The following is a 72,089-nucleotide window of genomic DNA, read 5'->3' as shown; positions in this document are numbered from 1 at the left end:
GAGCAAGAGGATAAGATGTGACAGAATAAGACCAATTAAGTGTGACAGTGGAAAAGTGTATGGAACCGGAGGAAATAGCAGGGGTGCTTAATGAATACTTTGCTTCAGTATTCACTATGGAAAAGGATCTTGGCGATTGTAGGGATGACTTGAAGCAGACAGAGAAGCTTGTGCACATAGATATTAAGGAAGAGAATGTGCTGGAGCTTTTGGAAAGCATCAAATTGGATAAGTCACCGGGACTGGACAGGATGTACCCCAAGCTACTGTGGAAGGCGAGCAAGGAGATTGCTGAGCCTCTGAAAATGATCTTTGCATCATCAATGAGGATGGGAGAGGTTCCAGAGGATTGGAGGATTGCAGATGTTGTTCCCTTATTCAAGAAAGGGAGTAGGGATAGCCCAGGAAATTTTAAGCCAGTGAGTCTTACTTCAGTGGTTGGTAAGTTGATGGAGAAGACTGTATTATGCTGTAGGTTTTTCTATGTTGTTTGAGACATGGGTGGCAACTTAACACACAGAAGGCGGTGTGTATGTGGAATGAGGTGCCAGAAGAAGCTGCAGGGGTTCTGCTCGCAAGTTCATTAAAACAGCCAACATAATCAAAGACCCCACCCACCCCAGACATTCTCTCTTCACCCCTCTCCCATCAGGCAGAAGATGTAAAAGCCTGAAAGCTCATACCAGTAGGCACAAGGACAGTTTCTGCCCTGCTGTTATCAGACTTTTAAATGGAGTCCTTGTATGATAACATGGACTCTTGACCTCACAATTGACTTTATTATCATGCATTTTACTGTTACCCGTGCTGCATTTTCTCTTCAGCTTTTACACTTTATTCTGCATTGTAATTGTTTTACATTGCTCTATTTCAACATACTGTGTCATGATTTGATCAGTATGAACAATATACAAGGCAAGCTTTTCACTGTATCTTGTTACATGTGATTATAATACCAAGGTTGGTAAAATTACATTAATAAAAATCATTTAAAACAGGTTCATGGATTGGGAAGTTTCATAGCGATATGGACCAAATACAGGCAAATGGGATTAGCTCAAGTAGACATCTTAGTCGGCAAAGATGAGTAGAGACTGTTTCAGTGCTACCAGATTTCATTCTGGGGTCAAGCCAGAATGTCCCCAGTTTCTATTTTGATAATAATTCCCCTTGCTTCCTCAGTATCAAAGCTTTTCTTATTCCTTTACCATATCCTTCATGTACAATAAAATATTCAGTTCCAAGGAAGTGGATGAAGGCTTTGGGTTTGCAAAAGACATAAGGGAATTCCCAGTAAGTGATGTCGCCAATATAATCAGATGTTTTGTTTTCTATTTCTGGGATATGTAACCTCACAAATTACCATTACAAGTATTTCAGATGCCCACAACTACATTCTTTAACATTTATCGGTTATTAACCAAAATGTTTTGAGCTTCCATGATAAATATTTCTGGCTAGATTAGGTATTGGATTTGGTTTACAGATTTCTCCTGTCCCTTGGTTACTATGAACTTCAGAATCAATTCAATTCAGAGTCAATGTGCATTGTAGTTTGGGAGGTTTATCATTCCTGTTGTTTCTGTGAAATCCCCAACAAAATATGGTTGCATAATTACTTAAGTCACAATCTCTCACTGGCAACATGAAGTAGTAGAAATAAATAATGGGTAGGAATTGACTTGATTGGAGCACTTCAAGTTATTGTCCCCCAACTCTGTCATAATACATCTGGACATCAGAGCTAATAATTGAAGCTTGCATGAGCAAGGGTGTCTGGGATCGTAGCTCAAAGCTTAAAGAAGAAGAGAGAGAGAGAGAGAGAGAAAGAAAGAAAGATGAGATGTAGTTTGAATTATATTATGTGAATTTAATGTCAAATCATACAGAATGAGTGAAAAGATATTTGTTTAGCAAGTGTAAGAGATAAAACAGTAAGATCACAAACAGTGGTCATTCATTGGACACTCTATTGGCCTTATGATACTTGCAAAAGTTTTGAATGATTCCTGACGATCAGAAACATTAAGAAGGTTTAATCTGCTTTAAGTGAGAAATTAAACAGGATGAGAATTCTGCTTAATTTAAATGAAAAGGAACATTAATATAAATTAATTTAAAACATTAACATCAATTGAACTTATGAGAATAATGCAAACACTTCACTTAACTTTTTAATGAAGCTCTGGTTAACCTCGTTTGGATAAATTGTGCCATTTCATGTACCGGCTATGGCAAGCATGAGGAGAGAGGTCAAATAAAATAAAAATACAGCCCTACACTCAACACAAACAGGAGATAGTCTTGGACTCAGAGATGTGGTGAAGGATGTAGTTTTACATGCACTGAGATCCAGAAGGCATTGGCATGTATACTGTAGATAACTACCAGTGCAATCTAGCACTGATGGCATGAACACTGACTTCTCTAACTTCCGTTAATGCTCCTCCTTCCCCTTCTTACCCCATCCCTGATATATTTAGTTGTTTTTTTTTCTCTCTCTCTTTGCCCATCACTCTGCCTGTTCTCCATCTCCCTCTGGTGCTCCCCTCCCCCTTTCTTTCTTCCTAGGCCTCCCGTCCCATGTTCCTTTCCCTTCTCTAGCTCTGTATCACTTTTGCCAATCACCTTTCAGGCTCTTAGCTTCATCCCATCTCCTCCGGTCTGCTCCTATCATTTCGCATTTCCCTCTCCCCATCCAACTTTCAAATCTCTTAGTATCTTTCCTTTCAGTTAGTCCTGATGAAGGGTCTCGGCCCGAAACGTCGCCAGCGCTTCTCCATATAGATGCTGCCTGGCCTGCTGTGTTCCACCAGCATTTTGTGTGTGTTGAGTGCAATCTAGCTCTGTCTTCATGGACCTGCTGCAGCGCACTGCAAATTGTTCAACAACTTCTTGTAATTCCTATTTTGAGGCTCCTTCTGCCATGTCACAATTTGTTACTAATCTGAAAATCAGTTTGCAATGTTTTCCATTCCCTCAAAATTCGTTTTCGTGTGATTTTTGCACTATATTTGTGGTATATAACAATGAAGATAGTAACAGCTATGTTGTGGCTGCATGAGTACAGTTAAGCATTAAAATTAGGAAGATGTTGTATGAGCTGGAGGCATTACACTCCTGCAAAATGTTGCAAGATTAGGAACTCACTGAGAACCCCAGTGTTCGCATGATAGATTCCTGCTAAACTTACTGGTAAAAATAGAACCTTCCAAGTCATGAAACTAAAACAGAATATATTAAAATCCTAATTACTGCCAAACAACCACTTTATAACAGAAAAGTAAAGTTAATAAACACAGTGTTTTATCCTTTTAGAATATAATTATAGTGAAAGTGATTTAATCCTTAGAACAGTAAACTTTTTAAAGAATCTTTTCTTTGGCTTTTTCACCTGTTTCTCACTTAATCCCAATTTTCTTTCCCCACCTTCACTTTGACACGACATATTTATTGTATTAATTGTACAATACTTCATGATTCATATTCTAAATATTTTTTCAACTTTTTGTTCAAGGAGAGAGCTGTTTGTTTGCACTGATCTGAAATCCCTTAAAAATACAGTCTATGATATTATAGATGATTTTCTTTTAAATGAGATTCCAAAGCAAAACCTCAAAGGTCTGTGAGGAAGCATGAATATACAATAATACAATGTACCATGAATATACAATAAACTTAGTTCCAAATTTGGTTTGCTAAATATTTTTCTATTTCATGGTTTGGGTGAGGTGCTCTGTCAGAATATGAAGGCGCCAGAGATAGTTTCTGTGTATTGACCCTAAACGTGTTTAATGCAACTATTCACTAAAATAAGATCATCCTTTCTAAAGCTACATTGTTAGTACTGTAGTGCTTTATGACTCTATGAGTTAATGAAATTATGTGGAAAACAGGTTGGCACCACTGAACAGATGGACCAAAGGGCCTGTTTCTGTGTAGTAGTAATCTTTAACTCTACCAGGCAACAAAGAATCAGTGGGGTACAGTGTGTGGTGGTGATTGTTGTCCTCCATTTCAAGCAGGGATAAGGAAATATTAACTAATAATTACAATGTCATTTACTGTCTTGCTCCATTCAACATTCATCTACAAATATAAAATTCATTGATAGTTTTTTTGAAAATTTACCAGAACCAAGAATCACTTCAATGGACAGAAAATATTGAATATTTGCATTTTAATTTCACATAAGTTGCCGGACTCGTGCTTGTATGCATGCTCCCATTTCACATTGAGGACTGAAGACTATAGATTTCTATCTCACACTGTTACCCAGGAGACGAATCTTCCTATTTCAAGACAATAATCAGCTGAAAAGAAGTGTTTAATGCTAATAAAATATCAGTAGGTTTACTAGAAATGCAGCAATGCAAGACCCCAGCTGTGTGTGCACCATGTGTGATATAGATAGGCCATCAACTGGAACATCAGAAATAGGAAAGGATTGCTGAATGCATGAAATCCTGGCAGTTTATTGTACTCTGATCTTCATTTTCTAAGCTGAGTCCCTGGGGTGCATATAAATCTACCTCTTAGAAAGGTTACCTCCCTTCTGACCAAGATGGAAAGCTTGCATGCATTTTTTTTAAAATTGTGATTTCAAAAACAAATCAAAAGATCAAGATTTTTTACATGCAAATTTGTTCTGTCAATAGTGCATGGCTGTAAGTTACAGTTGAGTGTGAAGAAAAAAAACATTACATTAATAAGATTGGCTTCTGTTAAGATTGCATTTAACATTGATGCTGAACTCAGATTGTCAAGTCCCATTTGACTTCCAAGGTTCTTCAAGGCAGACACATGAAATGATCGATTGGGACTAAGCTAACGTGAAACATTTGCTATGTTAACACTCATCACTTAGAGTGTGAATGAAAAACAAGGGTAAGCAATTCAATTTGTCATTGATAGCAAACATAATACCTACCATCCAATCAGGGAATGCTTGCAAGTCTGTAGTGACTGTATTTGGCTACTGAAGCTGTGATTTTGGAGAGCAAATCAAGGACCATAACAATTATTTTCTACTGCTGTGTTAAAATGTGTGCTGTGTCCTAATACCCGGGAGAGAAATGGAATGACAACCGATGCTTTTGTTCAAATCCAATCATTGGCTGATGAATTTCTGTCCTTCGGGATGTTTAACACAAAATCTCAGGATCTAGACAGTAAGTTGAACAATGCCTGAAAATTTTAGAATTGGTGTGAACTTATTAAACACTAAATCAACTTTCCATTGCTTCACTTTCACAAAGAGAAATCCTTATAGTGAATAGCCAAAGAGAAAATGGTGCTTTTTGATTTTGTTCATTTATCCTGAAAAGAATTTCAGGTTTTTCATACTAAGTACTAGCAATGAAATTACTTACAGTACACCATTCAAGGAAATGCATCCTCAATTTAATTCTAACTCTCAAATTTGTAAATGTACTTTAGTCCCAGAGGTAAGTTGTTTTTCATCACATCAAGACAATCTGAGATGTAACATTATGTTAATCTATTTCAGAAAACAATTCATAATAACTGGAAAACTTCAATTATGCAAAATTTACTTGAAAGATGTTGATACCTTAAAACATGGAAGCCTATATATTAAATAGTTGAACTGACCAATCCCTTCGAGCAGAGATATAGAGGAAGCTATCAATCCACCAGATATCTGCTGGATGTAATCTGTAGAATCCAAAGTGAAAAAAATAAACCAAACCCAAAGTCCGCTGGGAGTTCAGCCCATCAAAGCTTTGCTAAACTATCACAGCCTATGTTCAGTATATTTGTTTTTAAACATGGCGGATCAATACCTTGATCTTGTGAAAATATTTGGGATGATATGTTGTGAGAAAAATATTAAAACTCTGCAGGTGGATGGAGTGAGTAGCCAAAGAGTTGTAAAATGACAGAAAGCATCTGTTTTGGGAAGAGGAATCTAAAGGCAAACCATTATCTAAGTAAGATGTTCCTGTGTACAAATCCCAAAAAGTTTGCAAGCATGTACAGTAAGTGCTTTGGAAAGAAAATGACATATTGAACTGATAATGGTTCAATGGTTAAATTTGTTATCAGAGAATGCATACAGTAACAAACTGAAATTCTTACTCATTGCAGACATCCATGAGGCAGAGTAACAAAACAAAGAATGAATGATAGAAGGCATTAGAACCCCAAAATCTCCCTCCCTGCCTCTCATACACAAGCAGCAGCAAAAGCAATGACCCTCCCCCACTTGCTCCAGCAAAAGCATCAACCCCACCCCCACCAACCACCGTGAAAATAATAGCAAAGCCCCCAGAGACCATGACCTAGAGTTCATCAAAAATGACCATCTATCCCAACACTTCGATGCCTCAGACAGGCTCTCTCTTGCTAGTGAGGGAGAGAGAGATATCCCATTTGCAACAGCGAGAGGGGAAACCAAATGCTCGCTGTTTTGATGTTACAATCTGCCTCATCGTTTGTCCAAGTTCCCCAACTCGAGGACCAACAGCCTCTCACTCACCATCCAGAGAGGGATCACTTGAGTGCAGAGGCCTTCTTTCAACAACAGCATACGCCACCTGCTGTCTCAACATTTCAATCTCCCATGATACTTCAGTCAGTGACATTGTCAGGAATTGATCATTCACAGGGCTGTATCCTGAAGGCTGTATGTCTTCCAGGTCACACCTGGAGATATTGAATCCTGGTTAACCCCCTCCGTACCAGATGCAGCGATTCAGACGACAGATTTACTGTACACCGTCAGGATAGATCTATAGAGTCCCTCAGAAGCAGAGGTGGAGGAGTATGCCTCATGATCAACTCTTCTTGGTGCACAAATATATCAGTGCTGTCTGAATTCTGCTCACCAGACCTGGAATATCTAGCAGTTAAGTGCTGTCCTTTTCACCTACCGTAGGAGATCTCCGGGATCATTTTAGTAGCAGTATATATTCCACCTCAGGCCAATGTCAATCAGGCTTTAGATGATCTGAGCAATGGGATCAACATGCATGAAACAGTGCACCCTGATACCTTCACCATTGTTTTGGGGGATTTTAACCAGGCCAATCTAAAAAAATCATGCAGCAATTACCATCAACAGATCACTTGCAATACTAAAGGAAACAACACACTGGACAATTGTTACACCACCATCAAGAATGCCTACAGTGCTATTCCACACCTTCACTTCCGGAAGTCTGATCACCTGGCTGTACTTCTATTCCCTGAGTATGGGCAGAGACTGAAGACTGCAGCACCATTAGTGAGGACCAAGAAGGTATGGACAAGAGAAGCACAGGAGCTCTTACAGGACTGTTTTGAATCGGTAGATTGGACTGTATTCAGGGTTTCATCTTCGAACTTGGATGAGTATGCTGCAGTTGTTACTGACTTCATTAAAACATGTGTGGATGATTGTGTGCCTACAAAGTCTTACTGTACATTCACAAACCAAAGCCGTGGATGAACCAGGAGGTACATCGTCTGCTGAAGGCTAAATCTGTGACATCCAAGTCTGGTGACCCAGGTCTGTACCAGAAAACCAGGTATGATTTTCGGAGGAATATTTCAAGGATGAAGAGGCAATTTCAAACAAGGTTGGAGGTAACATCGGATGTACGACAACTTTGGCAGGGTTTGCAAGACATCACTTCCTACAAAGGGAAACCCAATAGAATGAATGACAGCAATGTTTCACTACCAGATGAATTTAATGCATTTTATGCCTGCTTTGAAAGGGAGAATATAACTACAGCTGTGAAGATCCTGGCTGCACCTGATGACCCTGTGATCTCTGTCTCAGAGGCCGATGTTAGACTGTATTTAAAGAGAGTGAACCCTTGCAATGCAGAAGGTCCCGATGGAGTTTCTGGTAAGGCTGCTTGGTGAGTTCAAAAGCAAGAACCCAGGACTGTGAAGAGCCATAGTTTGAGCTGCTAAAGGAATTAGATGTATATTCTATAGAATTATAGAGGATGATATACACAGTATCCTTCTAGGGACATGGAAGGATAAATGTCAAGATGTTTCCCCTAGTGCAAGAAACTCAAACAAGGGGGCATTGTTGTAAGATTAGGGAGTAGTTATTTAAAATCTAGATACTGAGGAACATCCTCCTGCTGTAAATAATGAACCTCTGCAAGCCTCTACTATGGAGGATTGCAGGAATTATTTTCATCAAGTATCATTGGTTCAAAGAAATGGTCCATAACAATCTATAGAAAGACAGCTTGAATGACCTTGACAGTTTCAACCACATCATGATAAATAGTGAAGGAAAGGACACAATTTCAAAGTGATAGCCTATGAATTCTTAAAGAGTCAACTGTAAGAACCTGTGGTGACATGTGAGAGAACTGGAAGATGTTCACAAGAAATTTGAGAGTGTTGTAATTGGAGGCAAGTGAAAAAGAGTTATGGTAATGAATGCGTAGGTAGATGAAGCAATATTTTACAATGCATTGCTTTGATGCCATCATGTCAGAAGCTTCCATTCATTTGACAGTTACTTTGTCTTCACCATGACATTCTACTTCCAAAACAGCTAGTGCCAGATCCCCATGATGAGCTTCCATTTAAAGATGCTGAGCTGTGCAGAACGCATAAAGAATCAATGATGTCCCACCTCAGCTTCCTTATTGTCCTGTTGAATGCTTTCACTGATGATGCTCTGGTTGATGCTCCAGCTGATGCACACAGAGTCATAGTGGCTCTTTGAATTGACTCTGTGCCATTACATATAGTGATACATTTTGTAGGCACAGATCAGTAGAAAGATGACCCCATAATATGCAGAGACACAAGCCATTTGGACCAACTAAAAGTCATAAAATCCCAGGCAGCATTTCAGTAATGCTGACTATAAACCTGTCAGTTTTCTGTTATCTAAAAACTAGCAGATAGATGTTCTTCAGGGGGAAAAAAATGCCATCATTACTCAGCCTGACCAACTTGGCCTTTCTTAATTGCCCTCTGAATTTACTCAGCATGCAGTTTAATTTTAGGGGTGTGGAAATATACTTTACTTGTAGTAATAAAGTGGCTTTTTTTGCTGCAAGTAACAAAATGGAACCTGAATTCTACCAGAGTGCTTAGCTAATAGTGTTCATGCAACATTATGCCAATGGACTTTGGGTATATGACAAACTGCAGAAAGACAAGCAGATGCATTACTGCAAAAATGCCAAGAATACTGATTAAGCAGATTTACAGAATGTCCTTGAATTGAAGCTAACACAAGGGTATAAAGGAGTAATTATGTTATCCGTTTCGTCGAAGCTATCACTGGCATTTGTGCAGTGATGGTCTTCCCCTGCAGCAAGAAAAATAAATGTGCTTATGATTAATCCGTGTTGAGTTAGTTGTTGTTTGTTATAAGATGTAGTGAAAAGGTGTGTGATAAAATGATAATGGAGATGGAAAGTATATTGTATCCTTGCCAGCATCAACAAATAGAAAGGAATTGATGAGGCTGAGCTTATGTTCCAGTCAAACAACTTTCAATCAATCTTCATCTAACTGTCAACTTAACCTCATTTCCTATCTTACTCATTTGCAAGGATTGAATAATATTGGTTGCGCCCAGAAAATCTGAAGGAAATCACTGGCATTCATTGGTTGTTATTAAGTAGAAAGTAAGATGATTTTGGACAGAATATAGAAGGGATGGAAACTGGAGTGAAATAGAGAAACTTTATCCCAGTGCTTATTATTTTTAATTTATGTATAGGGTGTAGGACCACCATTTTGTATTGCAACTCCCTCACTGGGCCCTTCTGCAAACCTGGCCCATTAGCTGGCTCTGCTAACAGCCATGGGACTCAGAGGAGAGAAGGGCACCTTTCTTAAATAATATACATCTAGGGTCGGTATGATTTGGGATTCAGCCAAACAGGAAGGTTGTGATGTTCCATTTAAAGAAAACTCGATTTAAGCTTCCTTATCTCATCTTCAGCTTCTCCAGCTTTCCTGTTTTCAAGAGGATGCCTCCTTCTGTCTATCACTCACACCTTCCGGCAGCTCAGGACCCATCCCCTGACTGAACTTAACTTTCTTCTGTTTAAGCTGGTGCTGTTGAATATCTTCGATCTCAGCTGGTGCTAACTGGGGAGACTCTTTTGGGAAGGGGTGTCCTCGGTCACTATGAGAGTGTGGCAAGTATTCTTGGAGCAACTAAAATCAGACTCGTCAGTAGCTAAGGCATCTTCACATTCCAACATCTTCTCAGTTAATCTACTTTTTCATTCCTCGGGTATCAGTGAGTCACCCAAGTCACATCCTTGATCCAGGAGACTTTTTCTTCTGTTTCCCCTGGAAAACTAAACACAACCATCACGAGAAAAAGAGGAGCAGTTGACACCCCACCTCTGAGGGTAACCTCTCTCGCTAAGTTGTTCCTGATAATCACCTGTTGGCATAGTTTGTATTGCCTGCCAAAGATGTCTGCAGTTCAGGTCTTCCTGCGCTCAAGCATAACTCTTCTTCTTGATTATCAGGAGCATCCACCTGAATGGCTGACCCACAGGGTGTTCTGAAAAATTTTGAGATTCCCCTCATTGTAGCTGCACCTCCAGGATGTAACATGACAGGTTTAGACTGGGTGGACCACATGTTCTTCATCTCTGCTCATCATCCTGCTTAGGGGGAACTTGCACCTTCTTAAAAGCAGCTCTGAACACAGAGTGAATAGAGAAGGTTTTCAAAAATGTCTCTCCATTTCTTTCCTTGCATGTTCCAACCAGCCTTCTCACAATGGAAGTATTTGTTCCCATAAGAATGAAAGCACCGCCCTTTTCCACCAGATCCAGACAGACCTACACTGGTGTCAATAGTCTCAGTTAGTCTAAATCTGCTTCTGAAAACTCAAGTTTCAATGACAAGTAATCATCATATGGGTACTCATCAGTACTAACCGCCAAATCTCAAAGGCACTGAGCATCGTCAATGGTAAATGCACCCAATACCGGTTGTAAAAGGGTCAATAAAGCAAATGAACACCTTCAATCTATATGGATACCTCAGAGCTTGGTCCTATTAAACTTTCAGGAATAGTGTTCGGCACTTTAATATTTCCCTTAATGAATTGAAACGCTCTGAAACACCAGCCCCTTCCTTTACTCGATCCGTCCATAGTTCTGCCTCTTTCCTTTTCTGTTTGATTAACCACTGACTTACTTTTTGAAGATTTTCTTGTCTCTCTCAGTCTTGCTTGAAATATCCGTTTTCCTGCAGTTCTAACAGAAAATAACCTTCACCTCTCTAGTTAAGAGCCCCTTTTCAGAGGCATTCCATTGCATTGCAAGTCCTACAGGTGAGCCAGGTTTCTCAACAGATGTATCATGTTTAGCTGAAACAAAAGCAGACATCCATCCAATCAGCTCTTCTCGAAGGTTTTCCACCTTATTCCTCAAAATCTCCATCCCGTGGCATCAGGGGCAACAGAGGCTGCTTCAGAAGACACTACTTGACTTTTGGAATTGTTTTCCTCCTCTCTAATTTCTTGAAACTAGGTAAAAGATGGTGGAGGGCACATCGTGAGGGTCATTCGAATACGTTGAGTAATCACATCAGGTGACAACACACCCTTCACACTTGCTCCATCCTGAAGCGATGGGATTGCTCAACGTATTCGAATGACCCTATTGCTTGTGCTGCATTTTCTCCAACCTGAAAATGTAGGCAGATGGCTTCTCTTCTTTTAGCCGAAACCAAAACATCCTAAAAGCAGAACACGCTGCTTTTGCATAAAAAAGTGCTAGGCAAACTAAAAGGTCTTAAAGTGGATAAGTTTCCTGGAGTAGATGGGCTACATCCCAGAGTGCTGAGAGAGGTTGCTGAGGAGATAACGAGTGAATTGGTCATAATCTTTCAAGAATCACTTGATTCTGGCAATGGAGACCAAGAGCCTTGCAATTTTAATAAAGATCAATTTAAATTGAAATACTGCCCCTCAAATAGAAATGGTTCATTCCAACATACATGAAAAACACCACAATCAGCCCTAATGCTCGTTTGACAGCCCTTGCTTCAGATGTGAATGCTAGACCTGGAAGCTTGAGTACTTTATGCAAGTAAGTAGTAGCATTCATAAGTTTACCTCAAAGCCACACATCACTATGATTTGGAAGTATTTTGGCAATCCTTAAATTTTTGCTGCTTGAAGTCCAAGTCTCCACCAAGCAACATTAGCTGTATGATAAAGTCTGAAAAGGCTCAGTAAAGTTCCTCTTCTACTGCTTTTTTTTTCTGGTGGCCAGCAAAGGCCAAGACTGGATAATGCCTTGTTATAGAAGGTGACACAAACTCTTACACAGTAAGATCAATCCAGCACCATTCCATAAAGCTTTTGAGGAGTCCAGAAAGTGAAAGCACTCTCTTAGGTCCCCCATTGCTTCCTTTATTATTTTTCAAACAACATCAAAGCTTGCATTATACTTGCATTCTCTTCCTGTTACCAAGAGCCAGATGTTAAGTAGATTTTTTAGCAAAGTCCCCTTTAATGCAGCAGATAGAAAATGGCAGACACAGCTGACTATCAATTAGAAAGCTCTCATGGTATGTGGCATTCAGCATTATTAGCCTTTAGCCATGCACACAGACGAGCTGGACAGGGAGAGAAAGTTCTATCTTTTAGTTATGGTGGATCTCAGAACTTGGGTTTAGATTTCTCAAAAAGAATGCAATTGCATTCAATGGTTCCTTCTACCACTGGGCAGTGCTTTTTCTCAGTCTGCACATGGCTGGACAGATCCAGAGCAAGCTTTCAATGTAGCCAGACCTTTACTGCCAGTTGAAAGGCAACTCTGGCCTTTCTGAGCAGTTTCACATGTAGCTGCAGCATGTGGCAGATGTCAACGAAGGGTCTCTGTCCTCAAGCTTTGCACCTCTGTCAACCGGATGTACAGTACTATGAAGAAATCTTAGGCACCCAAGATTTTTTATATGGTTTCTGATGGTATGGCCTCCAAAGAACCCTGATCTCAACATCGTCAAGGCTGCCTGGGATTACCTGGAGAGACAGAAGCAAGCTAGCCAGCCAAAGTCTGCAGAAGAGCTGTAGCAAGTTCCCCAAGACACTTGGAAAACCTATCAGCCTATTTTCTGCTAAAGCGGCATGACAGTGTAGTTAAGCGAATTGATGCAGCTTTAAAGGTAGAGGGTGGTTACACCAAATATTGATTTGATTTAGTATTTTTTACTGTTTACTGCTCTTCATAGTATTATATTTTATATTTAGAAACTTTTCCTTTCATTATTTTGAAAGCATTTTGCTGTACAGATTTATTTTTTACAGGTGTTTAAGACTTTTGTGCTGTACTGTAGGTGACATGCAAGGCTTCCTACGGAAAGTCCTCTCCTATTTCTATGCTCTCCTTTTCAGACCAGGCACCTCATTCTTCAAAGTCAAAGTAAGATTTATTATGAAAGTATGTATATTTTACCAAATACTACCTTGAAATTAATTTATTTGCAGGCATTTACAGAAAAACAAAGAATTTATGAAAAAAACTTTATGTAAAGAAATGCGTTCTTGGAAGCTTCTCTACCTTCTCACCATCCTCATTGTGCTGACGGTAGCCAAAGCCCCATTTCTGGATGTAACTGTTGCAGGCTTGTTCAAACCTTAGTGCTGTTTCACGGTTTCAGTGACATCCATCAACAAAACTCAAAAAAAATCAGCACAACTGACTCGTGATCAACCAGTCATCAACAATCAAGTCTTTGAGGATCTAGTTAAATTACACAGTGCAGGTGGTGCAAGGGGACAGGGTAAGATTTCCTGCTGTTAAAGACAGTGCTCCCCATGCTCACTTAACAGATGGTGTCAGCTGGATCTTCATAGTCCAATTTGGCAGCATTGCTATCAAGACAGAGGTACTCGAGAACTGATGTCACAACTTGCCTCCCCTGCTCCCTTCTGGCATGCATAAGCATTGTACATGCTAATGCTCTCACCAATTAGCTGAATATCATGTGCCATACTGAAAATGCGTGCTCACAATTCACATTGTGAAACTGGAAGCTAATCAACATGTGTAGTGCTGTAACAACTACGCTGTGGAGCCCAATTTGGCAGACAGACAACCTTGGGAATTATCTTTTTCTCTAAGGCTGGCAAAGTTCTGTTCAGCAGTGGCAGAAAATATGAATAATTAGATTGCTTTTCTCCAGGATAAAAGCTCTTGTATTAACTTTTCGAATTCAGATGTTTTTTTCTACGCTTTGGTATGTGGTTCAGTTTAGTGAAGAATTGGATATAATTATTAAAGAATTCTGCCTTGTTCTGAAGTCTATAATATTATTAAGATCAGTTAATAGTCAAATTATATCCATTAAAATGTGTTGCTCCTCTCTTCTTATAACAAGAAAAACAGCATACAACCCAGATTTTCCAAAAACTTTTCAGAATACTTGTTGGCAAGGTGAATGCAATAAAACTCTGTCACACCTACACGAATAAAGCTGTCTTCTTTGATTCAGTTAATCACATGCTGTCTGTAGTTAAAGGACAGAAGAGCAATAAAATCCAACAAGCTGTTAATTTATTAAATACAAGACCATCCAAGAAAATCTAAATATTAATCTTATTTTCTGCAGCAATGCAGCATTGACTAATGGAGAAATAAAATCGCCTGAAGTGGAAGAAGATAACTATTTTGTTCACTGACATTCAAGTACAAAACATTCTGGAGGAATTTATTTATTTATTGAGATACAGCATGAAGTAGGCCCTTCCGGCCAATAGAGCTTCGCTGCCCAGTTATCCCCTGATTTAATCCTAGCCTCATCATGGGACAATTCACAGTGACCAATTAACCTACCAACCTCTATGTCTCTGGACTGTGGGGGGAAACCAGAGCACCTGGAGGAAACCAACACAGTCATGGCAAAAGTGTACAAGTGCCTTACAGGCAGCAGCAGGAATTGAACCCAGGTTGCCTGTACTGTAAAGCATTGTGCTAACCACTATGCTGCCATGCCACTCAATGGGCTGAATCTAACTTCTCTTTTCAAATGCTACATTGATGCCTTGCTGCTGGGTGTTATCAGAAAATATAAATCCAATTAATAGATCATTGCAAAATGTATTTCTCATTTGAAGATGTCAATATGGTGCTAACCTCTGAAATAAGATTTTAGACTTTGAACAATACTGAGATAAGGACAGCCAATATTATTAACTTTAGTTGACCTGAATATACTGTGAGACAACATTGATAGCATCCCAAAGGTCTGGAATTTAACTTTTAGGGCAAACCTTTATTGACACATAGGCTGAAGTGAAATGATCAGCTTGAAGTTCTGAACCAAGGATTACCTCTTGGGGAATTCAGCATGAATTGATGTGATCTTTATAATGAGAAGTCTGTACAATCAATGGCCCATGGTATGAAGGTCATCAATTAAATTCTTAGCTAAAATTACTATGCTGAAAGGGCAGATCATCCATAAATAAAACATGCAGTAACAAACCATTAAGGTGATTGTCTTCTAACTAATTATTCAACCAAGTCTGATTCCTCTTGATTTAAGTGTAGAGTAGTTCTTCTTATTCAACAGTAATGAATGATTTAAAACTCTGCCGACAAGCAGTACTACAATTTTAGGAATGGAGTAATTGATAACAGGAGCAGATGCCAAGTTTGCAAATAGTGAAAGGAGTTGGTTTAATAGAGTGTGCTGCTGTGTTTTGAAAAAAGTCTTTGAATTACTGGAGCTACAGTGATGCAGAGCTAGTGAAAGTGTGATATGGGGAGGCTTGAATTACCTCAGCTCATTGAATTTGTTTGTCCTGCACTTATATTGTAGAGTGCTACTCTTCCAAAGCGGGCCTATTCCCTCTGACCCAAACTACATGTGTTCAAACTCTTCACCCATCAAGTACCAACAACAGCATTCTTATTTCCATCATTTCCTCCAGAACAAAATCTACAGCACGATCTGAAGATTGCAGCTCCCTTGTAGAATGCCATATAGCCACCATTCCTAATATATAACATATCCCGAGAGCAAAGACTGAAAACAGCAATCATACAATGCCTAAAGGTGGTATCAGTCATGCTGGATTTACCAGCCCAGCTAAGACAAGTTGCCAAGTAACAGAACAAGTACTGCTGGAAGCTTGCCTTTCATAAACAACTCAGTGCCAATTTAAATATTGCCACGTGCTGACATCATCAGTACATATATTGCCCCTGCATGCATTTTCAAAACAAATCAGATTTCTCTTCAATGGTGCCCTCTCTGAAAGTAGTTTCTGGCAGGAAGCTGAAGTTATTTAAAATTTTATAAATGTATCACCTTACAGAGCAACAAATTCATAATAATTATGGACAACTGGAAAATCAGGTAGTAGTAATTAAGGTCAAAGCAACCCAAGGAGTTTAACACCTACTTATATTATGAAGGAGTGTTCAGACTTAACTACATCTTCCCTGTAGAGACTTACCTCACTATCTGCTATTTTAAAAGTATCAGATACAGCACGTGGACAGAAACACTCTATTTGCTATTTTCATGTTTATTACTTCATCAAAATCCACCAATGTGCATTAATTACTTTGATAAACATGCAGCAGACGTCAACTTACAATTTATATAATAGGACAAGATATTGTGATTCTACAGTAAATTTTCCTGAAAACAATATCAGTACAAAATACCATTTCTAAGGAACCCATTTGCAGGATCTGTAAAAGGTTACAAAAAGATAGCAACACACACACAATGCTGGAGGAACTTAGCAGGCCAGCAAACATCTATGGAGAAGAGTACAGTTGACTTTTCAGGCCGAAACTCTTCATCAGGACTAGAAAAAAAACAACGAGGAGTCAGAGAAGAAAGTAAGGGGAGGGAAGAAAGAAGCACAAGGTGATAGGTGAAACGGGAGGGGAGGGGGAGGAGTGAAGTAAAGAGCTGGGAAGTTTATTGGTGAAAGAGATATAGGGGTGGAAAAAGGGGTCTCTGATAGGAAAGGACAGAAGCCATGGAAGAAAGAGTAGGGGGAGGAGCACCAGAGGGAGGTGATAAGGTGAGAGAGGGAAATGGGAATAGGGAATGGTGAAGGTGGGCGGGGGGGGGGGGGTGTGGTGCATTGCAGGAAGTTCAAGAAATTGACGCTTATGCCATCAGGCTGGAGGCTACCCAGACAGAATATAAGGTGGTGCTTATTTCAACAGTAGAGGAATTTCCCAACAGTAGGGAAATGAAGAAGAATTTCTTTAGCCAGAGAGTGGTGAATCTGTGGAATTCATTGCCACAGACAGCTGTGGAGACCGAGTCGTTATGTATATTTAAGGCAGGGGTTGATAGATTCTTGATTGGTCAGGGCATGAAGGGATACAGAAAGGGGACAGGAGATTAAGGCTGAGAGGCAAATTAGATCAGCCGTGATGAAATTGCAGAGCAGACTCGATGGGCCAAATGGCCTAATTCTGGTTCTATATCTTAGGAGGCCATTGGCTGACATGTCGGAATGGGAAGTGGAATTAAAATATGTGGCCACTGGGAGATTCCGCTTTTTCTGGCAGATGGACTATAGGTGCTTAGCAAAGTGGTCTCCCAATCTGCTTTGGGGCTCACCAAAATACGGAAGGGCACACCAGGAGCACCAGACACTGTAGATAACCCCAAAAGACTCACAGATGAAGTGTTGCCTCACATAGAAGGGGCCCTGACTGGTAGTGAGGGGCAGGTTTATCACTTGTTCTGCTTGCAAGACCAACTTCCAGGAAAGAGATAAATGGGGAGACATGAATGGACATGGGAGACAGAGGGAGCAATCCCTGCAGAAAGCAGAAAGTGGGGCAGAAGGAAAGATATGCTCGGGGATCCCATTGAATTATGTATTGAGAATCACAGAGAATTAATTAATTAATACAGATAATTATTTATTGGACATGCAGGCTGGTGGGCTGGTAGGTGAGGACAAGAGGAATCTGATCCCTAGTGGGATGGCGGGAGGATTGGATATACGTGAAATGGAAGAGATGAAGTTGAGGGCAATGTTGATAGTGGAGAAAGGGAAGCCCCTTTCTATGAAGAAAGAGAACAAAGGTTTCAAAGGTACATTTAATGTCAGAGAAATGTATACAATGCTTTTAAAACAGAGGAGTGCCCTAAAGAATGAATGACAGTTAAATATTAGAAATCCACCCACTTTTCTTTCTTCCATGGCCCTCTGTCCTCCACTATCAGCTTCCCGCTTCCCCAGCCCTGTATTACTTTCAACAATCAACTTCCCAGTTCTTTACCTCAGCCCTTCTCCCCTACATTCTGGTTTCATCTATCACCTTTGGAATCTTGCTCACCTCTCCCCACTTTCTTAATCTGACCCCTCATCTTTTCTTTCCAGTCCTGATGAACTGTACTCTTTTCCATAGATGCTGCCCGGCCTGCTGAGTACCTCCTGCATGTTGTATGTGTTGCCTGGATTTCCAGCATCTGCAGATTTTCTCTTGTTACCAAACAGTTAGTTTTGAAAGTTGTAATGTTTTGGAAGACAACCACATCTTGGAAAAATAGAATGATACCCTTCTCAGTACATTGTCTTTTAGATCGTTGCCCACAAATTCAGTTCATTCAGCTGTACTCTTTCCAGAATTGTGTATGAAGAACAATTATGTTTCTAGAATGAAAGCCAATTATAATGGTGTTTGGATCTTTGCACCAGTCTGTAAATTCCACTGGGGTACATGCTTGGTCATGAAATATGTGCGTATATAGACAAAGCATTGAACAATTCTTTCATTGTTTTTACTTCCCAAGTATAGCCCGATCATTACACATTTGAAACCCACAATGAAGACTATTAAGATCTGGCTGGAGGGTGCTGACTCTGTTCTTCAGCACCAATTCCAGCACACAGACTGGAGAGCGTTTGCTGCCCGTGACACCACAGACTCTCAGATTAACATTGACTTATATACCAACTCTGTCCTTGAGCACATCAACAAGTGTGTAGATAGAGTAACATCACAAAAACAAATAAAAGTTTTCTCCAATCAGAAACCATGGATGAACAGAGAGGTTTGCCTCCTGCTCAAAGCCAGAGATTCAGCCTTCAGGTCTGGAGACCGGGAGGCTTACAGCTCAGCCAGGGCCAACCTGAGGAGGGGAATCTCTCAGGCTAAACACATATACAAGCAGAGAATCGAGAATCATCTCAATTCCTCGGACCCCCGGCGCATGTGGCATGGCATACAGGTCATTACAGACTTCAAACCACCTAGTACTGTGCCCCCTTCCAGCTCTGCTTCCCTCCCTGATGAACTCAATTACTTCTATGCTCACTTTAACCGAAAGAACAAGGAGATCACCCTCAAAGCAGATCTCCCACCTGGTGAACTGCCTCTCTCGCTTTCCACCTCCGATGTTTGCACCACCCTGAGCAGGGTGAATGTACGGAAGGCAGCTGGTCCGGATGGAATACCTGGCCGTGTGCTCAGGGTCTGTGCAGGGCAGTTGGCCGGGGTCTTCACGGACATTTTCAATCTGTCCCTGGCCCAGGCAGTTGTCCCCACAAGCTTCAAGATTGCCACCATCGTGCCAGTGCCAAAGCATTCCACTGCCACGGGCCAAAATGACTTCCACCCAGTTGCACTCACCCCCATCATTGCAAAGTGCTTTGAGAGACCGATTCTATCACATCTGAAATCCTGTCTGCCCACTACCCTGGACCCCCATCAATTTGCCTATCACACCAATAGGTCAACAGAGAACGGCATCTCATCTGCCCTGACCCACCTGGACAGCCCCAACTCTTACGTCAGAATGCTATTCATTGACTTTTGTTCGGCATTCAATACTGTGATCCCCTCCAAGCTGATCACCAAACTTTGTGAGCTTGGTATCAGCTCATCCCTCTGCAATGGGACCTTGGACTTTCTGACTAACAGACCCCAATCTGTTAAATTAGATAATCTCTCCTCCTCCATTCTCACCCTGAACACCGGTGTGCTTCAAGGCTGTGTGTTGAGCCCTCTTCTGTACTCCCTTTTCATTTATGACTGTGTTCCTGTACATGGTTTTAACTCCATAATCAAGTTCTCAGATGACACCACGGTGGTTGGTCTGATCAGAGGTGATGATGAGACGGCCTACAGGGATGAGGTCCAGTACCTGGCCACGTGGTGTGCCGACAACAACCTGGCCCTTAACACCCAGAAGACCAAGGAGATCATTGTGGACTTCAGGCATGCTGGGAGCCACACTGACATCCCTATCTACATCAATGGCGTTGTAGTGGAGCATGTATCAAGCTTCAGATTCCTTAGTGACCACATTTCCGATGATCTCACCTGGTCCCTGAACTCCTCCATCCTGATCAAAAAGGCACAACAGTGCCTTTATTTCCTGTGGAGCATCAAGAAAGCTCACCTCTGTCCCAGGATACTGACGGACTTTTACCGCTGTACCACTGAGAGCATACTCACCAACTGCATCTCAGTGTGGTATGGCAATTGTCTCATATCGGACCGCAAAGCATTCCAGTGGGTAGTGAAAACTGCCCAGCGGATTATCAGCACCCAGTACCCACCATTGAGAATGCCTACCATAAACGCTCCCTGGGCAGGGCGAAAAGCATTATCAAGGATGCATCTCACCCTAACCATGGACTTTTTACTCTCCTCCCATCCAGCAAGCACTACAGGAGCCTTCAGTCCCACACCAGCAGGCACAGGAAGAGCTTCTTCCCTGAGGCTGTGACCCTGCTGAACCTCACATCACAGTGCTAAGCAGTATTGCACCCATATTGTACTGTCTCAGTACATTTATATTTGTGTGCTGTAGCACTTTTTATTCACAGTTATTTTGTAAATAACACTATTCTTTGCATTTCCGGTTAGATGCTAACTGCATTTCATTGGCTTTGTATCTGTACTCAGCACAATGACAATGAAGTTGAATCTAATCTAATCTAATATAAAGATGATGTGATAGTGGTGGGGTTCATCACCAACAACGATGAAATGGCTGAAAGCGAGGAGGTGGACGAGATTGAGGTCTTGGTGCCAGGCAAATAGCTTCTTGCTTAATGTCAACAAGACAAAGGAGATGGTTATTGACTTCAGGAGAACTCGTACGACTCACACTCCCATTTACATTGGTGGTACAGCAGCGGAAGCTGCAGGCGGTTTCATACTCCTGGGAGAGCACATCTCACACCGACTCGCATGGTCACAGAGCACATCCTACACAGTCAAGAAAGCTCACCCACACCTCTACTTTCTGAGGAGACTGAAGCGAGCTGGAGTTTGCACATCCACACTCACGTCATTTTACAGATATGCAGTAGAGAGCATCCTAACAGGCTGCATCACTGTGGGGTTAAACTGCATTGCAGTGAACAGGAAGGCTTTACAATAGTTAGTTAAAAATGCCCAATGTATCTTTGGCACCAGCCTACCCACCATCAAGGAGATATGTACAAAAAGGTGCTGGAAAAGGGCCAATAACAATATAAAGGTTCCCACACACTGCTCATAGACTGTTTATCCCACTGTCATCAGGAAAGAGGCCATTTAGCATCCATGCCAAGGACCACCAGACTAAAAAACAATTACTTTCCCCAAGCAGTGAGGCTGATCAATACCTCCTCATGCAGACTCCACCACTACTTTATATTTCCCGTCAGTCACCTTATGTACAACCTAGCATCACTTTATGCTTAGGAAATCCATCTATGTATATAAGGTATTTTATGTATTTATTGTATTTTTCTTTTATTATTGTTATTTTGTTCTTAAAGTTTATTTTTGTGCTCTATTGGATCTGGAGTAACAATTATTTTGTTCTCCTCACATTTGTGTACAAGAAATGGCACTAAACAGTCTTGTATCTTCGGGAAAAATAACCCACATGGCACTGGAGAACATTTGGCATTTGATTCTGATCCAAGACAGAGTTTAATTCTTTCTTATCCGTATCTTAAAGATGTTACACGAGGGAGACAGAGGAGAACCTAAGTACAGGACACCGGCACGTCGACTCAGTTGGGGAGGCTGGTGTAGACCTGAACGTAGGGCAGGAAACCAGAGGGATCGTGACAAGGAGATGGGATTCACGGGGACTGTCTAGAAACTAGAGCGGAACATAGAACTAACAGTTCTAATTGGAACGCAGTATCAAACAAGAATTGACCAACGAACTGGCAACCTGTGATAGAGTCGTCCTCGTATTTATTTCCCAGTCTCTGATGAAAGCTAGGTGTATGATTATTGGGTAACTAGCAGCAATTGACTGAAATTGGGGCATGATCAGGGAGAAAGAGGTGTTAAAGGAGAACGGCCAACCGGAACCATGACAAAAGAGTGCTTCCCTGGATTTATCCTAGCCTGTTAATGGAATCTGACTCAAATAGATACCTGTAAAGAAGTGAAACAGTTAATGCTTCAGGTTAAAGATCCTTCATCTCTGAATTTTATCAGTCACTCTGCATCTGCAGTTTTATTTTATTCTCCCCATAAAGAATATGATTGCTTTGGAGCTGGTGCATGTGAGATTCACCAGATTCTCCGGGATGGAGCAACACAACTGTGACAAGAGACTGGATAGGTTGTGTTTCTTTTCCCTGGAGCAGAAAAGGCTAACAGGTTATCTGACATAGGTGCACAAAATTATGAGCATAGATAGGTTTAGCAGTCATAAACAATTCCCCGGAAAGAGGTTTACTTAACTAGATGGAATAGAAAATATATAGTATAGCATAGGAAGAGGTCCTTCTGCACATAATGCCTGTGTTGATCATGATGCTAACTTAAACTAATCCCATCTACCTACACATGGTATATATCCCTCCATTCCTGACTGTAAGCACTGTATGCCTGTCATAAATGTTATCATCATATCTGCTTTCACCACCCCCTCAGGCAGCATATTCCAGGCGCTTATCTCTCTCTGTAATACAGCTTCCCACTTCAACTCTGTGCTCTCTAGCATTTGACATTTCCACACCGGGAAAAAGACTCTTATCTATCCTGCTAGATAATTTTTATATATTTCAAGGCTGATGAGAACTGGACTATGCACATCGATACTCATGATATTCTCCAGACGTGCAGATAAAAGCAACCTAATAAGCTGCATTGCTGCATGGAATGGGTTGGTAAAACTGTGCAATGCATCCCTAGCATCAGCCTACCCACCGGAAAGGACATGTATACAAAAAAGCACCAGAAAAGGGCCATTAACATCATGAAGGATGTGACTGAGCATATTGATAAAGGTAGAGCAGTAGATGTAGTGTATATGGATTTCAGCAAGGCATTTGATAAGGTACCCCATGCAATGCTTATTGAAAAGTAGGGAGGTATGAAATCTAAGGGGACATTGCTTTGTGGATCCAGAACTGGTTTGCCAACAGAAGGCAAGGAGTGGTTATAGACGGGTTATATTCTGCATGGAGGCCGGAGACCAGTGGAGTGCCTCAGGGATCTGTTCTGGGACCTTGACTCTTCATGATTTTTATAAATGACCTGGATGAGGAAGTGGAGGGATGGGTTAGTAAGTTTGCTGATGACACAAAGGTTGGGGGTATTGTGGATAGTAAGGAGGGCTGTCAGAGTTTACAGCGGGACATTGATAGGATGCAAAACTGGGCTGAGAAGAGGCAGATGGAGTTCAACCCAGATAAGTGTGAGGTGGTTCATTTTGGTAGGTCAAGTATGATGTTATTATTAATGGTAAGACTCTTGACAGTGTGGAGGATCAGAGGGATCTTGGGGTCTGAGTCCATAGGATACTCAAAGCTGCTACTCAGGTTGGCTCTGTGGTTAAGAAGGCATACAGTGCATTGGCCTTCATCAATCGCGGGATTGAGTTTAAGAGCCGAAAGATAATGTTGCAGCTATATAAGACCCTGGTCAGACCCCACTTGGAGTACTGTGCTCAATTCTGGTTACCTCACTGACAGGAAAGAAACATAGAAACATAGAAAATAGGTGCAGGAGTAGGCCATTCGGCCCTTCGAGCCTGCACCGCCATTCAGTATGATCATGGCTGATCATCCAACTCAGAACCCTGTACCTGCCTTCTCTCCATACCCCCTGATCCCTTTAGCCACAAGGGCCATATCTAACTCCCTCTTAAATATAGCCAATGAACTGGCCTCAACTGTTTCCTGTGGCAGAGAATTCCACAGATTCACCACTCTCTGTGTGAAGAAGTTTCTCCTCATCTCGGTCCTAAAAGGCTTCCCCTTTATCCTTAAACTGTGACCCCTCATTCTGGACATCCCCAACATCGGGAACAATCTTCCTGCATCTAGCCTGTCCAATCCCTTTAGAATTTTATACGTTTCAATAAGATCCCCCCTCAATCTTCTAAATTCCAGCGAGTATAAGTCCAGTCGATCCAGTCTTTCTTCATACGAAAGTCCTGCCATCCCAGGAATCAATCTGGTGAACCTTCTTTGTACTCCTTCTATAGCAAGAATGTCTTTCCTCAGATTAAGGGACCAAAACTGCACACAGTACTCCAGGTGGGGTCTCACCAAGGCCTTGTACAACTGCAGTAGAACCTCCCTACTCCTGTACTCGAATCCTCTTGCTATGAATGCCAACATACCATTTGCCTTTTTCACCGCCTGCTGTACCTGCATGCCCACTTTCAATGACTGTTGTACAATGACACCCAGTTCTCGTTGCACCTCCCCTTTTCCTAATCGGTCACCATTCAGATAATAATCTGTTTTCCTGTTCTTGCCACCAAAGTGGATAACCTCACATTTATCCACATTAAATTGCATCTGCCATGAATTTGCCCAGTCACCTAACCTATCCAAGTCACCCTGTATCCTCTTAGCATCCTCCTCACAGCTAACACTGCCGCCCAGCTTTGTGTCATCCACAAACTTGGAGATGCTGCATTTAATTCCCTTGTCTAAATCATTAATAAATATTGTAAACAACTGGGGTCCCAGCACTGAGCCTTGCGGTACCTCACTAGTCACTGCCTGCCATTCTGAAAAGGTCCCGTTTATTCCCTCTCTTTGCTTCCTGTCTGCTAGCCAATTCTCTATCCACCTCAATACCGTACCCCCAATACTGTGTGCTTTAAGTTTGCACACTAATCTCCTGTGTGGGACCTTGTCAAAAGCCTTTTGAAAATCCAAATATATCACATCCACTGGTTCTCCCCTATCCACTCTACTAGTTGCATCCTCAAAAAATTCTATAAGATTCGTCAAACGTGGAAACCATAGAAAGGGTGCAGAGGACATTTACAAGGATGTTGCCTGGATTGAGGAGCATGCCCTATGATAATAAGTTGAGTGAACGGCCTTTTCTCCTTGGAGCGACAGAGAATGAGAGGTGACCTGATAGAGGTGTACAAGATAATGAGAGGTATTCATAGTGTGGATAGTCAGAGGCTTTTCCCCAGGGCTGAAATGGCTAGCACAAGAAGGCATAGTTTTAAGGTGCTTGGAAGTAGGTACAGAGGAGATGTCAGGGGTAAATTTTTTATGCAGACAGAGGTGAGTGCATGGAATGGGCTGCCGGCAACGGTGGTGGAGGCAGTAATGATAAGGTCTTGGAGCTTATAAAAATAGAGGGCTATGGGTAAAGCTTAGGTAGTTCTAAGGTAGGGACATATTCGGCACAGCTTTGTGGGCCGAAGAGCCTGTATTGTGATGTAGGTTCTTCTATGTTTCTAACCTGCTCATGGACTGTTTGCCCCACTCCCATCAGGGAGGAGGTTATGTACCATCCATGCCAGGACCTCCAGACTCAAAAACAATTACTTTCCCCAAGCAGTAAGGCTGATCAACACCTCTCCCCCCCCCCCAAACACCACTACTGCTTTAACATTTCCTGTCAGTCACCTTATGTACAGACACTCCAGTGCCTAGCATCACTTTCCCTACTATCTACAACTCCATCAGTTTTTGTGTTGTCTGCACGTTTACTAATCAGCTCATCTACATTCTTCGTCCAAAGGTCCCAGCACTGAACCCATGCAGAATACAATTGACCACAGACCTCCAGTGAAGATAATGTCCTTGAAAGTAGGGAAAAAGAGGATTTAGAGGGGATACCTCTAAAATTGACTCAGAAAGACAGCATCCATTATTAAGGACCTCCAGCACCCAGGGAATGCCCTTTTCTCACTGTTACCATCAGGTAGGAGGTACAGAAGCCTGAAGGCACACACTCAGTGATTCAGGAACAGCTTCTTCCCCTCTGCCATCCGATTCCTAAATCATTGAACCCATGAGCAATACCTCACTTCTTAAATATATATTATTTCTGTTTTTTGTGCGACTTTTAATCTATTCAATATATATATACTATAACTGATTTACTTACTTATTTATTATTATTATCATTATTATTTTATTAGTATTTCTTCTTTTTCTTCTATATTATGTATTGCATTGAACTGCTGCTTCTAAGTTGACAAATTTCACGACACATGCCAGTGATAAAACCTGATTCTGATTCTGACTCTGATACAAGCAAGAAACCTTTCACACAGAGTTCATTTAGAATTTGGAATGTACTGCCTGAGAGAGTGGTGAAGTTTTAAGTTTGCATTTGACTAACTAGACCTGAAAGACCATGGCACAGAGGGCAATGGACCAAGTACTGGTTAATCCGATTACTACGCATCGATATATTTCTGTCCCAAATGCCTATCTGCTCCAATGGTATTGATTTCCATTCTTCACAAACCTCACACACATTTATTTCTCACCTCCAACACTCTAATCACTTTACCACCACATCTTGAAACCACAAATTCCAGTCCGGGATCTCAAACACTCAGAAAGTCAAACCAGCTAAGTCATTAACTCTCACCATCCTGAGCAACTTCCCATCAATGAGCTAAAATATTTTGACTCAATAAAACACCTAAAAATTGCTCACCTTTCTTTTCAATGAACTCAAACCTCCACTATCTTCTTTTCTCTCCACTCATGCCTTTAAAGGTTCAAAGGTCCAATTTAATGTCAGAGAAATGTATACAATATACATCCTGAAATGCTTTTTCTTCACAACCATCGATGAAAACAGGAGTGCCCCAAAAAATGAATGACAGTTAAACGTTAGAACCCCCCCCCCCAGCTTCTCTCCCTCCTGCGCATAAGTGGCAGCAAGCAACAATCCCTCCCTCCCCCTACCAGCAAAAAAAATGCATCGGCACCCGCCACTGATCACTCAAGCATGAGCAAAGCAATAGCAAAGACAGAGACTTGCAGATACCCGAAAGACTTTGTGTTTCACTCGGTAGACAACAAACCACAGGCTCTCTCTCTCCCTAATAAGGGAGAAGAAGGTGTCTCCGTTTTCCCAGTGAGTGGGAGGAGATAACAAACAACTTGCTGGTTTACGATGTTAAAAATCTATTATGTTGCTTTTTTTGAGCTCTGTGCCCAAAGATCTCAAAGATCTCAGGTTTCCGGGCACACAGCCAAAGATATTCTGACTCCCTCGAAAGATCTTGGATCTCCTGCCATGACACCAAACCTCAATCCATCCGTCTCCAGAGCCCTGAGATCCCAGGCTTCCAAATCCGAGCTGGACTCTTAGGCCGAGCCCTTGACGTGCCCAACAACAATGGCTGGTTGTGCAACCTCAAGAGTGGGCTCACATTCCCGCAAAGAAACAAAGTCAACATGCAACTCCAGGTCAAGGTCTTCGAGAGAACCCTGAAAGGGAAAAAATAGAGCTGTTTCTGAAGATGCAAGCAAAGGAGTTGCTGTTTAGTACCATCATTACTCTGCTCTGCCTCTTGGTCTGCCTTGTGATAAACCCTTCATCTCTGCGACAATCTTAATAAAGATTTTTAAAAATACATTGGATAAAGGTTGAGATGCTTCTTTTCAACAGAGAGACGATTTCCATACAATATTTCTCATAATGAACATGATGTCCCTTTAATACTGAGATGTAAGCCTTTTTTCTCTCAGGGTTGAGAGTTGTCTTGATTCCTTATTATAGTGAGGTGTGGGAGCAAATTCTTTAGGACTATTAAAGGCCAAGGTATTTCTAATCAGTAAAGGAATCCTGAGTTATGGGAAAAGGGAAGGAAAGCAGAATATCAAATCAATATCAGCCAAAATCTTATCAAATGGTGAAGTGGGCTCAAAGGACAAATAAGTCTACCAGTGTTCCTCCTTCCTGTGCTATTAGCTACTGCTGTATCCACTCACTAAATAGCAACACAGTGGATCCTCCCATTGTGCAAGGCTATATCTGTTGAACCAAATGCTGTAACTCAGAACTCAGGTATTTGTGAATTTGAAAGCCACAGATACATAATTAAACATATCTTCACAGCACACTACTGAATCTGGATGAACACACCAATGTGCATACCAATAAATTCCAAGTCAAATAATATCTGCTTCAACAGAACAGTTCTAAGGGATATGGACCTGAACATTAACAGCTGTCCTTTCCACGGATGCAGCCTGATCTGCTGAGCAGTTATGGCATCTTCTGAGTCCAATGTGGTGAGGCCTTACAGGATTTCTCTTCATTTTGTTCACCAGCAAGGATGTACACTTAAAGAATCAAATAAAGGACTACTGAATAATTAGTGATGTCTCTCTAGAGGACAAAAATGACAGTGGCAAAGTCGACATTCAATTGAAGTAGGATTTAAACTCAAATCTTTCAGCTGACATTAGAGCTAACACGTCACAGTTCATTATGTTCTTTCAGTAAATAAATTGTACATATTAACAGAAACAGAACAAAGTTCCATGTCATTAAAAGCTAGCATCAAATTATCCTCTCAGGATCTTTGCTGGTTACATTTTGCAGACAACAAATTTGTACAGTTCTTTTGATTTGAAGACGTGTAATTGTCTGCATTTGCCAAATCCTATTTAGCATGATTACTTCCTTTGATATTTCAATCTTTTTAGAATACTACTCATTTCAGATTCTTTTTAGACAAAGATTTAAAAGCCTATTGACAAAGCAGAGCTATTAACAGAGGCAAAAACATTGGCTCTTTTTAATAAGATATGCTGTTGTGTTGCTTGGAACTAAGCTGCTTAGTTGAAAGGTTTACTTTTAAAAGAGTAATTCTAGGGAAAAAAATGTGTTTAATATAAAATCTGTATTCATGAGAGAACACTCGCAGAAAATGTAACTCAAGTAAATAAAGATGCAAAAAAATCCCTGCAGAGTCTGTAATTGATAACGTAGATGGTAAAAATAGAAAGGCAACTTTTTGTTTATTTAATGATGATATTTTAACTAATTGTTTTAAGTAGGTAGAATAAAAAGTCTCTTCCACAAAAGGGATGAATTTTAACATGCTGGGAGGCAAGGAGTAATGGAGAATGCTGAGGCAGAAAAGTGAGAGAGAGAGTGAGAGTGTGAGAGAGAAAAAGTGAGGTGAAATGTGTAAGGAAATAAGAAATTAAAAATTTCTGCAAGATTCTTCCAGATTTCTTGAAAATACCATTCATGACATAATTTCAACTTTTAAAAAAGGATGAAGAAAATATCACTTTAGATAAATTCGGGAGGTGGGAGTTCAGAGGAAGATTATATAGTATATATATATTCTATATATATATATATATATATATATATTATATAGTACATTATATAGAAAAGCTTGTCCCTCAATTCAGTGAATCATCATTGAATGTCTTGCTGGAGGCCGTAATAATAACCAGGAACAGCATCTTCCCTGCTGATGGGAGAATGAAACCTGCCAACACTATGAAGTAATTCTGAATTCAGTAGCAGAGGGGGGTTTGATTATCTCATTGGATCACAAAAGGTGATTACTGCGGCAGATTCCCCTACATTCCTAATGTGTACATTACCTCAGCTCCCTCAAAACTGCTCTCTTAATTTTGCTTCAACAAGTTTGTTTTATGTACTTCCTCACATCCCCAATTATGTAGCTATAGTTGATATTCTTGCAACCTTTGTAGTAGTATTCCTCTCTGCATTGTCACCATAAGATATTGGAGCAGAAATAGGCCATTTGGCCCATTGAATCTGCTCTGCCATTCAATCATGGGCTGATCCATTTTTTCCAGTCATCCCCACTCCCCTGACTTCTCCCCATACCCTTTGATGCCCTGGCTAATCAAGAACCTACCGGTACCTATCTCTGCCTTAACCTTAAACACACCCAAAGACTTGGCCTCCACAACCTCTCATGGAAACAAATTCCACAGATTTACCACCCTCTGACTAAAGTAATTTCTCTGCATCTCTGTTCTAAATGGATGTCCTGAAGTCGTGCCCTCTTGTCCTAGGCTCCCCTACCATGGGAAATAACTTTGCCATATCTAATCTGTTCAGGTCTTTTAACATTCAGAATGTTTCTATGAGATCCCCACTCATTCTCCTGAACTCCAGGGAATACAGCCCAAGAGCTGCCAGATGTTCCTCATATGGTAACCCTTTCATTCCTGGAATCATTCTCGTGAATGTTCTCTGAACCCTTTCCAATGTCAATATATTCTTTCTAAAATAAGGAGCCCAAAACTGCACAAAATACTCCAAGTGTGGTCTCATGAGTGCCTTATAGAGCCTCAGCATCACATCCCAATAGTAATACCTGCCATTACTCTTCCGCACAGGCTTTTCCTCACAGGCCATCTTGGACAATGACTCCCATCCACTCCTTAATGTACTGGTTAGGCACAGGAGTACATTCAGCCAGAGACTCATTCCACCGAGATGTAACACTGAGCGTCATAGGAAGTCATTCCTACCTGTGGCCATCAAACTTTACAACTCCTCCCTTGGAGTGTCAAACACCCTGAGCCAATAGGCTGGTCCTGGACTTATTTCCACTTGGCATGATTAACTTATTATTATTTAATTATTTATGATTTTATATTGCTATATTTCTTCACTATTCTTGGTTGGTGCAGCTGTAATGAAACCCAATTTCCCGTTGGGATCAATAAAGTATGTCTGTCTGTCTTTAGTAACAGAGGAGAGTAAGGAGAACACTGATTGGTAGAATCAGAAGGCCCTTCCCAAAAAATCAGTTCTTGCACTGCAACATAGGGACAACTAGACTCGCCTATGGAAATGGAAAGAAATTCACAGCTGCATAATTCACAATGACATCCAGCTACACGACGCAGTCATTAGAACTAGCAGTGAGAGCAAAATGTTCAGGAGTTTCCACATTCAGAATAATTAATTTTCAATGCCAAAGAGGTTAACTGACAATAACACTTAACATGCTTTGAAATGGGTGCAGAATTCAGTGCACAAGATTTAAATTTCTGTGACATGTTTAGTTTGTACTTATTGAGCAAGGAATGGAATTTCATGCTACTTATATTGAATGGAGAGTCATGCACAGAATGTTATGTTTATTATACGACTGAATAGTATGGGCAATGACTTTTGAATTTTACACTTAGTCACACATCAGTCCTTCTCTGAAGTTCCTTTGGCTTTTGTCACCAATGACAACTATATGTAAACATATGACTCGTAGTTTTATTAATTACAAGTTGTTTGACTTCCTGAAAACGTCTAATCCTTTGGATTTACACAGAAGAAGCCAATCCTTGAATGTGCTGAGTTGATAGTGTGTGAAAGAGGCAGTACAGACCATGCCTTAAAGACAGTCTAAATGGAATTTTATGTTTCCTTTCAGAAGTAATCACAACATACTGCCTGCTCCCAAAAAATGTCTGCAGGAAATATGTCAGTTGGAGGTTATGCCAGATATTACCTGAGGAATACAATTAAAACATAAGCAAGGTCATATGTTAGGATTTGGCAGGTTAAAGTGACCCACACTGACAAGTAGCTTCTACAGCCTAGATATGCAACCACATAAAACCATGTGGCATGCAACTAATCTCTTGCATAAAATTGATCAGGAAATGCATTTGGGACCCTAACATTCATAGTGTATGATAAAGCTTTACTTTAAGCAATTCTTTGTATGTGATCCATCTATACATGTAGCAGGTAAAGTCTACATGGGTGATGTACATCCACTCGTAACACCTGTATTACATTTTCCTTGTCAGAGCAAATAAGCACCTGGAGTAGATTAAGTACAAAGGCTCCTGAAGTTAGGAATGATCCGATTTCCAGAAATCCAACTTTACACAAATCCGCCCATACATTTTTAAAGAATTTCTCAAGTTAGTAATAATAGGTTCCTTGGTATTCAGTAAAGACTGGATATGGTATATATTCTATTAGTTTAATTATAAGTAATGTCAAGTGATAACTCAACAAAAAGAAATAGCAAGTGTATCTAATTAGCTATGATATGGGTTACTATAAAAAATGAATATTTTGATTTGCAGAAAAATTGGTTGATGGACAGTTCTTGGAAATCAAGCCCTTATGTAAGACGAGATCTCTTCAGAAATAATTACTTATCACCTGCTCCAGAAAATGTCTGCATGAAGTATGTCAGTTTGAAATTATGCCAGAGGTTACCCAGAGACACAATTATAACATAAACAAAGCAGTAGTTTAGGTAGTAGGTAGAAATTGAACCCTTATGTAACTTGAGGTCAGAATGCATGAGAAAGCAAGTCTTAAACTGTGGGAGGAACTCAGAACCCAAATCACTCAAGAGGTTCATCAATTACTTCCAGGTGCTTTGGTGATTACACTATTTATTAATTTTGTAAGAGAGTAATTTTTTATGTCTTGCACTGTAATGCTGCTACAGAACAACAAATTTCTCAATATATGTCAGTGATAATAAGCCTGATTCTGTGAAATCTGATTCTGACTTGGAGAGCTCAATTTACTAAACAGTGCTGAAGGCATTGGGTTGATGTCCTGTTGAGAGTCTGGGTGATTGCTAAGGTGATAGCGATATTGCTGCTTATTACTGGTGCTACTGGGTATCTAGAAAAGTGGCCACATGTAAAGCCTTCGTCAGAGAAGAAGTCAAAGGAGTAGAGCCACAAGGCTGTCAGACCAGTGGGACCCCATTCACTCTTCAGAGCTATGATCCTGCCTTCAAGTTTCTGAAGAGCACTGTCTAGACTGTAATCTTAAATATTCTAACAGCAGAGCAATGCTGTATTTCCATAATAATGTTTGTCTTTAATTTTCTAAGCGCTGCTGATACTCTATTCAAAACAGAAAAGAATTTCCTTTTTATTTTAGAGTCATTCTAGGTGTGGCAGGATTTCAGATTCCTTGGAGATGGAAGTATTCATGTGGCAATTGGCACTTCATTATGACCCTGGATCTCTTCCAGAATTGCAGTAGCTACCTAAACACACATATTACACCTACCTCAACAAATTATCCTAATGATCCTCATGCATCTGAGAAGCTTGCGTGGCACAAACAATCACCGTACTCAAACAATCAGCTCTAGTTTCCATCTAGTATATTTCAGATGCTGAGCTAGATGAAAAAGGAGCTCTCAATGAGTTGTCCTATTCCCTCTTTCCTTAGCTCACTTCCTGTCAAGGAAAGCTTCTACACCACTGTTATAAAACTATAAATGGTCACCTAGTATGATGAGGTGGACTCTTGACCTCACAATCTAACACATAATCACCTTGTGTGCCTGCACCTTCTCTGTACCTGTAACACTTTATTCTTTATTTTCTCACTTTATTTTTGGAAGGAGTCCTGCCAAAGGTTCTCGGCCAAAAAACGTTGACTGTACTTTTTTTCATAGATGCTGCCTGGCCTGCTGAGTCCCTTCAGTATTTTGTGTGTATTGTTATCCATTCTGTTTCTCATTCATGTCTTTTCCAGCAATGATCAGTACTGATGCCACCAAGATTATTTTTTGGTGATGGACATTAAAGTCCCCCAACTGGAATATATTCTGTACCCACGTAATACATTCACACTCTCAACCCCTCAAAGTGCTTTTCAACATCAAATGATGCTGATTCATCAGCTGAGGGAGGATGATAGATAGTAATTAGTTTGAGGTTTTCTTGCTTGTGTTTTCCCTGATCTACTGTTCTGGCTGTGTGACTCTGTACAGCTATGCAGTGAATTAAACAACTTCTCAAAAAAAAAGAGCTGGGAGCTTTTGTCAGGGATTTTAATGAGAATTCTTACTTGTGGAACTGCAGTAAGTTAAGTAAAATATGTATCAAATTCAAATACAAATCATCACTTGTTTGAATGTACTAATACTGCTGATTATTCTCATAACCAGTGTTAACCAAGGTAATGCATGTACGCAACACACCGTAACCAGACAGTGTAAACAAAAGTAAACTCATAATGCAACAATAAACTTAAACATAATACTTTCTTTCATAATATATCCAATATTTGATTACTAATATTAACAAAAACTTAAGATGCACAGAAATTGCTGTTTCAAGGGAAAATAAAGAATGTCTGGAGAGGTATATCTTTCCACCATACATCTCAAATCAAATCAAAATTAACCCACGCAGGAAATTATATAAAAGTCAGCTTAAATATAGGAGGTGATGTTCATACCAATGAGCTGTGCTTCTAGAGGCCAGAATACTCTCAGCCTGGCATCCATTGAATGCCAAACTTAACAACTGAAACTAAAAGTCAAATAATTATTTCACTAAATCTTTGGCTAAAGAAAGATGGTCTCAAAACTGGTCTTGAAAATAGGCTTACTACACAGACTTAATCATTCTCACTTTGAAAAAGCAGCCGTAGAAAACATACTTACTTGCGCTAATGTCTAAAGAACAGAGAGGTGACATGATGCTCACCCAGAATCACGATTGGGTAAGTTACATGAGAGGTAAGTTGTGCCTTCTTAATACATCCTCCAACATGCAATAGTCCCTCAGCAGCAAGAAAGGGACAGAGTTTACTAAGGGAAATTTGTTTTGGCAGAGGTTCCTGCTTTGTGATGCACTGCAGTTCCTCTGCATAAACCTGTCTTTGAATAACAAGAATTCTAACCTTTGCCCGATTCAGTAGTTCTGTGCTGAGAGGTTGCTTACAAATGTGCCAACCGTTGCATAGGCTGTCTTTGGCTTCTCCTATAAAGGAATGATCAATAAGCAGAGCTTAGGAGGGATAATGGCGCATAACATAAACTCTTTGCTTGCATCTTTGGAAACAGCTCTATTTCTACCTGTAATATCTTTATTTTTCCCTTTCAGGGTTCTTTTGAAAACACTGACCTGGAGTTACGTGCAGACTTTGGTTCTTTGCCAGAATGGGACCCGTTCTCAGGGCTCCACGACTGGCCGTTATTCGACATGCCAAGAGTTTGGCCTGACAGTCTCATTCATGTTTGGAAGCCTAAGATCTCAGGGCTCTGGAGATGGGCAGATTGACCGTCAGTGTCACGGCAGGAGACTCGTGTCGTTGGGGAGGCCGGAAAATCTTTTGCCGTGGGCCTGAAGACCCAAGGTCTTTGCGATCTTCAGATACAGAGCTCGGAAAAAGTGATGAAATGGAGTTTTAACATTGTAAACCAGTGGGTTGTTGTATTGTCTCCCACTCGCTGTGAAAATGGGGGACACCACCCTCTCCCTTGCCAGGGAGAGAGAGAGAACCTGTGTTTGTTGAATGTCGGATGAAATGCAAAGCCTTTGAAGCTTTGGGATATGAACAGCTAGGGTGATATTAGTAGGAACTTAATTCCATTGACTCTTCTAGTTGATCACCTGATACATTGGATCCTATTTTATATATATGTAAACAGAGAATCTCCTTGTTTCTTTAAATACATAACAGAGCACAACTTTGCTCTCAGTAAGTAACATGATATTATTTTGTTCTGTGTCCAGCTCTTTCATTATCATCTCTGCCATCTTGAATGGTAGAAGAGCAACACAGAGCTCAAGCATTGGTCTGTTGAGATCTGGCTTGGGAGATAGCTTTGCCTTACCCAGGATAAATAAAGGGTCAGTATCAATATCAGTGACTTGGAAAGTAAGGCTGTCTGTATTGGGTTCCCATCCAAAGCCCAGACTGTGCTGCATAGGAGGGAGGTCCTGTTCAAAACCAAGATTCTGTAGATCTTTCCCAGATCTTCAGATGGAAAACATGGCATGACCTCAGCACTGTTGGATGTGATCTTGTGCAGTGGTGGGAAGTATTCTGGAGTGATGTAGATATAGCAGATATCAATTTGAACAAGAACCAGTCTCCAGTTCTTGTTGCAAATATAAATAATTTCAAGACATTTGCAATTAGTCTTCAGTTCTTATTGCAATTTGCAAGCAGTAAGTTGAAGATAATCTGGCCCACTGACTAAGAGATTACATGTGCATCAGCCAGATAGCAAAACATTAAGACAATGGGTTTGTGTTAATTGGCTTGTTTCAAACCAGGCAACATAACTGAATTATTTGCACCATTGTGACTTGAATTCAAACTGGCAGACCTGTTGGGTTCTGTCATTTAGAATATCAAACATGGTCACAGACATAGGAAATCAATAGATTTTGAGTACTTACAATATTTGTGTGTTTAGAAACAGACCAGATAGCATTAATATTAGGTATCTGGCTCACTGTCATTTTGTTAATTAGTTTCTAACAAAGGCATTTGGACCTTCAGAGGTGTCTTATCATTTACAAAGTGCTTCCACTATATGTCTCAAAGGAACCATTTGTCAACCCAAAGTATTGAAGTAAACAATGTCATTGTAGGTATTGATATTGTATCACTGACTGTTAACTTTGACCTTAATGATGTACCCCTGGGTTTGAGAAACTCTACTGAGGGCATCTCCAGAATGATGCCTGCTTGTTGTGACAAATAAAAACTGCTACATCACCAACATCAGTGTCTCTTCAGTGACTTCAATCACAGTCACAACATTTGGGGGCTTGTCTGGGATATATTTGTGACCCACTGTGTGGCTAGTGACCTCAGCAGTCTAAGAGGGTTAATAACACCCATATTTAGATCTGTTTAGGTGAACAACTACAGGATATTGGAATATCAAAAGACATGGTTGAGAGCTTAACTGGTAGATATAAAAGTGTTTGTGTGTGCGTGCATACGTGCGTACGTGTGTGTGTGTGTGTGTGTGTGTGTGTGTGTGTGTGTGTGTGTGTGTGTGTGTGTGTGTGTGTGTGTGTGTGTGTGTGTGTGTGTGTGTGTGTTTCTGTGCTTTGGGTAAGGGACCAGCTACCAATCAGTGCTGGGTAGTTTGTCGAGACAGTGCCACCAGTTGTGAAAAGTGGTTACTGACCGTTCAGGACACCAGAGGATCCATGTTTACTCATTCAGGGAATTCTGTGTGTGTGTCTGACTGTCTGTGGGAAAACCTGAGAATCAAAACCTAAGATGGGTGATTGTGCATAAATATTTAACTTTCTACGTAAAAGGGATACAGCAACATCCTGGGCTCAATTATGAAGAGTGGCGAACTCACAGGGTATATACTCCATAAACTTGAGAAGCTTGAACAGGGAATAAACAAAGCCGGGTGACTTAAGACCTGGAGCCGAGGAACATTGGCAGCGGTGGAAAACCCAGCCAAAGAGGAAAAAGCAAAGCATTCTGTCCAACAGTCCTCACTTCGAGTTGCAAGTGGCAATGCAGAATTTTGGTGGAAGTTAGAAGAAATGATCAAAATCTATCAGATGCACCAAAAGGACAAACAGTACACATATTGGTGAAAGCTGAATGCCTGAGAAATATGCATGACCCCTAGGAGTGTGGGTAGAACATGGGCAGGAAATTGAAATGTCAGTAATGAGGAGAGGTATCGGAACTTTAAAGAAGAAGTGAGGCAATGATTCAGAGGAGGTAAGAATAATCAGGGAATTATAACGTTAGTTATTCAGAAAACTGAAGAACAAGCCATGGACTTTGCAGAGTGAAAATATTGGGCCTAGGAGGAGTTCAGGGCAATCCAGGGAGGGATGATCCAGTTTTCCTGAAAATCGTCAAGGAAGGACTATCAGCGGCCCTCATCGTCAGCACCGTTGTTACACAGATGTACAAAATAGCATTGTTAGGGAGCCAGCAATGTGATATGTTAGTGGTCACAGAAGCATCAACATCGAATGCTGACCTAACCTTGCCAAGAACCAGAAAGGCTATTTATATTACAGATGTAGGAGGGGAAACACTGTGAGCAGAAAAGAGTGAGCCTCAGATGCTTGGAATCAGTAGGGGGTAGGGGAGTGCATCACCCAGCTTATTTCTGGATCTGTCCAAGCAATGAGAGTACTGTCCTGGGAGGCAGGTGCCATCATTGGTTCAGGAGAGGGAGAAATTTCATGGACAAGTCAGGGTAAGTGAACACATACAGCCTCTAGAGATTACAATGAGGCCCATCTGGCCACAGTAGCTGAGCAAGGAAGATATGTATGGTCTACTCTGTCAGCAGTTCCTGGGCGTATGGGCTAGACACAAACAATTGGGCAGGTTAGAATTAAAAAATATGAAGAGCAGCACAAATCACACAAATATAAGGCTGATCCACTGGTAGCTGTTTGAAGTATAGTAAAAGAATTGAAACAACTTCTGAAAGAGACTTCTTTATCCAGCAACTCACACACATGGATAGAAAAGATGAAGGATGGATCCTACTGGTTGACAATAGATTACACTGCACTCAATAAGACTAGATCATGATGGCATCCAATTGTGGCCAGCCCAGCCATAATCCTTAACTGCCTTTCCCCAGCACATAGAATATTCTCACTCTAAGAATTGCTAATGCATTCTGGGGATCACCATTAGCTCCTGAGTCTCAGATCTGATTTGCTTCAACTTAGAGAAACAACAGTATATGTGCACTAGATTACCTCAGGGTTTCCATATTAGCCCTGTCATCTTCCTTAAAGTCACAACAAAGACTTTGGGCACGCTTGACTTGATGCCATATGGTAGTACAATTCTATAATATGTAGATTATTTGTTAATCACCTTGGAGGCTGTGGTAGGGCAACAGTGAGTTTCTTTAATAAAGTATTATAGCACTAGGGATTTAAGATCAGCACACATAAGGTCCAAATAGGAAAGCAAACAGTGTAATACCTGGGGCATGTTATCTCACTTGATAGAAAGGACATGTCAGATGATAGAAGGACAGCAATTAGTTCCATGCCCCATCCAATCGCTCTGAGGGTAGTGAGGAAGGTGATGGGACTGTTCAATTACTGTCACAACTTTATACCAGGATTTTCAGCACCGCTGGTCCCAATAACTGTTCGATGGCTCAGTATTCACTAGAATTCAGAAGAATGAGGGGTGACCTCTGAAATCTATTGAATGGCAAAAGGCTGTGTTCGAGTGGATGTGGAGAGGATCTTTCCTATGGTGGGAGAGTCTAAGACTAGGAGACACAGCTTTAGAATAGAGGGACATACTTTTAGAACAGAGATGAGGAGGAATTTCTTTAGCCAATGAGTGTTGAATCTATAAAATTCTTTGCCATAAGCAGCTGTGGAGGCCAAGTCTTTATGTATATTTAAGGCAGAGATTGATAGATTCTTGATTGGCATAAAGGGATATGGGGGGGGGGGGGAAAGGAAGGCAGGAGATTGGGGTTGAGAGGAAAATTGGATCAACCATGAAAAAATGGTAGAGTAGATCCAATGGGCCAAATAGCCTAATTCTGTTCATATATCTTATTGTCTTAAAAACGCAAACACAAGAAAATCTGCAGATGCTGGAAATTCAAGCAACACACACAAAATGCTGGTGGAACGCAGCAGGCCAGGCAGCATCTATAGGAAGAAGTACAGTCGACATTTCAGGCCGAGACCCTTAGTCAGGACTAACTGAAAGAAGAGATAGTAAGAGATTTGAAAGTGGGAGGGGGAGGGGGAAGATCTGAAATGATAGCAGAAGACAGGAGGGGGAGGGATGAAGTTAAGAGCTGGAAAGTTGATTGGCAAAAGGGATACCGAGCTGGAGAAGGGGGAGGATCATGGGACGGGAGGCCTAGGGAGAAAGAAAGGGGGAGGGGAGCACCAGAGCAAGATGGAGAGCAGGCAAGGAGTGATTGTGAGAGGGACAGAGAGAGAAAAAAGAGAGGAAAAAGGACAGGGGAGAGAGAGAGAATGAATAAATAAATGAATGAATAAATAAATAAACAAACAAACAAACAAACAAACAAACAAACAAATAAATAAATAAATAAATAAGGGATGGGGTATGAAGAGGAAGGGGGCATCAACGGAAGTTAGAGAAATCAATGTTCATGCCATTGGGTTGGAGGCTACCCAGATCAAATATCAGGTCAACCCGAGGAAATCTGCAGATGCTAGAAATTCAAGCAACACACACAAAATGCTGGTGGAACACAGCAGGCCAGGCAGCATCTGTAAGGAGAAGCACTGTCAACATTTCGGGCCAAGACCCTTTGTCAGGATTAACGAAGTCCCTGACGAAGGGTCTCGGCCTGAAACGTCGACAGTGTTTCTCGTTATAGATGCTGCCTGACCTGCTGTGCTCCACCAGCATTTTGTGTGTGTTGCGCGAATATAAGGAGTTGTTCCTCCAACCTGACTGTGGCTTCATCTCAACAGTAGAGGAGGCCATGGATAGACATACCAGAATGGGAATGGGATGTGGACGTATTCCGTCGACTGTATTTCTTCCTATAGATGCTGCCTTGCCTGCTGCATTCCACTGGCATTTTGTGTGCCTTATGGTCTTAAATGAGCTTTAGTCAAAGGAGAGAAGCCCCTCTAGAAAAAAGTGCAGTGGGGGTCAGTAGAAGAGAAGGCTTTTATGGATATTAAGCATGCCCTAGTTTCTGCTCCAGCTTTAGGATTTCATCCCCTTTCCTTTGTTGTAACAATGAAGGAGAGTACTATAACACAGTAGCAGCTCTGGGCCATGGAGACACGGGAAGTCCAGTAGCATACTATACAACAAGACAGAGTCCTTTCGTAGACAGACTTCCCTGGTGTGATGCAGCCTTGGACTGTGTGGGTTTGTGAGCCTGTAGTAATGGTGGGACAGCTCATATTAAAAACTCTACACACCATTATAGAGCTCCTGAATACAGGGAGGCTGAAACCAGCCACAGACCGTCAGAGAGCAGCTTGGAATGCTGTTTGATGGACAAATATGAATCAGTATCACTAGTGAAAGACACTGGAGTGAAACCTGGAAGTGCCGTCCTAACAGAGGATGAGACAGATGAGTGTCAACTTCAGAAAGAGCAGGAGGGAGATGCTGGTGTAAAGGAAACACTGTTGGATAGGGAAGGAGAGGAGATTCTTATAGATGGTACCGGGGTACCCATGGACTAGATGGGCCATGCTGACAGTAACAATAGAAGAATTAGCTGCGGGAGCACTGCTGGGAGGATGATCAGCTCAGGTGGCAGGCCTAGTGGCTTTAATCCAAGCATTACACTACAACACGGGGAGCAGAGTGAACACAGGCAGCAGGACTGCTTTTGGGTTGGTGCATGATTATCTGATAGCATAGGCATGGAGGGGATTTGTAAACTGAGCAGGTGCTAGTATTCAGCATGGGCACCTAACAGAAGAACTGCTAGAAGCCGTGAAGTCACCTACAGAGGTAGCAGTAACAGTAATTAAACCCAAGGCTTAACAGAAAGGGGAAAAGAAAGAGCAGATAGGGAACAAGTAGGCAGATCTCAAGGCAAAGAGAGCAGCGGAGGAACATGAGCCAACAGAAGTTGCCAGTGCAGAAGGAACACCTACCAAAGTCGATTTAGAAAACTATGTAGGGACGTGGAGGCAGAGTAGAAGGAGAATTGGAAAAGAAGAGGAGCAAAGGAAAGACTAGTTGGCAGCTGGATGCATGGGGTGGTGGGGGGAAGAAGTAACCGTAGCCTTAGAAGTATTAGGCAGATTTTGCTAAAGTTATAGCGTGGGGTGATGCATCAGGGAAGGCACAATATGGTCATGATCCTCCAGTAGTCATGGTTGTGACCAGGGATGGGCAGGGACTTGAGAAATCTTGTGGAATATTGTGGGAGTTATGACCAAAGGGGGCCCCTACCTAAAAGCAGGGAGAGAAGGTACTCTCTGATGACCATGGATCATTTCACCCAGTGGGTGAAGGCTTTCCCAGTGAAAGATTGTACCACCAGTAGAGCGACATGGATTTTAGCTCAGGAAATCCTCCCCAGGAGGGGAATACTGTTATATTTTGTAACTCTAAACCATAAAACTAATTGAAATCGAAAGTCAGAAGCCTGGAGATAATGAGTCTAGTTTAATTTTTACTTTTAGTGAGATGCTCACATTTGACACAGTGAAGTGATGGCGTATGCTATTCACGTCCTTCTTACAGATAATCCATAATGATTTAAGCAAACAAAGAATACTTAATCAAACAATATATTTACAATATGACTCAAATATGACTGAATTACTTCTCCCGGCTTAGCTATAAACTCCAACTCAAATAAAATACATCTCAACTATATACACAGTATATATAATACAACTACTATATAGGCATCCACAGGTTAGTAAATTTTGAATTGTCCCATTCAGGCCTACAGACTTAATCACCATGGAGGATATTTTACTGTTGTGCCACAGCATTTTTCCTGACAAGAGGGAGTGGGGTCACTCTGCTTGGCAGGAGAGATTTGTGGCTGTGAAACAATCTCAGGTTCTGGGGCCTCCTCCATGGTGGATGCAGAACTTGACTCTGGGACTGCAGGAAGTGGTTTTGACAGCTCTGGACACCTCTTTTTCTGGACATGTTGGCATCCCAAACAGTGCATGGCAAGCTTCACTGGACATTGTGGATCATACAGTTTGAGTACAGTGTCTGATGTCACCATTTCCTTCACCTTTTGGAAAGCCACCTCACACTGCTTTGTTCATTGCCATTTCTTCCTGATCTGTAGTCACGAGTTCAAGTGATGAAGCACAGTCGCCATGTTTGGCTGGAACCTATTATAGTAATTGACAAGTCCTAAAAAGGACCACAACTGTGACACATCCTTTGGACTTGGGGTCTCTACCACTGCATGAATTTTCTTAGCATACTTGTGTAATCTTTACTGGGAACAGTGATGTCATCCACGTAACACTGAGTACTTAGGCAATATCTTTCTGAAGAGTGTAGGTGCAGATGCTACTCCAAAAATAATTCTATTATATTGATAAAGGCCTTCGTGAGTGTTTAAGGTGAGAAACACCGGATTCTTCTTCTATCTTCATCTGTAACTAAATCCATTTTGCTGAAATGTTTACCTCCAGAAAGGTTGCAAATATATCCTCTATCCTGGGCAGAGGGTATTCATTTACTTTCAGTACTGGGTTAATAGTGGTCTTAAAATTATCACAGATTCTGATGTGCCTATTCTTCTTAACTACTGGGACCACTCGCATTTCCTATGGGCTTCACTCAAATCTGGGAAAAAATTTCTTCAGCCTCCAAGTGACCTTGCTCATTGGCTACATAATCATGATTGGCATAAGAAACCAGATAGGTGTTGAAAAAAATTGGGTGTGTCATTTTCATTTAGCATTATTTTACCCTTGGTAAGTTTGAGTTTTCCAGTGCCATTCTTAATTCATTTTCATTTGGCTTTATTGTAGGGGATGTGACATGCAAATGATGATGGATCTCCAATCAAGTTTTAGTTGCCTCAGCCAATCAAATCCTGCAATGTTGGGCCTCGTATTTTTACCACATACAAGCCCAATATGGCTTGTTGATTGTTCTATTTCACAGTTATGAATGCTATTTTCACAGGAATTTTATTTTCTCCATTGTAAGTTCTTTGTTGTATGGCTGAAGGCATCAGTTCAGTACCTTTGAAATGCTGTTCAAACACATTTTGAGGAGTGATTAAAATAGCTGAGCCAGTGTCCAATTCCATTTTAATTAATTTGCAATTCACTTCTGGTGTAAGCCATAATGCTTACCTTTTGTTAGTTTTTACATTTTAAATCATAAGACTGCTCAGTCCTGTATCTCTGTTATCATTATCAGATATTTCATCAACAGCATGCAGATTAGTGCTCCTTTGAAACTGACACTTGACATTTTTTCTTTATCTATTCACTGTGCCGTTCATTTATTTTTGTCTGTCTGACATGCTCTTTGTATGTGTCCTACTTTGTTGATTTTTGGCAAGCTTTGCCTTTAAATCTGCATTGGTCTGGGGTATGTGAGCTCTTCCCACAACAGTAAGACAATTTGTTCAGCTAAGCCCATTTCTGCTTAGACATTGCAGTTTTGTTCTTTCTCTATTTCAGTCCTGACTGCAACTTATTTGTGTCTCTGTATGCTGTTTCTATTGAAACAGCAATTTCAACTGTTCTTTTAATGTGAGTTATGTTTCAGTTAGGAGCCATGTTTGAATGTTTCTTTTAAAATTTCACAAACTAAGCAATCACTCAGTGCATCATTGTGCCCATCACTGGAATAACAATGCTCAATCTCTTCAATTCAGCCACTTACACTGAAATGGACTCCACTTCCTTTTGGTTCCACTTATGAAACGTAAAGCATTCTGCAATCAACAATGGCTTTGTTTCTGAATGTTCCTGCAAACTGGCACTCGCTTCTTATTAGCTATTACTTTTGAATCAAAATACAGTTCAATTAGCTCAGTGTACATATTCCAGTTATCTCTTGTTCAATCAAATGTGTCTATTTTTCTGATTTAGCCAGCTATTTCAGTTTTTCTTTTAAATTTATTATTATTATTATCAATCAGTACTCACCGTCTATGAACCCGTGAATTTGTCAGTTTTCTGCTTTTTTTTAAACTTGATCGCGTTCTCTATCTCCCTTCCAAAGAGACACGTGCTACTCTGTATTTTTTACTTGACTGTTATGTGATGCACTTTATTTTTAACTTGAACATCTTGCTGCACTTTATCAGATAGGTAGTTGTCTTGTGTTGACTTAAAACATCCTCATTGCCACTCTTATGTTTTGTTAATCTAAAGCATAAATCTAATTGAAAACAAAAGATGAGAGACCAGAGCTAACAAGTCTAGTTTAATTTTTACTTTTAGAAAAGAAGTAAAAATGCATACATAACATGGAGGCATGATGATGTATGCCAAGCACCTACATTTACTTGTAACCTGAAATGATTTAAACAAACAAGAATGCTTAATTAAACAATATATTTGTAATAATACTCAAGTATTACTGTAATTTTAAATACACATCAAACCTCAGCCCAGGTAATCTCGAATCAGGAAGCATATCTCACAGGGAAAGTGATAAAGGAAATGTACAATCTGCTAGAGATTTGACAATGATTCCATGTACCCTATCCCCCACCCTCAGAGCTCAGGAGTGGTAGGAAGGATTAATTGAACACTCAAAAATGCATTAGTTAAAGCTAAAATAGAGACAGAAAAGGCACAGGTTGATGCATTGCCAGCAATCCTGACGGAATTATGAGCAGCCTCAAAATGCTTGCTAGGTCTTAGCCCCTACTGATGGGCTGAGCAACGTAACTCCCTAATTGGGTGATAACAGGTTGCAGCGCAACCTGAATTTATAGGATTAAATGACCCAGTATGTAAAGTACTTTTTGCAGCCAACTTCAAGTGTTGACGAACTGAGCGAAACAACAGCCACCGTTAGAGAAGATAATCCTCCCACAGCTGGAAGATCAAGTCATCGTAAGGGAGCTGCCTGAAAAGACAGATTTCAGTGCCAGGTGGATAGGACCACAGGTGGTGTTTCTGAGAAATTATGCTTGTTTTTGTTTACACATCCTGACAAGGCAGCCAGTGGAAACACTGGGCTCAGGTTAAACCATATGACTCACTGTCTTATCACCCTCACAGACAGAACAAGGGATCAAGTCCACTCATTAATAATGTAATTACAGATAAATTACTGAGAAGTGATGAGCACCACCCTGCTGTATCATATCTGACCACACCTGATGGAAACAGAAGCATAGATGAGAAAGAAATGGAAATACAAATGCAGAAGACAGAGAGAGGCTGTCAGTGAACCATGAATAAAGTTTAAAGTATAACATAGCTATGTGTAATGCGTAGGCCTCCATTAGTCTTGATAGACCATGGATTTGCGCCTTGGAAAGTTTCCAGGGCGCAAGCCTGTGCAAGGTTGTATGGAAGACTGGCAGTTGCCCTCCCCTCTCCATGCCACCAATGTTGTCCAAGGGAAGGGCCTTAGGACCCATACAGCTTGGCACCGGTATCATTGCAGAGCAATGTGTGGTTAAGTGCCTTACTCAAGGACACACACGCAGCCTCAGCCAAGGCTCGAACTAGCGACCTTCAGATCATTAGACGAATGCCTTAACCACTTGGCCACGTGCCAACACAACAGTAGCTATACTTTGTAATGAAGGCTTGTTCTTCGAGGTAGATGATTAGTTGTATAGATCAGAATAGTAAGATATTTGGAAAATACATGGGAGTGATCCATGTTATGGCAGAGACATTAGATTTTACTCCTTTTTTCCACAACCTCGATGGCAAGACAGTGTAAGAAAAAGAAGAAATTACACAGCGTCTAAAGGTAGCCAGCCCAGACTGAATGGGGAGTGAACACAAATGAGCTGGGCTCTTTCAGTGGTTGGGCCAGCGATCATAAGGACAATCCAGGAGGGCTGCCACCAGGGCAGGGTCCTTGCAGCTACTCAATTAGAGATCACACCAAACCATCCTGTAGGTCAGGCAAAAAGACTGGCTGTCAAGGTCACTCTAATAATCCTCCATCATGGCATGGAATGCGGACTGAACCTGAAACAACGATACATAACTACGACCCTACCCACAAAGTAACTACTGACAACCGCTACTGATAGATTTAACTATAAGGGGCGAAGATGATAAGATCAAATGTATGAAATATTTATTGCCATCGCTGCTGAGTCTTGCAGATAGCCAATAATGGATGTTAGATATTGTAGATGTAGGTACACATTGGGAAATGATAGGTTAGTAATTCAGGAAGGAAAATGAATGGGAGGGCCTTCCTGGGACAGATTCCTAAACAGGGGACAAGAAGAGTGTATGTTATGGAGTATGCTGGTTTTATATGGATAAGTCAAAGAGGTTGTGTTAATTAGTTTTCATCAAACCAGGCAACATAGCTACGTTACTTGCACCACTGTGACTTGAGCTCAAGCTGGATATTGTCACTTAACATATCAAACATGGTCATAGGCATAGGCAAACAATATTTGCTGTGTTCTTAAGGTATTACTTACTCAGAAACAGCCCTGATGACATTAATTTTGGGTGCCTGGCTCTCTGCCATCATAAGATTTTAGGCTATTTGTATGAAATGCTTTGCGACAAAGGTATTTGAACATTCAGAAGTGCCTCCCACTAAAGACATGTAATTCAAGGGAAGCATTATCAACACAGAATATTGAAGTGAATGATGTCATTGTAACTTTTGAAATGGTATTGAATTACCTACCGGCAAAATACCCAAAATGCTGAAGGAACTGAGCAGGCCAGGCAGCATCTATGGAAATAAATAAAGAGTCAACATTTTGGGCCAAGACCCTTCATCAGGACTGGAAAAAAATAAGAAGTCAGATGAAGAAGGTGGGGGAGGGGAGGAAGAAGCACAAGGTGGCAGGTGCACATGGTTGAAGAGTCAGAGGGCAGCAGAGGGGGAGCAATGAGAGATTGGTGGTAAACACCAAATTTGGGCAAATACCAGTTTGGAGATGCTAGCTAAGCACGATCATTTATGAAGAGTCTCTCCATGAACTCCTTGATGTTTTTTTTCTGGTTTCCTTCTCAATGTGCAACTGAGGGACATGAGTCAATTGAGGGCCTGCATTCTGTTGTTTGGTAGGAATTGTTGTGGTGAGCAAAAAGGAAGAGGATCTATCCGGAGGAGTTTGACTCATCTTTGCTTAACTCTTAGTTTAGGATTCTCAGGAAGACCTCAATTTTGATGGAAGGTGCTAGCTTATAATAATCCTCTGAGTGACAGAAGGTCAACTTGCCTACATCTGGATGAGAATAAATAAGTACGTCAGGGCACCTGGTTTGTTTATCCACAACCTTCTCTTTCTGATTCTGCTCTCATAGGCTCTGAAGTGACTTGGCGACCCACTCTTCAGGACATTAGCCTTAAGCGCACTGACAGAGGGCTGAAGAACACTATCGAGGTAGACTTCAAACACTATGACACAACCCAGGTACAGTCACTGGGCATAATGTACATTGTGCCAACCATGGCACTGTTCACATACCTTACGTGCATGAATGGTGTCGCTGTCAAGTAACAGACAAATCTGTGCAGAAGAGTCAGGTGGGGGAATCTTGTTATTATGTGAATGACAGCTTCAGGATTTGGGATTTCATCCCTTTTGTTGGGAATACAGTCCCATGTAATGAGGCTTGGCAGGGGTAGGCAGTCCTCCCCTCCTATTGACTCCATGAAAAATCCACTTGCTCTTCAATGGCAACTTCTGATGTTCCAGAACAGTCTTTAGATTGTATGAGGAAACAGAACATTGAATACTGAATATATCAAAGTATGTTGATTTTGCCTGAAAGAGGTGCTGATATGAGCTGGTCACTTTTACTTTCAGTGCAGTGTATGATAGGTTTACAATCTTTCTTCTAGTGTGCTGTTGAAACACAACATTTGAAAAATATTGAGTACTCCCTTAGAAAGTGTCTCTGGTCTGAGAGCAGTTTCTTTCTGAATGCTCTGCATTTCCTTAAGGTGTAAGGTTTCTGATGGACAGGACATTGTCTACTGGGGCTCACAAAGGCCCATGGAGCTCAGGAAAGAGCTTTCTGCTTCAGTTTTGTTGACTGTGACAGGGGCTCTGATTTTCCATACTTTTGCTGGACACTTCTCTTTAAATGAGATTTTGCTGGGAGATGAGAGCATAAAACTTGAGTCACTTTGCATTTCTGCATGGTGGCAGAAGAAATCCACAAAGAATGAAGATGGCAGATAGCTATCATGATGCTTCATTTTATACTTGAATCTTCAGATATCTATTTTTCTTGCATCACTAATATAGGGTTTATTCCTCTTGCCGTGTCCAAGAAACTTAACCCTAGAAGGTAACCCTCTTCTTTTGCAGCTTGCAGTTCCAGCAACAGATCCATAAGCTCCTGTAGCTTCTTCAATACTTTGTGTGAGAGCTTTGGAAAATTATCGAGTCCTCTGAAAAGAGATTCTTCAATTGCATCTGGACAGCCATAGTTCTAATGAAGGGTTTCGACCTGAAATGTTGACTGTACTTTGATCCTAGATACTGCCTGGCCTGCTGAATTCCTCCAGCATTTTGTGTGTGTTGCTCAGATTTACAGTATCTGCAGATTTTTTCTTGTTACCCAAATCTTTTGTCCAGCCTCTGCCACAGCATTTGTAAGTCTGCCACTGGATTATTAATGTGAACTGGACTAACCATTCTTGCATGTTTCGGTGACTCCCCACCAAGCCACTTATAGAGAAGGTCTAGCTGTTCACTAGGTTTGAGACTTGGTATTGAGAAAGCTTGACTTCCAGGACACTTTTAGTCTTGCTGTAACTAGGTCTCAGTGAGCCAGATACCAAGCCAAATCTAATGCACCTAAGGCTACTGAATGACAGCATTGAGAAGACTGGTTTGCCAAATGTGCGTCCTGGAATGGACGGAAGTTAAGTCCATCCATGTCTGTGCAGATGGGAATGGCATCAGTAGCAACTCTTGACTAAGGCCTATGCTTTGGATGAACCACTGAAAGCCTTGTTGGGAGGTCCTGGCTACAACAGATGTTGACTATCAATGCCTGGGTTTTGTGAAAGGCATGTTGGCTGAGTGGTTTGCACAGCCTCTCCTTGTAAAGCTGGAGCGCAGTCAGAATGTATTTGTGCAAATTCTTTTGCGAGATGCATTGACTGTTGTGACGGCAAAGCATGAATGAATCTCATTATAGACTTGCCATTGTCTAAGAGTAGATGGAGAGGTATATCTCTCACTTCAAATCAAATCAAAACTAACGTGCGCAGAAAAACATAGTAAAAAAGCATATGTATAGCAAGTGATGTTCATACATATGAACTGTGCTTGTAGAGGTTAGAACACCTGATGTTATAAGAGAACATGAGGCCTGGAGTCAATGTTCAAGACTCCCAGGGCTGATCTCTCAGCCCTGTTCCTCACTGGGAATTACATATCCAGGAATTTTACTGCAGATACCCAGCACAGTGGTACAAATTTGTGAGAACATTAATTCCAGGCTTTTGCTTGACTAGTTTATGAGTCTGAATTGGAAGACCTGTCTCAATTCCTTCTATATCTATGCTGGGTCTGAGTTCTTGATCTTCAAGGAAGCTTTTCCTCAAATGACCAGAGGCAAACTGGTATATTGAAGACAGCAGTGAAGTTCAGCATTATATTCTGCCATCACTGGGAGATGGTTTCCAACTGATGGGAAATGATTTGTGCTTTCCAGGGTGGGCAATGTGCAGCACCAGGAACAGCTTTGATTGTGAATCTTGAGTGCCTTGTCTTCATCTCTAACACTTCAATTAAACATCAAACATTGAGGTATGAGAAATATGAATGCAAATTGTTTACTGCAGCTTGACTATTGCGGTATGGATAATCTTGGTACTGGAAAGTAATCATTGTAGATTTAACGGTTTCCCATTAGTTCTGAAGATAGGCTCCTATGGAAGTGCATTGGAAGTAAGAAAGTTGGGAAAGTGTTGGGGCAATAATGTAGCTTTGTTTGGTGCCAGTCTTCTCTAAAAAGGGTTCTGTTGCATATCCATCAGTTAGTATCAGGGCCAGAATGTCACTGTAGAGCAAGTACAAGATAGTGATGAATTTCTGTCGGCAGCTAAATTTGAAGATGATGTTCCACCATCATCCATGATAACTGAAGTCAAAAACTTAGTGACGTAAATACATTTTTTTAGAAAAAGGCCATTTGGCTTCTGCTCTTCTTGCATTTTTTTCTAGGAGAGACTAATCATTAACTTGTTCACCAATGCCTTGTCTTGATTTCACCAGGACCACTTGGCTGTGGACTTCACAATTTTCATCCAAACATAAATTAAATAACTGGAAGTTATTTCAGAGTGATGGCCACTAACATCAAGGCAGCATTTGATTAAGTACAATATCAAAGATTCTTGGTAAATGTGAAGTCAATAAACATCAAGGGGATGGTATTCAAGTGGTTGGCTTTATATATCACACAAAAGAAGGTGGCTTTGTTGTTGGAGGTCAATCATCACTATACAAGGACATCATCACAGGAGTTTCTCAGGGCAGTATTCTGGATTCAATCATCCTTAGCTGCTTTATCAATGGTCTTCCTTTTATCATAAGTCAGAAGTGAAAATGTTTGTTAATAATTGGATAACATTCAATTTCATTTACTGCTCTTCACGAAATGGAGCAACAAATACATGCACAGTATATGGGTACATGTCACTGTGTGACAAGTAACATCTGCACTACAAAACTGCCAGCCAAAAGAACAGAGTCCATGCATGCATTCTTGACATTCCAAGGAAAGGATCAAGAGGATGCTCATGAGAATGAATCCAGGAATGGAAGGATTAATGTATGAGGAGCATTAGATGGCTTTGAGCCTGTGCTTGCTGAGTTTAGAAGGATAAGGTGGGATCTCATTGAAACCTGTAGATATATTGAAAGATGCAGATAGAGTGGGTGTGAGGAAGATGTTTCTTATAGAGGGACAGTTTAGGACCAGAGGGCACACCCTCAGAATACTTCCCTTTAAAACAGGGATGAGGAGGAATTTCTTTAGCCAGATGGTAGTGAATCTGTGGAATTCATTGCTACAGACAGCTGCTGAGGACAAGTCATTGGGTATACCTAAAGTGGAGGTTGATAATCTCCGATGTCCTTATTAATCAAGAAGCTATGGGGAGAAGGTAGGAGAATGAGGTTGAGAGGGATAATGAATCAGTCATGATGGAACAGCAAATCAGACTCAATGGGCTAAATCGCTTAATCATTCTCTTATTTTTTCTGGTCTGCTGTCTTATTCAATGAATTACCACTGCAGGTATCAAGCTCAAATCAACTCTCTGTGACTCATCATAAGCCTGAAATAAAATTGAGTCAGCCAATTAAACGTTGTGACTACAGGATCTGCTTCAATTGGTGATTCACCTTTCGACACCTAATAAAAATGTCCACCACCTACAAGTCAGGTGCATTATGGAATACTCCACCTGTCTGATTAAGTACCGCTCTAACAACTCTCAAGAAGATTGGTACCATCTCAGACAAAACACCCACCAAAACTTAGTAAACATTCTTTGGGCCACTGGTGCATTGCTGCTACAGTACTTAACATCGACAAAATATAGTTAAAAAGAAAGGATCTAGTGCTTTCCCAGTGTGTATGTTGAATAAAGTCTTCTCGAACTTCCAGCTGGGTACTGGTATCAATTTTAACTGACGTTTCGATGCCAGACTCTGCCATCTTCAACTGGCATCATCTCTGATGAAGATGGCAGAGTTTGTCATCGAAATATCAGTTAAAATCAATACCCGCACCTGGCTGGAAGCCCAAGAAGAGTTTATTCATTGAACTATAGTTCATCAGCAAGATTATGCTGATGACACTGCTGCCACCTTTGACCTCTACTACAGACAAAAACAATGTGCTCAAGGCATGTGCAAGTTCCCCATCCTGATTTGGGTGTATAATGCTCAGTCTAGGAATATATCACAAAATTCTGCAGTATTTCAGCAAATCAGGCAGGATCTATGGAGGAAGGATTGTTATGATGAACTGTCTCAGCCCAAAATGTTGGCTGTTTATTTCCCTCCATAATTCTGTCTAATGCAGAAAGAGAACGAATTGATCTGCATAAGTAGACAGCAGATCAATGCTTATAGGTAAGTTATTAGCTCACGCACTGTGCTAAGGGAAGTCATTACTCTAAAAGAAATAGACCAATATATTACACTTCCTTCCCCTTTGCATAAAACTGTATATGTACGAAATATTCAATTTCCCTTTCACAAACCATATTCAAATAAACATACTGTCACAATAACCGTCCATAACTAAGTACAACATACAAAAGCTTCAGTCTTTTGATTGGCACTCTGTTTCTTTCTGGATAGCACCTCTAGACCTGTGGAGTGGCCACAGATTTGGTGGGTGTCTTGTCAACGACAACATTCTCGGTTGCTGGTGTTATGTCTTTGGTTGTGACATGATCATCACTGAGAGGTAAGTCCGTTGGCTGTAATGTGTCCATCTTGTTGAATGCAGCCGACTCAGGTGAACATCTTCAGTTGAACATCCAGTACCCGGTCCACATAACGTCTTCATGTTTGATCTCCAACATCCACTGTATACAGTGGTCCAGTTCTTGTAGCTATTCCACATGTCCACTTGACTTCCTGCCCAATCTTGAAAATCCTTGCTGATTCACTTGGCAACTGGCTGGACGGTTTATTCTGCGCTTCCCTCTGTAGATTTGGTTTCAGGAGGTGTATACAAGACCTCAGATTCCTGCTCATGAACAGCATTGCAGGTATTTGATTTGTCATCACATGAACAGATTTCTGATACACAAAAAGGAAGTTGTCTTCCTTGTGCTCTAGAGAAATATCCTCTTTGTCCATTGCTTTAATGGACTTCTTGAATGTTTAGATAAACCTTTCAGCTAACCCATTTGTTGCTCGATGGTGAGTACCTGACTTGAAATGTTTGATGCCATTTTTCTCCATGAACAGTCCAACTCTTCTGATGGGTACTGTGGTTTGTTGTCACTCACAATTTGTTCTGGTAAGCCATTTCTGTCAAAGATAGTTCTCAGGGAAGAAATAATCGTTTCTAATGTATTTGGTATGTCCTCCGGCCACTTTGAATAAGCATCCATGACAATCAGAAACTTAGAGTCCATGAATGGCCCAGCAAAATTAATACATACTCTTTGCCATGATGATGACAGCCACTCCTGTGGATGTAATAGTGCCTGTGGGGTTGCATTTTGAACTTTTTGGCTGTCCTGAGCAGCTTTTGGTCAAGTCTTCTATCTGTTTATCTATTCCCAGCCACCACATGTAGCTCCGAGTGAGAGTCTTCATCTTGACTGTACCCAGTTGTCCTTCATGCAGATTCTCCTACACTCTGATGTACAGTTTAGAGGGAAACACAACACTCTAAGCACAAAAATCTCCAAACATTGGGTTACAATGAGCTGGCCATCCTTACATGGTGATGTCATAGACTTTTGACAATGTCAGGTCATTCCTTGTTTCTCTTTGTATTTCAGAATTTGTTCCCACCAGTTGGTCCACCAGTGTTGTGTAGAACACTTATTCTAGGTCACAGTATGAAGACGTTTCTTTTCCAGTTGCTAACAGTGGAAGACCTTACAAGCTATCAGCAATGCTGTGTTGTTTGGTATCCTTGAGCTCTATGTCATAAGAGGAACAGTGCCCAATGTTGTAACCAGGTAGCAGACATCACTGAAATTTCCTTCCTGGAATTGAAAATGGACACAAGGGGCTTGTGATCTGTCACTAGTGTCTGCAGAGATAGTGGTGGAACATTTTTATTCCCCTTACTAGACTGAGGGCCTCTCAGTCGATCTGTGAGTGGTTGCATTCTGCACTCATCAGTGACCTTGAACCAAATTCAATCAGATGTTCAGATCCATCTGTTATGGTGTGTGACAAAATCGCTCCAATGCCATAAGGGGACACATCACATGCCAGTCTGATGGGAAGATATCGATCATAATGGGTGAGTAGTTCATCTGATGTTATTAATCTTCTTGTTTGCTTGAATGCTCCTTCACATCTTTCTGACTATTCCGACTTTGCTCCTGTTTGCAACAGTGCATTTAATGGGTGCAGCACTGCATCAATGTTTGGGAGAAAGTGGTGGCAATAGTTTACAAGGCCCAAGTATTACCTGAGTTGTAGCACATTTTCTGGTTTGGGTGCCTGGAGCACTCCTTCAGTCTTCTCTTGTGAATTAATATAAGCCTTGCTTGTCAATGGCATGTGCACAATATGAGATTTCATTCTTGAAGAACTTACCTTCCTCTCGCTTTGCATGCAGACCATACTCACTCAGCCTGGTTAACACATTACCGAGGGTTTGGAGGTGCTCTTCATCATTCTTGCCAGTCACGGTGATGTCATCAAGGTAACACTTTGTTCCTGGGATATCTTGGCGCACTTGGTCCATTGCTCTTTGCTAAATTGCTGGAGCTGATGCAACGCCAATGACGAGACGATAATACTGAAACAATCCCTTGTGAGTGTTACTTGTGCAGAACTTCCTGCTTGACTCCTCAGTCTCCATTTGCAGATAGGCTTGTGACCAGTCAATCTTTGAAAACTTCTCACCATCTGCCAAAGATGCAAAAATACCTTCTATTCATGGCAGGGGATACTGCACAGAGTTGATACTCACTTTGAAGTCCCTGCATATATGAAAAGCTCTGGCCTTCCCTTTCTTGATTACCAGAACAATGGGCATGGCACAATCACTCCACCCAACCTTAGACAGAATGCCAGAAGTCTCCAAGCTCTGAAGTTCAGCATCCACTTTAGGACATTGCATGTAAGACTCTGGGTGTACTTTCTGGAATCTTGATGTTGCTTCATTATCCAGTTCAATTCGGGCCTTCTGGCTTTTGAGTTTACCAATACCCATTTCAAACACATTCTCATTAGCATTTAGCAGCTGTAACAGTGTCTGGTTAGTGCTACTGCTAGGGCTTCTGTTGCCTGTTGATGATACATTGAGAGCTTTGATTCTGTGCCAGTCTAGTTAGATTTTTCTCAGCCATTTGAAACCAAAAAGTGCTGGCACTTCACTTTTCAGCACATAAAGCTCCAACTGCTATGATTGGCCTCCATACGTCACATTCATTTTCAGTTTGCCTTTTGGGAGACAGTTTTTGCCTGTGTAGGTCTTCAACATTACTGAAGTCTTCTCTAATGGTAGCTTTGAAAACTGTCTGTTGTAATCAATCTTTGAAATTACTGACAATGCTGATCCAGCTCCAATTTTAGTTTTATACCAGACAAATCTATTGTGGTCCATATGATTTTGTGATCTGATTCAGTAATGCTATGCTGTTCTAGGCATGACAGCTGACCTTTTTCAGACTCTGTGTTGTCTGATTCAATTTCACATTCAGTCACTTTATGCTTTTGTTTAGTTTTGTGTTTGAAGACTCTTCACTCTGTGTGGTTTCTTTCTTTGTTGTATTTTTTGTCTGACTTGCATACTCTCTCTGTGACCTTGCCTGTGATACTTCCTGCACACTTTTTATTTGAACCAACAGTCATTTGCATCATGGGAGGATTTGTCGCATTGATAGCATTTTTGGCTTTTTGCACCATTCAGGGACATTTTGTGCAATTTATATTCTAAACTCCTGCATCCTCTGCTGCAGTCTTTAATGATATTGCAATGGTCACTGCCCATTCTAATGTTAGGTCTCTTTCTGACAGTAGCCTCTTTTGAATATTTTGACCATGCATGCCACGTACAAGCCTGTTGCTTAATGCATCAGAAAGTCCATCTCTAAAGTCACGGTATTGGGAAAATGTTGTGCAGTTCTGCAATGTATTCAGAAATACTTTCAACATTTGATTGGATTATTTGTAAAAGTGATCTCAAGTGATTTTGTAAATTTGCAAAAATTTTGTTGAATATTTTGCTTGCTGACTTTTCAGGATTTACTGTGTTGTGTAAGAGCTTGTACATTTTAGCACCCATTAAGCTCAGGCTACATCCACACTACACAGGATAAATCCATAACCGAAGCTTTTTCTCTTCATTTTGACCCTCTGTCCACACTAAAACACCGTTTTCCTCCCCTGAAAATGGAGCTTTTCTAAAACACTCTCCAGAGTGTGTAAATCTGAAAATGCCGATTGGGTGGTGTAGTGTGTATGGAGTAACCGAAGCTTTTTAGAAACGCTGTCATGACGTGCTGAAACAGATGATAGCAGCAGAATGACATTTCATTGTTACTACTACTAATTAGCCTTCTTAATGTGGAGTCTTCCAAACCGGTGTTACTTGAATATTCTGTGCACTTTTCAATCTTATTTTAACTCTGTCCCTACTTTTGTTGAGTGTGTTGCAGCCGTCAAATTCTAAATTTGTGTATATTTACAAAATACAATTAAGTTGGTCAGTAAAACTATTGAAAATCTTTTCTTTGTACTTTTGTCAGTTAAATAAAGGTTCACGTGAATTAACATATCACAGATTTTTGTTTTTATTGCATTTTGGAAAATATCCCAACTTTTCTGGAAATGGGGTTTGTACATTGACCCAAAACTTACTGAATAAATAAGTATATTCACTTTGCCCTGTTTTCTGTCCTTGCTTGCATGAAGGTGGTTTACCTATTTACGCAAGTACTTCTCTGACAATAGATGTGTAACAGCCTAATGTAACATTGTATGGAAATACAAGATAACACTGATGCAGACATGTTTTATACATTTAACAAGGTGCTTTATGAATGTATTGCTTGTGCAAACATTCAATAGATGCAATTGTCACTACTTCCAAAATGTCATTTTTAAGTAGTAGCTTATATTTGGCATGGACGTGAACATGTTAAGGCCAAAAAAGGAAAATTGTAAGTTTCACTTCTACTCAGGTAAAAATAAAATCATTTTTGCCCAGTAACTTGTTTTATTGCATATGTTAAATATTGCAAAATAATATAGAGAGACATGGCAAAAGTAAAGACAAACAAATGAGGTAACAGCAAATTTCACTTTTGCACAGTAACAATCCTTATTGCATTTAGTTGTAGCTGTCGTCCCTTTCATCGGTGAAGAGACTATGGCTGTAGGAAATGTTTCCAGGGTGACCCCTCTGTGGGAGTGGGGAAGATGTTGGTGGGGCCACCTGGGGGTCTGTGTATCTGTATGCGTAACTATTGTAGTGGCTGTGAGGCTGGTATTGTGGCGGTGAAAAGTACGGCGGGGGGCACGATATTCCTCATCATTGCAAATCCCTCTGCAACAGAGTTAGTCAGTTTTTCAATGTTCATCGTCAGCCGGGTCATACAGTCCGTGAACTCCCTGTCAGTTGCCTCCATATGTTCCAGAATTAGTTTCTTCAGTTTTAAGTCCTCCTGTGCGAGAGCCAACAGCTGTCTGTTGTTTGGCAATTTCCTTTTAAGTTTTTCTAGTCTGTAACTGCGAGATTTGACACCAAACATGTCGCTTGTTTTCTGTAGATGTGTCCTGCGCATGTCCAGTAGGAGGAGATTCACCCAAATACCCGTTTTAATGTGGACGGAGGTACTTTCAAAAACACTTGGTGTGGACGCCTATCGTTTTTACGTGAAACTGGCGTTTTCAAAATTATCCAGTCTAGTGTGGACGTAGCCTAAGAAGCATGGAGGCTTTTCTTTCCTCATCCACATCACTTGCCTTACAGTACAGTTCAACCCTCTCGATATGTGACTCCCAGCCCTCATCAGCACTATCAAAGTCATCAACTGTCCTGACTAAAGCTATTGCCACGTTATTTTCACTTTGACTTTGCTAATTATGCACCTTTCACTCCGTATTATGCAGTTACTTTGTTAGCATCTGTGACAGCCTTCATACTGTTTGACTCTTTCCTCTTGCTGTCGCTCTCTATTATCGTCCTGTAACTGTCAGTGCAGAAGGTCATATTCTCGGACATTCAGGTTCGTACTTGCGCCAATTTGTGCAACTACATATCAATTAAATAAAAGCACACATGTGGAGATGGCTCTAACTGGTGTATTCACATTGCAGCGAGAGAGAGAGAGAGAGAGAGAGAGCAAATCAATGTGTATGCATTGACAACAGATCAATGTTCATAGGCAAGATACCAGTTCATACATAGTGCTAAGGGGAGTCATTGTTCTAAATGAAATAGATCCACATATTACAAAAATAACTGACATTGTGGCTCTGGTTCAGCAGGTGTGCAGACATTTGAAGTTACTCGTGCTTATCATAAGCCAGTCAGTGGTGTAGTGGCATCCACACCGGACTTCGAGGTGAATGGTCTCGGGTTCAAATCTGGCCGGCTCCTTGCCTGATTTCCATCTGTGCAGGGTTGAGCATTGAGCTAGCAACTCAGACTCATTAAAAACAGACAAAAGTGCTGAAGAAACGACATGGTTGTCACCCGATGCACCACAAGGAATAACATCAACATGCTGATCCATTAATGGCTGATCATCACAAGTGTTTGTAAAATATATATTCAAAAAAATCCTTCACAATCAGCACTAGACAAATTGGTAATGTTACCGTTTTAGTAGAGATTTTCAAGAACTAACGAACTTCCAGCCCAATCCTTTGAAAATACAGGCACTATTTATTATGCCCTGATGTGACCATGACACAGAACAATATTAAATTCAAAGTATGACTGATATATCAGTAAAATATTTTGTGTATCATTTCACAAAAGCAACAATGTAAAAATGCAAGAAAACTAACTATCTCGGTTACAAAGAGTGTGTTTCTATTATATGACACATGCAAACATGTCTGACTTGCAGCCCTGTGGCAAGCTTGCCTGTTGCTCTTCCATTAAATACTGCATCGTGTTGCAGTCTGCTTTACATTAGTTAGGAATTAAACATTTTTATTCCTGAAAGGCAATAGCAGACTCAAATGTGAGAAGATTATTTTTATAACAGTCTTTCTAGCTTTAAGCATCATTTTAATTAGTCATCCACTCCATACTTATTCCTGGGAAAAGATTAATACACTAGTGTGCTCCTTTCTATACATAGTGAGGATAAATAACATAACTTATATTGAATACCAATAGTTTTATATTATTGTGTTATTGGTTGTATTAATTGTTGTGGAATCTATTACTAACATCAGTAACCTAAATTAACAAAAACTTTTTACTCTTCACTTTAGTGTATTCATTGTGTTTTGTAGTAAGTTACATCTTAATTATGATCACTTTGTGCAATATAGCATGTCATAATATGTTACAATTCCTAACAATCTTGCTCATCCCCAACAATGGTGACATGCATACGCAAAGTATGAGTATTACATATTTGGTAATAAAGTCAAGAATATACATAATATGAATGATTTTTTCATGGTTTGTGTGTTGCTAATTTATTCCAGTCAAAAATATTCATGTTTGAGCTGATAACAAGCACCTTTGTTTCTGCCTGGAAATGCTGGCAGATAGTTTTCATGTGGCAATAGAAGATTAATGATACAAATATTAACTGTTCCAGCAGATCAAAGTAGTTTTGCCAAGCAATTATGTTCCTTTAAATCACAACGAAACACACAGTTATTATATGCATAAAAAGTAGTTTTTAGGATAGAAACAGCACAATTACAATGTTCGCAATAATGGCGAAATCCTTGGAGCCATTGAAAGAGTGGCTGGATGTTATTGCTGCTGCAACTTCTTCAAGATAAGTGTTCTGCTATCACTTCTAACATGGTTATTGCACTGTATATTTTATCTGTAAATGTCTCCCCTAACTACATTTGTCGTATGGATACTAAGACTTCAACTCTTACAATTTGTGATTAAAATCCCCAATGAAGAAAATGCTGGACCAATTTAGTTCAAAGACACTATTCAATCAATACGATTATTTAAACAATTAAATTGAGTGAAGGAAACCAACACATTTATTTTAGCAAAACTACTGTTCATGAATTATTAGGTACTTGAAGGTTGTGAACAATTAAAAAGCCAAGGTCAGTAACTTACTGTTAATGTACCTATTACTTCTGTTTCCAAAAACATATTTCAATATAATTTAATGTTGATGTCTGCTGAGAAGAACAAATTTGTAGATAACATATCAAGCTAATTGGCAACTTTATTGAATCCAAGAGACAAGGATACATTTATTATTTCTTACTGTGTATACTTTGTAAATAGGAATAAATAGGGAATGAGCTAAAATTTTATATAATGGAACTAAGTATGCATAACAGAAATACGTAGTTGGGTCATGGTTAAACACAGGCTATAGGAAAATGCAGCACATAAGTGCCTTATTCAGTCCCTGAACACTACATAGCTGTGTGTTCCTTTTTTAAAAACCACTTAAGATGTCCTGTCTTATACTACTTTAATGCTGGCTCCTCATAAACCTCAGTATTCCCTATTATCACACGCTTTTTTTCCTAACCTCGGCTCCAAAGGCCCAAAACAATGATTCTGTACAAAACATGGCTTCTCCCTTTTTAGTGATTGGTTGCAGAAGCCTTGAAGTCTGCAAAAATTTTGTCAGCAGCTGACACACCATTCCCTACAAGCAGTGGCAACTTAAGATAACTTTAGCAAGTGCCACACCTCATAGGATTGGAACAACAATCAACCAACCTGTAAGTAATTGATAATCCTTTGAAATAGAATCTTTCTCACTATCTATCTTCCTTGATGCCTGTTTAGATGAGTAACTTCGGAAAGCACATTGGCTGGAGAAATGAGATTCAAAATGGCTCTGCAAGTGCTAAATCAGTGATGCATCCTGATTTACATCGCGATTTGCTTGCTCTGCAGGCTACCAGCAGGTGTTTGATGAGCCATTTTGGTCCTCAATTAGCACCAAAACAACAGGCATAACTGAGCTCAATTTCATGGCCATCGACCCAAACCTATCATTAAAAGTCTTTGGAACTTTATCAAATGCTGGATTAAATTGAACAATTGTAAGATATTAAAGTGAAGATGTTACATCTGCAGAGCTGATACACGCTCATGTGAAAATTTAAACCACAGCTCTGTGGGTGACCAATAAGGTAGAAAGTGAAAATAAACAGAAAAAATAGTGGCAAATTTTAGTTATAAGCAGGCTGGTGGCTTATCGTGAAAGTGCAAAAATAACAGAAGCAAAAGGAGAGCACAAAATGCAGAAGTAATATAAAGGAGGAAATCCTAAAGCTTTTTTATAGGCATATAAATAGGAAAATATTTGGAAGAGGAGAGAGGGGCTGATCAGAGACCAAACTTTACTTGCAGCAGCAGAGGACTCTGCATTGATCCTAAGGGAATACATCAATTGTTCCCACAGAAAATGTGTTTCAGTTAGGGTCAATGTCAAAGAGATTCCGGATGGATCAAAAATTGAGAGGCAAAATATTAAAAGGCTATCTGCACTCAGTGAATAACTTAATTGAATTAGGTTGTGTTTTAGCTTACTGAAATGAGGAAATTGCTGTCTTAATTTTCCAAACGCAGGAATGGTGACTGAGGACTGAAACACAGCAACAAGAACCACATAAATTAGTGCATTGTACTGATTTATTTGATCTGTTCTTGAATGGGGCCTCATATGAAATCTCTGTTTACACACTATTCTTTACATTTGAACAAACAAATGTAAAACTTGAAAACATGTCAAAATTAATCAAAATTACCTGAAACTTTAAGATTGTTCTCATTTTAACTTCACATGTCTGCTTGTTTTACATGAGGCAATTATTTATTAATCCATCACAAGTTGTATTTGTTACTCATAAGGGCAGCATTTATTTCTTAATCCTAATTTTCCTCAGGAAGGAAGGGATGATCTCCCTTTGTTCACTACTTTATCCAATTGATGGAGATACCAGGTAGACAATTACATAGCTTGATCCTGGAGATGATTACATTTTCTCAAATGATGAAGCAGTACATGCCTGGGAGCAACAAACCAGTACATGATCCAGGGTTGTAGTATTAAATTCAAAGTTCAAAGTTCAAGGTAAATTTATTATCAAAGTACATATATGTCACAATATACAATCTCAAGATTCATTTTCTTGTGGACATACTCAATAAATCGACACAATAAGCATTGCAAAATTAATGAAAGACTGCCCAACTTGGGTGTTCAGCCAGAGTGTAAAAGACAACAAATTGTGCAAATGCAAAAATAAATAAATTAACAAACAAACAAACAAGCAATAAACAACAACCCTGAAAGTTGTGGGAACATTTTAATGATGGGACAAGTGAAGTCCCTTTGGTTCAGAGCCTCATGGTTAAGGGGTAGTAACTGTTCCTGAACCTGGTGGTGCAAGTCCTGAGGCTCCTGTACTTTCTTCCTGACAGCAGCAGCAAGAAGAGAGCACGTCATGGGAGGTGGGAGTCCTGATGATGGTTGCTGCTTTCCTGCAACAGTAGATATGTTTCATGTAGATATGTTCAATGGTGGGAAGGCTTTACTTGTGATGGATTGGGCTGTATTCACTATTTTTAGTAGGATTTTCCATTCAACTGCATTAGTGTTTCCATACCAGGTGCTGCCAGTCAATATTCTCTTCACTACACATCTATAGAAGTTTATCAAAGTTTTAGATGTCAGGCTGAATCTCTGTAAACTCATAAGGAAGAAGAGGTGCTCCCGTGCTTTCTTCATAATTACACTTACGTGCTGGGCCCAGGACAGGTCCTCCAAAATAATAACACCAAGGAATTAAAAGTTGCTGACTCTCTCCACGTCTGATCCTGTGATGAGGACTGGCTCATGAATCTCTAAATTCCTCCTCCTGAATCAATTATCAGCTCCTTAGTCTTGATAACATTATGGAAGAGGTTACTGTTATGGCAACATTCAGTCAGATTTTCAATCTCCCTCTTATATGCTGATTTATCATAGTTGAAGATGGCACTAGCAACCAATGGAGACATCCTGCAAACAGCTCACAAAACTATAAGAAATCCTTCTTCTTTTAAATACATGTCTTGTCCTGAACTGTGATCAATTGCAGCCTGTAACTTTCATTATCAGGATGTGTTTTTGTGCCATCTAAGCAATCTGCTACTTCTGTGATCTCCCAGGGGATTTGGTGAGTTGAGAGTGGAGGGTGCAGGGACAGCCATCGATTCTTAATGGCAGAATGTGAACCCATGGTCGGCTTCATTACTTTGCTCTGCTCGAAGCATCGAACAAGATTGAAATTGCGAAGGACAAGAATGGAAAATGAATGGGTGTGCAGTGCCATCTGCTTGCATTTGACTACTCACCCTCTTGTTGCTGCTGGTGGAATGTGCAAGAATCTTGAGTCTGAGGCTGCAAGGTTCAGTCACCTCAGCAGCACATGGCTATGGACTCAATTTCAGGGGTTTCTACAGTTGGACGCTTAATGTTCTCAGCACTAAGCAAAGCTGTGGACTCACGTTTGGGCACTCTGCAGTTCATGTTCCATGTGTTTTTGTTTACTCTTTTTTACCATCTGTGCAATTTGATCGAGGCACTTTGGGCTGAAACTGGCTCTGTGGCTGTGGCCTGCAGCCACTTTTGGGGACTCTGTGGGACTCTGTAGTTTGATAATGTTTAATGTTCTGTGTTTTATTTGTTCGCGTTTTGTTGTTTGCGCAATTTGTTCTTTTATTCATGCAGTGGGTGTTGATGTCTTTGTAGTTTGTGGTTTTTCCTTAGACAGGGTTCCATGACTCGGAGGGCAGAGCGAAGTCTAGATGGCGCTAAACAGTGACTCATTTGCTTGCATCGTCGGAAACAGCCCTACTTCTATCTTTGGTATCTCTTTTTTTCTTTTTCAAAGTTATTTAGAAGACCCTGACCTGGAGTTACACTTGATTTTGGTTATTTGCCAGAATGAGACCCACTGTCAGGGCCTCGAGACTGGCCACTTTTTGATATCCCAAGGACACGGCTTGGAAGATGCGTGCACCTTTAGAGTGCTGGATTTCCATGGCACTGGTGATGGGCTGATTCAAGTCCGGTGCCCCTAACTGAGGTGTCGCGGGAGAACACGGAACATTGAGAGCAGCGAGTTAGCTGCCGTGGGCTGCGTGTTCAGAGACCTGAATCCTGGAGCCGACTCTTTGGGCGCAGAGCTCGGAAAAAGCAATGCAACAGACTTTTAACATCATAAATCAGCAAGTTGTTTGTTATATCTCCCCTCTCACTGTGAAAAGGGGACACCTCTTTTTCCCTTTTTAGGGAGGGAGAGAGCCTGTGGTATGTCAAATTACCTGGTGAATGAGTAGTTTTTGAGGTACTGCGTCTGTGTCTTTATTGATACTTTGCTGCATGCTTGAGTGCTCAGTGGAGGGGGCTGATGCTTTTTTTGCTGGTGGGAAAATGGGGGGGGGGGTGTTTATTGCCTTGCTGCTTCTTGTGCATGGGAGGGGGGAGCTGAGGGGAGCTTTGGGATTCTAATGTTTAACTGCCATTCATTCTTTGGGACACTCATCTGTTTTCATGGATGTTTGCAAAGAAAAAGAATTTCAGTATGTATATTGTATAAATTTCTTTGACATTAAATGTACCTGTTGAACTGTGATGCTTGTTTTGTGGCAGCCTGCGGGAGGGCGAATCGCAAGGATGTATACTATATACATACTTAGATAATAAATATACTTTGAAACTTTCAAAATAGCGTTCATGACATCCTGGTGCCAAGCAGTGACCAACTCCAACATTAGATAGTATGAATATCTCCTCTTGGCATTCACTGAGATACCTTTGCAAAATCCTCCACCATCCATATTCCTGGGATTACATTGTTCAGAAATGAACTGCACTTGCTGCAAAGTATTTGGTGATAAGAGAACATAAGTTGCAATATATTCTATGATGAGTTATCACACACTTCTCACTTGTGGCAGAAGATGACTATTATTTCATCCATGTCATTTTTTTTACAACGTAGAAGGGTCCAATCCATCCATCAAGTCTGTGCTGGCTCTCTGCTCTCCTATTCATTAATGCTTCTCATATATCCATCAGATCTGCCAACCACGCACATATGCTAGCCTAAATTACAGTAACTCATTAGCCTGCCAGCCCGCATGTCTTTTGGGTGCGGGAGGATCACCCAGGGGAACTTGTGATCGCGGGGAGAATGTACAAACCGAACACAGTTCAGGATTGAACCCGGCATGCTGCAGCTGTGTGCAGATGCACCCCATGAGGCACTCGAGGGGACTGAGGATTCCTCGTGCAGGACTCCTAGAAGATTGAGTTGAGCCTGTGGTAAAGAAGGCGAATGCAATGTTGCCATTTATTTCAAGGGGAATAGAATATAAAAACAAGGAAATAATGCTGAGGCTTTATAAGACACTGCTCAATCTGCACTTGAAATATCATCAACAGTTCTGGGCCCCATATCTCAGAAATGATGTGTTGTCATTGGAGACAGTCCAGAGGAAGTTCACAAGGATTATTCTGGGACTGAAGGGGTTAACATTTGAGGAGTATTTGGCAGCTTTAGGCCTGTACTCACTAGAATTTAGAAGTATGTGTGGAGATACCATTGAAACCTACCAAATCTTGAAAAGACTAGATAAGGTTTATGTGGAGAGGGTGTTTTCCATGGTGGGGGTATCCAGAACTAGAGGACACAGCCTTAAAATTGAGGGGTGACCTTTTAGAACATAGGTAAGGAGGAATTTTTTAGCCGGAGAGTAGTGAATCTGTTGAATGCTCTGCCGTAGACTGCAGTGGAGGCTAAGTCCATGGGTAAATTTAAAATGAAATTTGATAGTTTCCTGATTGGTCAAGACATCAAAAGATATGGCAACAAGGCAGGTACATGGGGTTGAGTGGGATCCAGGATCAGCCTTTATTGAAGGGGAGAGCAAACTAGATGAGCTGAATGGCCTAATTCTGTTCCTATGTCTTATGGTCTTATGCTATGCCATTTGGCCTAGAACACTATGCCTCATTACTGTTAATTCTGGTAAGGCAATCAACATACTCCTAACCATTCTCCTTTGTCCCACTCTTAATAGACTAGAGCTCATTTAAAACTTTGCTGCTTCTATCTTAAACAACTGCTTGGTCTATCACTTAGCAGTGTCCCCTACTTCCCTGCACACACCTTGGTCATGGACTACCCTGAACTCCAATGCTAGAATGAGAAGCAACAAGGTAAAATGCCGAGTCTCTTGTGATTGCATGGGAGGATGCTATGAGAAGGAGAGTGAATGATTGTGGCGGAAGAGTGGACAAGAAAGTGAGAAATGGTATCTTAAGAAAACTGGAAAGAGAGAAGAGATGAAAGTGTTTCCTACAGATACCCAGTGTGAAAATTACAGAGGGTGATCAACTGAACATGAAGGTGATGAGGTAGATATCAGGGACAAGGGAAATGTTATTCCTGGCCAGCATGGGAGGACAGGGAATGAAGTGTAGGAGTCATAGCTAAAGAATTTCATAGCTGGGAGCTTAACATCCAAGGATACAACTTTTATCAAATGGACAGGCAAGTAAGAAGAAAGGGTGGAGTGACACTGCTAGTAAAGATTGAAACCAAATCCTTAAAAAGAGGTGACATAGGGTCTGAAGTTGTAGAATCCGTCTTGGGAAAAGATAAGAAACTGTAAATGTAAAAAGACTCTGATTATATATAGGTCCCCACACAGTAGCCTGTATGTGGGATAGAGATTTCAACAGAAAGTAGAAAATGCATGCAAAAAGGGCAATGTTATGAGAGTTGTGGGGGATTACAAAACAGGGTATGCAGGTATATTGGTAAAGTCAGCTTGGTGCTGGATCCTAAGAGAAGGAATTTGTAGAATGCTTACTGGATGGCTTTTTAGAGCAGCTGGTGGTTGAGACCATGAGTGGAAGGGCTGAGTAATGAGTCAGATTTGATTAGGGAACTTAAGGTAAAGGAAACATCGGGAGTCAGTGATCATAATATGATACAATTCACCCCGCAGTTAGAGAGGGAGAAGATAAGTCTGATATAACATAAGACCATAAGTTGTAGGAGCAGTATTAGGTCATTTGGCCCATCACATCTGCTCTGCCATTTCATCGTGGCCGATCCAATTTTCCTCTCAACCCCAGTCTCCTGCTTCTGTCCGTCACCTTTCAAGCCCTGACCAACCAATGATCTATCAAGCTCTGCCTTAAATATACATAAAGACTTAACCTCCAGAGCTGCCTGTGGCAAAGAATTCCACAGACTCACCACTTTCTGGCTAAAGAAATTCCTCTCATCGCCATTCTTAAAGGGCAACCCTCTATTTTGAGGCTGTGTCCTCTAGTCTTAGAGTATCCCAACATTAGAAACATCTTCTCCACATCCACTCTATCAAGGCTGTTCACCATTTGATAGGTTTCAATGAGGTCACCTCTCATTCTTCTCAATTCTGGTTAATACAGGCCCAGAGCCATCAGACACTCTTCATATTACAAGATATTGAATCCTGGAATCATTTTTGTGAACTTCCTTTGAACCTTCTCATCCTTTCTGAGATAAGGGGCCCAAAACTGCTTAAAATACTCTCTAGTGCTTTGTAAAGTTTTAGCATTACATCCTTGATTTTATATATCTTGTGCTCTTGAAATAAATGCTAACATTGCATTTGCCTCCCTCATCACTGACTCAACCTACAAATGAACATTTAGTGAATCATGTACAAGGACTCCCAAGTCCCTTTGCACCTCTGCTTTTTTGTATTTAATAAAATAGCTAGCCCTTTCATTTCTTCTGTCAAATTGATTGACCCCACTCTTCCTGACACTGTATTCCATCTGCCACTTCTTTGCCCATTCTCCTAATCTGTACAATTCCTCTGTAGCCTCTCTACTTGCTCAAACTACCTGCCCTACAGCCATCTGCAAACTTTGCACCAAGTCATCAATTCGATCATGCAAATCATTGACATATAATGTAAAAAGAAGCAGTCCCAACACAAACCGCTGTGGAACACCACTCGTCACCAGCAGCCAGACAGAAAAAGCTGAACACTTTGCCCCCTGCCAATCTGCCATTGCTTTATCAATGCTAGAACATTTCTTGTAAAACCACGGGCTCATAGCTAGTTAAACATCCTCATGCGTGACACTTTGTTAAAGGCCTTCTGAAAATCCAAGTACACAACATCAACTGATTCTCCCTTGTCTATCCTGCTTGCTATTTCTTCAAAGAATTCCAACAGATTTGTTAGGCGAGATTTTCCCTTAAGGAAACTATGCTGACTTTGGCATATTTAATCATTTGCCTCCAAGCACTCTGAAGCCTTATCTTTAATAATGGACTCCAACATTTTCTAACCACTGAAGACAGGCTAACTGGTCTATAGTTTATTTTCTTGTGCCTCTCTCGCTTCTTGAAGAGTGTAGAATGACATTTGCAATTTTACAGTCTGTCAGAACCATTCCAAAATCTAGTGATTCATGAAAGATTATTTTTAATGCCTCCCCAATCTCTTCAGCCACCTCTTTCAGAACTATAAGTTGTACACATCTGATCCAGGTGACTTAGCTACCTTCAGACCTCTCAGTTTCCCAAGAACCTTCTCTCTAGTTATAGTAACTTCACATACTTCATGATCCCTGACACCTGGGAATTCCACCATACTGCTAGATTCTTCCACAGTGAAGACTGCTGCAAAATTCTTATTCAGTTTGTCCACCATTTCACTGCCCCCCATTACTACTTCTCCAGTACTGTTTTCCAGCAGTTGGATATCAACTCTCGCCTCTAATTACACTTTAGGCATCTGAAGAAATGTTTAGTATCTTTGTTAATATTATTGGCTAGATTACTTGCATATTCTATCTTTACCATTTTAATGCTTCCAGAAATTCCAGTCATTGCTGCTCTGCCATCATCCTTGCCAGTTTTCTTTTCCAATCAGTTCTAGCCAGCTCCTCTCTCAGACCTCTGTAATTCCCTTTACTCCACTGTAATACTGATAGCTCTGACTTTAGCTTTTCCTTCTCAAATTTCAGGGTGAATTCAATCATATTATGATCACTTGCCCCAAAAGATTCTCTTACCTTGAGCTCTCTACTGAATTCGAATTCCTTGCACAATGCCCAATCTAGAACAACTGATCCTCTATTAGGCTCAACCACAAGTTGTCTAAAAAGCCATCTTGTAGGCACTCTAGAAGTTTCTCCTCCTGTAATCCAGCACCAACCTGATTTTCCAATTCTCCTGCAAATTGAAGTCCCCTATGACTATTATAACATTGAACTCTTGGCAAGCATTTTCTTTCTCCCGTTGTAATTTGTTAGCCACATTCTTACTGCTGTTAGGGGATCTGTATACAACTCCAATCAGTGTCTCTTTTACCCTTGCCATTCCTTAGCTCTAACCACAATGATCCAACACCTTCTGACCCTATGTCACCTCTTTCTAATAAATTGATAGCATTTTTTACCAACAGAGCAATGCCACCCCCTCTGCCTATCTTTTTGATACAACATGTATCCTTGGACACAGCTATAATCTTTCAGCCATGATTCAGTAATGTCTAAACATCGTACCTGCCAATCTGCAACTGTGCTGCAATACACCTACCTTAATCTGTATACTGCGCTCATTCAGATACAGCACCTTCAGTCCTGTGTTCACCCGTCAGTCCTGTGTTCACCCGTCAATCCTGTATTCACCCTTTAGTCCTGTCTTCACCCTTCACTCATGTATTCACCCGTCAGTCCTGTATTGACCCATCAGTCCTGTGTTCACCCGTCAGTCCTGTATTCACCTGCCAGTCCTGTATTCACCCATCAATCCTGTATTCACCCGTCAGTCCTGTATCCACCCGTCAGTCCTGTATTCATCCGTCAGTCCTGTATTCACCCTTCAGTCCTGTATTTACCATGTTCAGCCTTTTGATTCCTAACTTTGTTTGAGGTCTTACCAACATCTGCCTCTACAACCTCTCTACTAACTGTTCTGGTATTCTGGTTCCCATTCCGCTGCAAATCTAGTTTAAACCCCACCGTGCAGCGTTAACAAACCTTCCCACTAGATATTAATCCCTCTCCAGTTCAGGTGCAAACTGTCCCTTCAGTACAGCTCCTGCTTTTTATCCTTGGGCATTGGACCTTGAATTGAAGCCCCTCCTCTCTAACCTTCCATTGTCCAGACTGGCTCCTGATCAAATCTCTATTATGCTGCTGCAACCCACTCCTGTCTTTTATCCTTGGACAGTCGCCTCCTCTCCACACTTCTGATGTCCAGTTGGGCCGCTGGTCTAAGGTCTTCTATGCTAGGTGACCCCCCCCCCCCCCCAACGATGTATCAGTAATGGATAGTGTTCCCTTTCAATCAGCTTTTGCCAACTCCAAAACCCTCAAGTTCGGAGTAGGTCAAAGTTAATTGGAAGGGAATACTAGCAGAGATGATAACTGACTAGCAATGGCCAGAGTTTCTCGGAGAATTTGGAAGGCTCAGGATGGATAAATCCCAAGTATGTATTCCAAAGGGTGGATGAGGAAACTGCGGCTGACAATGGAGGTCAAAGGCAGCATAAGAACAAAAGAGAGGGCATATAACAAAAATTAGTACAAAATTAGAGGATTTGGAACATTTTAAAAACAACTGGAATGCAACAAAAAAAACCATAAGGAGAGAAAAGATGAAATATGAAGGTAATCTAGCCAAAAATATCAAAGAAGTTACCATCATTTTTTACAGATATATGAAGAGTAAAAGAGAAGTGAGAGTAGACTTTGGACCACTAGAAAATGATGCTGGGGAGGTACAATGAAATGGCAGATGAACTTAACAAGTATTTTGCATTAGTCTTCACTGTTCAAAACTGTAGCAGTATGCCAATCATTTCTGCACCCTGGCACTCTTGAATTTCTGTTATGCTGCTGGTGGCTTCCACAGTGAAGCCTGGCACAAAATGCTTATTGAGTTTGTCTGCCATTACTACCTCTACAGCATCAGTATTTCATCGGTACCCTGACTGATGGATACCACTGGTAAGTGATGAGCTGAACAGGGACTAAGACTGCTGGCATATTTAGTTATGATATTTGGAAATGCATTCACTGACCTTGATGTTCTGTGTGAAACCATTGATCTTTACAAATCAGATGCTCAGTAACCAGCTGTAAGTTTTAGGAATTTTTTTGTTTAATTTGTCACTGAAGACACAGCTATCTCTATCCTTGACCTTGATCATGTGTACCCGGATTTCTGTCAATTGATCATCTCCCTTTTTTTTGCTGCCTGCACTGAGACTTCAAGTGCAGAAACTGTTCTCTCCCATATTGTGCCATGTTTGTCTGTTCAAAATTCAAGATTACTTAATATCATTTTCAGTACACAAGCGTAAAGGAGAATGAAATAATCCAATGCAGCACAAAAACGCAATAAGGTAAAGAACACAATTGTACAACAAAGTAAGTACATAACATAGCTTATATTTGTAGATTGATTGTACAGTATGTACATAAAGGGGCATTAGGTACAGGAGTGTCCAAACCTAGGGTGACTCTGACCAGAAATGATAAAGTAGTGATAGTGGGTGGTGTGGTGGGGTGGGTTCATGGGTGGAAGTGTTGATTGCCTTACTGCTTGGGCAGAGTAACTGTCTGCGTCCAAATAGTTCAGTTACATCCTCCCACTTTTTCTCA

The sequence above is a fragment of the Hemitrygon akajei genome, chromosome 11 (assembly GCF_048418815.1).
Source record: "Hemitrygon akajei chromosome 11, sHemAka1.3, whole genome shotgun sequence".
NCBI lineage: Eukaryota > Metazoa > Chordata > Chondrichthyes > Myliobatiformes > Dasyatidae > Hemitrygon > Hemitrygon akajei.
Note: the sequence above shows the minus strand (reverse complement) of the source record.